The sequence below is a fragment of the Epinephelus fuscoguttatus genome, linkage group LG18 (assembly GCF_011397635.1).
Source record: "Epinephelus fuscoguttatus linkage group LG18, E.fuscoguttatus.final_Chr_v1".
Lineage (NCBI taxonomy): Eukaryota > Metazoa > Chordata > Actinopteri > Perciformes > Serranidae > Epinephelus > Epinephelus fuscoguttatus.
In genome coordinates, this window is record NC_064769.1 from 38,111,596 (window position 1) to 38,165,164 (window position 53,569).

General features: G+C 41.7%; 2 protein-coding genes across 3 annotated transcripts; one reads left to right on the forward strand and one right to left on the reverse strand.

Annotated features, from left to right (window-relative positions):
* The first annotated feature begins 381 nt into the window (after positions 1-381).
* On the forward strand, positions 382-37,746 carry LOC125878561 (uncharacterized). The gene is made up of 18 exons (XM_049559833.1): positions 382-478; positions 3,970-4,028; positions 8,810-9,778; positions 11,124-11,344; positions 11,792-11,827; positions 11,943-12,112; positions 14,102-14,273; positions 16,897-16,947; positions 18,489-18,603; positions 22,829-22,862; positions 23,607-23,693; positions 24,690-25,353; positions 25,432-25,599; positions 29,420-29,550; positions 32,709-32,894; positions 34,548-34,719; positions 36,683-36,724; positions 37,030-37,746. The coding sequence occupies exons 3-18, from the start codon at positions 8,827-8,829 to the stop codon at positions 37,126-37,128; spliced, it is 3,300 nt and encodes a 1,099-aa protein (XP_049415790.1). The 5' UTR covers positions 382-478; positions 3,970-4,028; positions 8,810-8,826; the 3' UTR covers positions 37,129-37,746.
* A 1,670-nt stretch (positions 37,747-39,416) lies between these two features.
* Positions 39,417-52,304, reverse strand: ankrd34ba (ankyrin repeat domain 34Ba). 2 transcript variants are annotated; one of them, XM_049604468.1, is made up of 2 exons: positions 52,250-52,304; positions 39,417-41,896 (listed from the first exon to the last, which is right to left on the reverse strand). In XM_049604468.1, exon 2 carries the CDS (start codon positions 41,846-41,848, stop codon positions 40,223-40,225), a length of 1,626 nt encoding a protein of 541 aa, XP_049460425.1. In that variant the 5' UTR covers positions 41,849-41,896; positions 52,250-52,304; the 3' UTR covers positions 39,417-40,222. The 2 variants fall into 2 exon arrangements, with proteins under 2 accessions (XP_049460425.1, XP_049460424.1); XM_049604467.1 differs by having other exon boundaries at positions 52,246-52,297.
* Between the last annotated feature and the right edge of the window lie 1,265 nt (positions 52,305-53,569).

Consider the following 53,569-nt stretch of genomic DNA (forward strand, 5'->3'; position numbering starts at 1 on the left):
CACACACACACACACAGTTTTCATCATTATATAGTAAGATAAGAATTTTTGTTTTTTAATCTGGAACTTTTTCAGTTTTAAATGATGTCTCTGGACTTTTGTTTTGTGTTTATTGTTTGACAGATTCCTCACATGTGCAAACCTGTTTGATTTCTCTCTGAAATACAGTCAAATAGTTCAAATATGAAGCTGCAGGAGATGGAAATAATCTGCTCATATAAAGAACAAGCACTTGAACACAGCACTGTGATATAAGTACCTGGTCCCTCAGTCTCAGTCCCAGTGTCCCAGTGTCTGAGTGTCCCAGGCTGCCTCAGGTGTTGTTTTCCAAACAGGTAAATTTCCCCCACAGTCTGGGTGACGTCACGGGGATGGGCAGGTCACGTGGTCCCGTCAGAGGGAAACCTGTTGGTTTAATGTTACTGAAATGAGAGAGAAGAAGAAGAGGAGGAAGAGGAGGAGAAGGGACGCGACCAAGGTAAGTCAGCAGACCCCAGACTGAACCAACATCCCATAATCACACGTATCGATCAGTGCTGAGAGGTAAATATCGATCAGGAGCCGATTGTGGTTTGAAACGTGAACTTTTAAAAGTCGAGAAGTCAGTGAACGCAACATAACGTTTGCTTAACGGGAACTTCGAGGGAAGTTTTACCGCTGCGGGAACGAAACCTGTTATTTAAAGTCATTTAAAGCGATTTTTCACACAGTTACAGTTATTTTAGTTTTATTAAAACACCTTAAACACGATAAGGAGTTAACATGGAGTCACTTTGACGCGTTACGGTGACTTCTCCTCTGACCGAGCCTTCTGGCTCTGAGCCAGCTCTGCTCTTATCAGGCCTCCTTCACTGACTCACTCTGCTCCATTCATTATTATCATTATAACCGAAATATTACACACACACACACACACACATATATACTGTTCATATGTTGTTACAGCAGAGCTGACACATTAATACAAACTCTTATATTATTATATAACTGTTTCCTGTGAGCCTGGTGATGCATCACTACACCAACACTCCGCTTCATGTGAGCCGTTATCCCACAGGAACAAGTATCCGGATACTTTACTGCACTGAAAGTACTCATACCAGGCTGTGAAAGTACTCCATTACAAGTACAAATATGCTGCTTTGGTAAAAGCATAATCAGGGATCATTTCAGTTTACCTGTCAGTATCACAGCAACACATCTGTGTAGGGTAATGTTATTTTCACAAAATCAAAACCATGTGCAAAACTACTTTATTTATTATTTCATGTACAATATAACTGAGTATCAGGTGCAGTCTGCAGTGTCCACCATATTAGTTCATTTCAGTAACTCATGCACGTATCTAACTTCTGGTGTTCCTCCATTAGGCACTGGTTTCTGCGTTTTGCTCCTTAAACACTTTATATCTTGTATATTAGTGATATTTTCACTGATATTTAGTGCTATGTTGTTTTAAAACTGGGCCCAAAGCAACCACTGGGAACCCACCCATTTCTTGCACAAGAATTTCCCTCTGGATAAATAAAGTTTTATTGAATTGAATTGAAACGTAGCGTTAAAAACTAAAAGTATTAATTCATTCAACTTAGGGAGTGTTCATTACTTTTGATGGGGGAGGAGGTGCACAAAGGGGGAGGCATGTAAAATATTTTTTTAAGCACTGGGGAAGGAATTGTGTTTTTTTTTCTACTTTGGCTTAAGGGAGGGGGCATACAAATTTAAGTGGATGTAATTTGTATTTATTTTACCGCTGATTAATTAAAGAAAAACAAAACATGGGGAGGGCATGTTTTCTTTAAAAAATCACCAAAACAGAAAATATCTTTAGATTTTCATATTCACGATGGTCCTTGGACACATCATGTGTGAGAATGCTTCTGTTAGAAAAATATATATTGATTTGTCAATACATATTTATTCCGAATATCTGAAACGGTTTCAGCACTCACTGTCTGCAGTATCAATACAGCGTCACCAGCTGTGATTTCTCGCTGTCTCTTGTTGTTAATGTTTACTGCAGTCATTCTGCTGTGCTCTGCTACGAACCAAGACAAGTAAAGTTGTTGTTGTCATGTCATAGTCTTGTTATATTTATCTTTTAATAGCAATTTTCAATGTGTGCCCAACATGTCAGTTTTTCCCCGTGGTGTCAAAATGATATGTTGGTATTTTTCAGCGTATTGTATAAAAGTTATAAATCCCAGTATCGTGACGACACTACCTGCACCTGTTTTTGCTTTTGTGCTTCTGTTTTCTCTGTCAGTGATTATAAAATGAGGAATATACACTTAGTGTCCAGTTTATTAGGTACGCCACACCCAGCCAAAATGAATACAACAGTCCTGCAATAAATCCTCTGTCATGAAGGTGATAAAGTTCAGTTTGTGTTGAAGCTCAGAGCTCTTGATTCAACTGTGTGAGGAGGGGAATCCATTTATTGAGCCAAGTATGTGCGACTCCTCTACAATAGGTGGAGATATGCCCCCTTTCAGCTTGTTAGTATTGGACCTTTTTCCTGTTGACCTATTACGTCACAGACCAAACAATGGACAAACAAGTTAGCTACGGTTAGCTAGCAGCTAACTGCTACCATGGTGGACAACTTTACAGCTCTGTACATTTGGTCCGTCCAAAAAGTCACGGCTCTGGATGTAGATTTCTCCATGTTGTTACCGGCTTCTTCTTCTTCTCTTACACATTTAATGCTGTTGGACTTCGGGTCAAAGCCCGGGGCGGAAATTGTGGAGCATGCTCAGAGCGCCTCGGCCAGTTTGAGAATTTTGATTTATGATTTCAGTCCAACTTACATGTATTTTAAAAGTCCGATTTTGGTTCGGACTAACACAATAAATCCATTTTCACTAATGTTATGTTAACGTAGTGAGTGACATAATCAGGGCGGATAAAATAATTATAACGTCATGAAGGAGGATTTATTGTAGGATTGTTGTATTGGACTCCATCAGTCCAGTGTTTTGTTTGTCTGTTCTGGGCTACTGTAGAAACATGGCGGTGTCACATGGTGATTTCTATAGACAAGGACTTGCTCCCTGTGTAGATATAAACAGCTCATTCTGAGGTAACAAAAATACAAATATGCTTATTTTCAGGTGATTATTCATTAAAGAAAACATACTGATTATATTTCTGACAATATATTCCTCGAAATCCTACACACTGGACCTTTAAATAAAGGTAGCTGTACCTAATAAACTGGTGGCTGAATGTAAGATGTCAGATTGGGCTCTATCTTGTAATGGGTGTTCTTTTTAATATTTTTTGTTGTTGTACAGACGGAAAGATTAACTGATTAATTTAAAATAAAATTAATAGATCACTTTTTTTTTAGCTTTATTTACCTTCTTTTATACAGAGTAGGTTTACTGAACATGCACGCTCTTTTACAGCAGCACTAGAGCGTCAGCGATTAATTGTTTAGTTGTCATTTAATTCACGCCAACTAATTTGATAATCAAGTAATTGCTTTGAGTAATTTTTTAAGGACAAAAAAAGTTAAAATTCTCTGATTCCAGCCTCTTAAATGTGAATATTTCTGGTATCGTTGCTCCTCTGTGAGCGTAAACTGAATATCTTTAGGTTGTGGACAAAACAAGATATTTGATAACGTCATTTTGAACTTCAGGGAAACACTGATTTACATTTTTCATCATTTTCTGATATTTTATCGGCCAAACAACGAATTGATTAATTGAGAAAATAGTGAACAGATTATTCGACAATGAAATAATTGTAAGTTGCAGCGCCCACAAACGTCAGCAGCTATTTTGATATCTGATTATGTGAAATATTATTTGTTTCCAGCTTCTCACAGGTGAGGATTTGCTGCTTTTCTCAGTTTTACATCGCTGTAAATTCACTGTATTTTACTGTAGTTATTTATCTGACACACACACACACTCCTCATGTTCACGTCTCACACCTTCATATCTTTGTGTGTCTCTACAGGAGATTTCTCGGCACTCTGCATGTTCATACCAGGTTTGCATTGTGACCTGCAGGCCAATGTAAGTCGTGTTGAGTGACTGCGTGTGAAAGAGGTATTCAAGCTCAGTTCATATTATTTTCTAACCTCTCCAGATCATTAAAGAAATGAAGGGGCTTTAAAGGGCTGACTGGTGGTCAACAATGTATTTTTGTGCTGTCTGCAACAAGTACGGGTAAGTTGAACGCCACCGGATACAAAAGCAGTTATTACATCAGCAGCAGAGTTAGTTTCACTCGGGGTTTGGTTACAGCACAAAAATGCATTCTTGACTCAGCTTGCATGGAGGATGGTGGGATAACATCTTTTTCTCTGGTGACCTCAGGTACTGGGGGTTAGCGGTATCAGCTGGGTATGTGGAGGAAACAGACTTTGCATGAAGGATAATCTTGAATGTTGAATTTGAATAAAGTGCTCCAGGGATGATGTTTTTCTGTAGGCCAACACGGAAGTTAGCGTCGCCATGGTTCCCTCGTCAGAGAGCCTGTGGGGAAAGCAGTTTGGATAATTGCAGAAAAATAAGCTCTGTGGCAAACAAACTGTTATGATACTTGTGCTCAGCAAAATAATCTTTACAAATGGACCACTTTTATGATTTTTGAAGCTTAAATAAAATCGCTTGAAGTAAAAAAACTAACGTTATACACTATAAACAAACGACACCACAGTTGCATGACTTAACATCCAGAGTTGTACCAATACCAGTATCGGAAATGCCTCCAATACTGCCTAAAATGCGGTATCGGGTATTGGCGAGTACAGCCTATGACCAATCCGATACCACATAATGCCTCATGTCATTACGCATACGAACGCTACAGGCACTAGAGTTTTAGGAGTTGAGACATACAACAATTCATATCCCATCCATTTTTCTTTATGCGCTGGTATTGGATCAGTACTCGTTATCGGCAGATACCTAAGGTTCAGGGATTGGAATCGTATCGGGAAGGAAAAAGTGGTATCGGTACATTTCTATTAACCACTGCCACAACGAGGCTTTAAGTGTCGGCGTGATGACGTTCTGTCGTCTCATTCAGGCACTTGTTAGCAATTGCCTTTTTCAAGACACATAAAAGCTTCAAAATGTACAGTGGGGTAAAGAGTTGCAGCGATATACTAGTCTCAAAATATATTGTGACGTAAAAGTCGTAGATTCTTTAATACCGTGAAACCGAGTTCTCACAGACGGTTATCGTACAGTGACAGTCCGTGGCATCCCTACTGGGGTATTTAGGGGGCATTCACACAGAAATGAGACGCTAGAGACGCGGACGCTTCAAAGACGCTTGAAACGCTGGAAGCGCTTATTCAATGCGCGCTAGCTACTGGTGTCTGACGCTCACAAAGTTGAAAATATTTTAACTTTTCAGGGTCTACGCGCGTCTAAAAAGACGCCATAAAAACGCCATTTAAAAAGACGCTTGAACGCCGGTCAGATGTGCTGTATCATAGGAAAACAATGGTTCTACTGGCGTCGCGTTTCTGCCGTTTCATCTCGGTGTGATCACTCCCTTACTCATGTATTTTATGTCGTAGAGCAAAACATGAAAGTCTCCTCAGCTTGTGTGAACCACAGACCTTATGACAGGAATCTAACCAAAAGCCCTCTGACTCTGAGACGAGGGAACCATGAGTGGAAAAATGTTAACTCATTCACAGGTTGTGGGACTCATTCCTGGAGCACTGGACTGTTTTTTTGTCAATCTTTTGGCTTCTTCCTTTTCACACTTCCTCTGTCTTTGCTGACTTGGTTCTGTTAATGATTTAACTTGATGATATAATTAGAGCTTAAATGATTAAATGATTTAAAGAAATGTAATTGGCAGCAATTTTGAGAATAGAATAATCACGTTTAAAGGGAAATTTCAGTGTTTTCTTGACCTGGACCCTATTTTCACATGTTTTTGTGTCTGAGTGACTCACGGGAGCAAGTCTTGTATAGAGCTGTGCAGCCACAGCGGTGAAACAGGCTGCAATGTCATCCCTACAGGCAATTGTGCGCTGTCAGTTTACGTCCACTAAAAGTGTTTGTTTTTGCACTGACAGGCTTGGATTGTTATTTTAAGTGTCTGTCTGTCTGTCAAGCAATTTAAAAAAATCATCTAATTAAGTACATGCCCTGTGATTACTTAGTCTAAGTTAATTGTCAACTTCTGCTGTGAAACTATTTAAAAATTTCAGTTTAAATGAATGTTGTCAGATGTGTCGTAGTGAAGCTGCTGGATGTTGGACACAGCTGTTCTCGACCACTGAAACTCGTCTGCAGTCCATTTTATAAGGGACTTAATTAGTCAGTCACAGGTAGACTGACTCAGTCTGAACACCTGGTCCAGTGTGGTGTGACGAGGCTGCCTGCCCTCTGGGTTTACTGCTAAATGCTTTGTGTTGAGGTGATATTTCAGGCTGAAGTTCTCCGATGGTACAGAAAGTAGGGATAGACCGATATGGATTTTTTAGGGCCGATGCCGATACCAGTTTTTTTCCATCACCCTTAGCCGATGACCGATTATGGACTGCCGATTTTCTTGAGCTGATATTTGGGGCCGATACTGCTTTTGCTCCCTCAATTTACATCAAAAAAATGACACAATGATAACAAATATTACAGGTCTCAAGTTTAAAATAAGAAACATTTATTGAACAGTAAAAAAATACTAAAACAAGATGGAAAGTTGAGGTAGAACAGGTAGAATATTATTATTATTATTATACATTCAAATAAAAAAAAGAGTTCAGTGCTCTTAAATCGTCCAGTAATGTCTTTATAAAATAAACAAATATTTAAGCTGAAGCATAAATAAAACTTCTTTGCTGAGGCTGCTGCCCCCGCGACCCGGACCCGGATAAGCGGAGGACGACAAGTACGAGTACGAGTACATAAATAAAACAACAACTACTGTACACAGTAGGATTCGCTGCATGTGCGCTGCAGGGTCTTCCGGCAACACAGAGCTGCCCATGGATGCCTGTTTGTAAATCACGCCAGGGAAAAATAAATCCGCGAACCCACGCGCGTATCGGCCGATGCCGATACAAGTAAAAAACTCAAATATCGGCCCGATATATCGGCCGGCCAATGTATCGGTCTATCCTTAACAAAAAGTCCTCACTGCAGAACCTGCAGAGAACGGTGCTCCTAATAACAGTTCCATCTGGGTGTTTTTAAATGTAAATGTTCCATTCACAGGGCCGAGCAGTGTTGTCTCATCTGCCTCCATCATGTGACACATTAGCCCTTTTTAGACAGGAGTTGTGCAAATTTGCAGGAAAGCCCAATCAGTCTTTTTTCAGCATTGGCAGTATAAAAACAAAATCAGGGAGTGCAGCAAAATGCCGCCTACCTACTTTTGTTTATACAGAACACGCCTTTTTTGGGGCAACGGGGGGCGTGAGCAAGTAACAAAACGTGTAGCTCAGCCTGTGACGTAAACAGTGACGTGGGAGGGAAGCCGCGGCTGGTCAGTCCTTCGGTGATTCTCTTGTAAGTCGGCCCGTCCTTCACCGTCCCCGTCATCTGATGGTTAATGGCCTCTTCGTTTGCGAGGACAAGGAGGACGCGCAATTCCTTGTCTCCCCAGTTGCTCATCTTTACAGTGTCTGTCAGGTTTGTGTTTCCCTCTTGCTACTAGCTGCTCGCTAATTCCTGCTATCAGCTGTTTCCTGTTTATCCACCGCCAGTGGCTCGCACGTGCAGCGTCATCAACAGCTCCTCCCACAAGTCACCAACAGCCCCTCCCTTTGCAGAAGGCCGCCTCGGTCTGTTTAAACTAAAAAGGTTCCACCAATATGTCTACCCTACGAGGCGGAAAATTGGGCACCTCGGATCAACTCGCCAATCCGCCTCTGTGTGTCTGAACGCTCGCAGCTTTCTGGCAAAAATTTGCCGAAAATCTGGCAGTGTAAAAGGGGCTCAAGTCTCACTCTCGTTCTGCAGTCTCACAGATTTTTCCACATTGTCAACATCAGCTCAATATTCAGCCATAACATTGATCACCAAACTGCGCTTTCTGTTCTCCAACACAACACAGGCGCTCCGCTCTCTGACTCTCACTTATAACACCATTGTTTTTCCTGCAAGTAACCTCATGCAAGATTGAGGAAGACTGGGAGAGGAAAAATGTTTCATTTCTCTGAAGGGATCCTTTCCATGATGTTTTCAGAAATGTATAATAACAATTGGAGCCTGTCAGGGGCAAAAACGAGCACTTTTAGTTGATGCAAGTTGACGGTGCACAATTGCCCGTACGGTTTACAGTTCAGAAATTGTTGTTCCCATGACTTAGACACAAAAGCGTGGGCAAGTAGAGCCCATATTGGGGGGAAAAACAAAGCTTACCTTTTAAATGAATCATTTTCAGACAAGTTGCTGCATCATTTGTGAGGATTTGCTGCTTTTCTTACATGGTAGTAAATTTAGGATCTTTGGGTTTTGGCCTGTTGGTTGGACGAAACAAGATATTTAAAGTTTACTCTCATCAGTTTTTCCTTTGGTCCATTAAACATGAGAAAACAGTCCTGACAAAAAGTCCTGTTTGGTCCAGAACCCAAAGACATTGAATTTACAAAGTTAACAAACAAAGAAAAGCAACAAATCCTCATATTTGAGGAGCTAAAACCTGCAGATGTTTTGGATTTCTGCTGAATAAATGACTTAATAAATTATCAAAACAGTTGATAAATAATCTCGAGCATCAAATTGTTTAATCTTTAAGCAAACAAAGCTTTACTGCTCTGCTGTGAACCTTTTATTGTAAGTAACAAAACATCACTGACTGAAAACGTGTGTTTGTGCTCTGTCAGGGACCATCACCATCCTCATGTCCAATGGAGGAGGCTTTTACGGACGCACTGAGCGTGTCCGCCAGTCGCCCTACTATGACCAGGTACCACAAGACACCTTACCCCGATCAGACTCCTACGATCTGCAGCCGCTGAGGGAGCAGAGAGCGCCTCGCCTCGCCCAGAGTGCCGACCCCCTCCCTCCGCCACCGCTACCAGACCTGCCTCCCGTGGGCCCCGAGTTTGATCCCAGCGGCAGCGAGGACAACGAAGACCTGGACCACGACCCGGCCCTCGACATCAAACCGGTCCACCGCTTCATCCCAGACTCCGTGAAGAACTTCTTCAGAGGAAGTAACCGCAGCAGTAAGCCGCCGTGGTCGATGCTGGCCTCCTCATGTAACAACAACAACAGCACCACTGAGGGGGTGCGCTGCTCTCCTCCACATTCCCCCTCTGTCCCGGGATCATACCGAGATCCGTATGGCGGCTCAGGCAGCAGCTACAACTCGCGCAAGGAGCTTCTGGAGCTACACGACGCCCATGAGTCCGTGTCAGGGCGCACCCACCACACAGGTCTGACCTACAGCGAGCGAGTGGAGGAGTACCATCAGCGCTACGCCTACATGAAGTCCTGGGCGGGGCTGCTGAGGATTCTGGGATGTGTGGAGCTCCTGCTGGGAGCAGCCGTGTTCGCCTGCGTCTGTGCTTACATCCACAAAGACAACGAGTGGTTCAACATGTTTGGATACTCGTCTCCTGGAGGAGCGTATGGAGGATTATACGGTGGCGGTACAGGCGGGTACTACTACTCTGGCCCCAAGACGCCGTTTGTGTTGGTGGTGGCGGGGCTGGCCTGGATAGTGACTGTGATCGTGTTGGTGCTGGGGATGACCATGTACTACCGCACTATCCTGCTGGACTCCAACTGGTGGCCTCTGACTGAGTTTACTATCAACCTGGCGCTGGCAGTGCTGTACATGGCAGCAGGTAGGTAACCTGGCTTCTCTCACATTCACTCTTCTACTCCGGATGGATCCACGCAGATAGTTTGAGTTTTATTACGTCTCTGCGCCGGCGATAGCCGTGGCCGGAGGCATTGTGTTCTCAGGTTGTCCATCTGTCCCATCCTTGTGAGCATGATATTATTAAGTAAACCATGGGGGATTTTTTCCAAATTTGGCACAAATGTCCACGTGGACTCAACGATGAACTGATTGGATTTCGATAATCAAAGGTCAAGGTCACTTTGACCTTGCAAAATATGTTCTTGACTCAAGAAAATCATATGTTTATCATGACATGACTTAAATGCCTCCGCTCCGGCGATAGCCGTGGCGGGAGGCAGTATGTTTTCAGGTTATCCGTCCGTATGCACAAGAGAATTTCTTCAAATTTAGCACAAATGTCCACTTGGACTTAACAATGAACTGATTAGTGTTTGGTGGTCAAGAGTCAAAGGTCAAGGTTGCCGTCACCCAGCATCCATCTTGTTCTCTTGAATGCAATATCTCAAGAATAGCATGAAGGAATTTCTTCTAATATGGCACAAATGTCCACTTGGACATATACTAATAGTATAATATACTAATTAGCTTTTGGTTGTCAAAGGTCAAAGTCACTGTGACCTTGTCTTTCTTGTACTCATGAATTTATCTCAAGAATACCCTGAGGGATTTTCTTAAAATTTGGCATAAATGTTTACGTGGACTCATCAATGAGCTGATTAGGTTTTGGTGGTCAAAGGTCAAGGTCGTGTGACTTTGAATCTGTCTTTTTCTCATGAACAGTTTGTCTCGAGAGCACCTTAATGGAATCTCTTTATTAGAGTTTTGTGGTCAAAGGTCAGTGTGACCTCACAAGAATTCATTCACTAATTCTGACCAAACTTGACTCAAATGTCTAACAGGATAAAATAATGAAGGTCAAAAGGTCAAAGGTCAGCTTGACTGTGACATCATCATGTTTTAACGTCATATCTCAGGAACAGAAGGGGAGACATTTGGTCAGATACTGAATTGGTGACTCTAATCTTGAAACTGTGCTGATTGTATAGATCTTCTGTGTGTGAAGCATCCATGTTTTCACTGACATGGATGGAGACTGTCAGAGACACTGGACTGGTGGGCGGAGTCATACAACCACAGGGTGGACTGGTGGGCGGAGTCATACAACCACAGGGTGGACTGGTGGGCGGAGTCATACAACCGCAGGACGATACAGTTATCTGAAAATCTTGAAAAATGTGTGGCAAGATAACACCAGAGGAAAGTGAGAAACTGTTTTTCCCACTGGAGCTGCCTCTGTTTCGACACGTTTGCTTTTTGTTCACCAGGCATTGTCTATGTGCGAGACACGACCCGCGGAGGGCTCTGCTCCTACCCGATGTTCAACAATGGCATCAACGGGGCGTTCTGCAGAACAGAGGCGGGTCAGACGGCTGCCATTATCTTCCTGTTTGTCACTATGGTGGTGTATCTGATCGGAGCCATCGTGTGTCTGAAGCTGTGGAGACATGAAGCTGCACGCAGATACCGAGAGAAGTACGGCCAGGAGGTGAGAGCTCACACTGCTTGATCTGTTAGTTCTGAAACTTAGAGGATTACTCCAACTCTGTCCATCAGGTTGATGGCTGAAAAACAGGCTGCAGACATGTCCACACACACACACACACACACACACACACTGCAATGCAACAGCAAACCACATAATTTGCACACAGGCTCACAGCTGTGGAGGAGTGAGTGGGCGGAGTCTGAGTCCTACCTGTGCAGGCCAAGTGTCTCCCACTGTTCAGCCTTTATGCTAAGCTAAGCTAACTGTCTCCTGGCTGTAGCTTCATATTTCACCTACAGACATGGCAGTGGTATCAGTGTTCTCGTCTAACTCTCTGCAAGAAAGCAAATAAGCTTCTCTCCCAAAATGTCAAAACTTTTCCTTCCATAGTAGATCCTCATTTTAAGTTTCATGTTAACTGGATTCTATTTTTCTATCTTTGCACAGATGCATCCACCCGACCAGCGTGCTGCACAGTCTTTGGTGAGCATCCTCTAACGCTGTTCTGTGTAAAACTCATAGTACAGATAGAAACACGCCCACATTTAAGTTGATGAAAGCTTTAATGTTGCCGCTCTTCTCTCATGTGTCTCTGCAGATGGCTCCAGTTTCAGCTCCTGCAACCAAAGCTCCAGAACAGGTCCAGGGCTCCTCAGTGGTTCCCATCCAGGCTGCACCACCTAAAGCAGCTCCACCACCGCACATACTGCAGGGAACCATACCGTCAGGACACATTCCCAAACCTGTTATTGTGCCTGACTACATCGCGTAAGTGCTAGCAGAAGTAGTCAAGTCAAGTCAAGTCAACTTTATTTATAAAGCACATTTAAAAAACAACTCACGTTGACCAAAGTGCTGAACATATAAACAATAAAAATAAAAAAAATACAGAAGAAACACAATAACACAAAAACCAGAGCCATAGCAGCAACATACATAAATACAAAAGTCAAGGTACAAGTAAGCACAGAGTGGGAGATTAAAATATCATGTCAGGGGATACAAATGCTTTTAAGAAGAGATATGTTTTGAGCCTAGATTTAAATGAGTCAATGGAAGGTGCAAATCTGATAGAAGGGAGGATGCTGTTCCAGAGTCTGGGGGCTGCGACCGCAAAGGCACGGTCACCCCTGTGTTTAAAATTGGAGCGTCATACCGCTAGGAGCCCCAGGTCAGCCGACCTGAGGGATCTGGAGGTGGGGGCCAGACCATTCAGGGATTTATATACAAACAGAAGCAGTTTAAAATCAATTCTGAATTGAACAGGTAGCCAGTGGAGAGAGGCCAGGATGGGGGTGATGTGGTCTCTCTTGCGGGTTCCTGTTAGAAGTCTGGCTGCAGCGTTTTGTACCATTTGTAAGCGGGAGAGAGATGATTGATTGATTCCGGTGTACAGTGAATTGCGGTAATCCAGGCAGGTGGAACTGAAGGCGTGGATGACTTTTTCTAGGTCCTTGAATGTGAGGAATGGCTTGAGTTTTGAAATGGTGTGGAGTTGGAAAAAAACAGCTTTAACTACTGAATTGACCTGTTTATCAAACTTGAGTGGTGAATCAAAAATGAAACCAAGGTTTTTGACGTGAGGTTTGATGAAAGTGGATAGGTTGCCAAGACTGTTGGATATCAGGTTGATGTTGTCAGAGGGGCCGAAGAGAATGATTTCTGATTTACTGTCATTGAGCTGAAGGAAGTTTGCTGCCATCCAGGACTTTATTTCATTAATGCAGTTGTGGATGTTGGTGAGTTTGGACTGGTCGTTAGGTTTGAGGGGAAGATAAAGCTGGGTGTCGTCAGCATAACAGTGGAAGGAGATGTTGTGTTTTTGAATGATTTGACCGAGGGGGAGCATGTATATGGAGAAGAGAATGGGACCTAGGATTGAACCTTGTGGGACACCGCAGGAGAGAGTAGCTGAGGGGGAGGAGAGTGAGCCAATGTTTATGGAGAAGCTTCTATTGTTGAGGTAGGGTGTGAACCAGTTCAGAGCAGTGCCATTAATACCAGAGCCATGGTGGAGACGGTCTATTAGTATGTTGTGGTCTATTGTGTCAAATGCTGCGCTGAGGTCGAGGAGAATGAGGATGGCACAGTTACTGGAGTCGATGGAGAGGAGCAGGTCATTGTGGACTTTTAACAGGGCGGATTCTGTGCTGTGGTGAGGCTTGAAACCAGATTGAAATTTTTCCAGGATGTTGTTATGGTGTAGGCAGGGGAGCAACTGATTGAGGTAGACACAGTAGACACAGTCCACAGCAGGGCTCATTATAACGCCACAAGGTTTTCCTCTTTGCTGGAATCACACACATTTCTTTCAGCGTGCTCTGCCTCCCTGGCGAGCTGCTGTTGGTCTGTTTGTTTGGGTTTAACACCGATCAGTGGTGGTAACAGCAGTGAGATGATCATCCCAAATTTCTGACAGTGTCAGAATTTTATTCCAGGCTGTCTTTGATAGGAAGACCATCCTTGAGCGTCTCTGACTGTGCGATGCAGGACCACCGTTTTAGAGCCACGACCAAAGATATCGCCATGTTTCTTTCACGTTGGTCATCTTTCAGCAGGGACAGCCCAAAGTCTCACAGTGTGTACTGAGCTTTATTGTGAAAACTCTCCAAGCTCTGTGTTTCTGACTGTTGCTTGGACGAAACAAGACAGCCAAAGACGTTCACTGTGTGTCTAGCTTGCTCTAACAAGTGTGCACATGTAGTAGTTTCCTCCTGTGATGTTCATGAAGTGTTATCCTCTCCCTCCGTCCTGCAGGAAGTACCCAACAATCCGGTCTGACGAGGAGCGGGACCAGTACCGAGCTGTGTTTAATGACCAGTACGCAGAGTACAAAGAGCTCCACTCGGAGGTGCAGGCCACCCTCAAGAAGTTTGATGAGATGGACGCCATGATGCGCACTCTGCCGCAGCACCCCACCAGCCAGATGGTGATTGGTTACACACAGCATCTTTACACTGTCTTTCTAAATAACCAGTACTCATCCCATATATTTGTTTTTGAATATTTAACATGTTGCAGACAGTTTCCAACAAACAGCACAGCCAAACATTGAGTGCTCGCAGTTGAGTCTATTTCTAACGCTGTTTTTCCAGTACATAAAAGGGAAAATTAAAAAGTAAGAAGCTTATTGAGAAACTGATGCTGCATCCAGAGCTGCATACCCAACATGTGTACCATCGTTCAATATTCTTTTGTGTAAATAAACAGTAATGTTTATTAGGCTTGGGCAGGATCACAGTGTCACTGTTTACTGGGATATTTAGAAATCCTGAAGGTACGATTTTAAATCATGTCAAAAATCTAGACACTCATCTTTCTATTAAACTGATACGGAGATGCTGTATTGAGGCGATGTATTGTAATGCACAGCATGCGCCAAAGATGGAAGTGGTGGGATAAAGTTACAGGACTAGTAAACAGATGTAAAGCTTCTGTCCCTGTTTGAGACTATAACCACATAGTGGTATGAGTGACATGATTTTATTCAACACATCATCTCCGTTCAGGCCACTGAGGTGTCGGTATCCACAGCGGTAGTCTCGCCACCAGACAATCAGAGATCTCCGCCTTCTGATAGTCTGGGGACACTCCTTTCTAAAGTGTGTTTAACACACCAGAGAAAACGGCCGGCAACAAAGCAACGCCTCTTGCATTTTTTAAAAGGACACACCCTCTCGGAAATGTGCGCTCCCCCTTTTCTCGTCCGCAAGGACACAAACACACAGAGAGCTTGAAAATGGATGCCGAGAGATTTAACTCCGTTTTATCAAACGTGTGCTCAGTCCACAAGATTGTGGAAATGAAGGACTTACAGCGAATTTGTTTAAAACTTTTAACGCAGTGGGACTATGTTTACGAGCACAAGAGTTCAGCGAGCACTGAAGGACCGCCCTGCAGATTTACTATTGGTTCTGCAACGTAGGGAGTTTTTTTAAACTCTGAAATTGTATCCGCCCATCTAAACACAAAATCAGGGAGACAGTCATCAGTCTTTAGTTAAGCAAAGCATCTAAAGACTGACTTGTGAGTCTACCACAGCGGCAACAAGTGTCAGAGCACTTGTTTCCTGTCTGTTAATTATTAATTAAGGTATTTAAGCCCAGTGAGCCTTGTCTAAGCAGCTAACTGCATGTTAGAGACACAGCATTGTAGGCCAGAGAATTTGACACACAGCTACAATAATTCTATCACCAGTAGCTCAGCTTTTTTTTTTAACTTATTTTTGTACACAAATACTGTCATATATTCCGTATACTGCAGTGAAATATCAGGGAGGTGTGAAGGTATGGAAGGAGATACCGTCCACAGACTTGTGTGTGTTTTCTTGGACGCACTGAGCTTTAATTACCACGTCACTTCCTGATAGCCTTCTTGCAGGTTGGGGACGTGTCACCACGGCAGTTGGTGCCAACCTCAGCTCCACAGACACCTGTGATACCTGATAGCGAGGGGTGTAAATCACCAGTTTCATCACAATACGATATTTGCTGATATTACAAAATCTGCCACGATATGATTTTGATTCGATACGATTCATGGGGTCTGCGATCGATATGAGATGAGTCTGTTACAGAAGAAGCTGCCGCCACTTTATTTGTTACTTTTGGCCATAAAAGATAAAAACAACACATAAATAATAAGTGCAGTAAATTTTACTTTAAACTGACTCTATAACACATAAACAGCACAAAAATCCAGGATGGTGACGACCAAAATGCCGAACTCAAGGCTTCAAAACAGGAGTCAACAAACCAGTGAGTGACGTCACGGTGGCTACACCCATCCTGTCATACAGTCCAGACATAGGGTCCAGATTTCTGCTCATATTCAGCATCATACTTATGTTCGGCCATGTCATCGAGCTAGACTGCTCTCTGCTAAATAGCTGTCTGTTATTTACTCACTCTACAGCAGGAAACGCCACTTCAAAATAAAAGATCTGTGCTGGAAAGTCACTGTACTTCAAAATAAAGGGTGTTTTTTTACAAACTTGACACGTTCACGAGTCACTTGCGGTCCATTCAGCTGCATTTGCGCGCCACCAGTTGGGAACCACTGGTCTATGGGTTTCAGATATATTAGAAAATCTCACATCCTGTTTCCTGGGCATGTTACTATGGAATTTTGGAAGCAGGTTTTCAGGACCGAGCTACACCCTCACCAACCACACGGATACTTGCAGTGCAGCACCATCACACTGTCGCAGCGCACTGGCCTGTTATCGTCTCTTCAGTCTGACTGTGCTTCACTTTATTTACATGTTATGAGAGCGCTGTGGAAACATGTTGGTCAGTGACTGATTGTGTGTCTGGAATATTGTACCCAGTGTTTCTGTTGCAAAAATGTGTCTCATTTCCCCGTCTCATAACTTCCTCTGTTTGCACTTCCTGTTCCTGCTGTACTTCCCCTCCACCCTGAAATTCCTTCCCTGTTCCATCCAGATTTTACAGGATCATTGCACCTGATTTTAATACTTGTCAAAGGTTTGTCCTGCATTTCACTCTGTAACACATCAGCAGAAATTTAACACAGACTCTCTCTTCTTACAGGAGGTTGATCGCATCAACAGGATCCTTCAGGAGTACCAGAGGAAGAAAAATGTGAGCCTATTGTCCTGTTGATGTTTTGTTTACACTCTATAGCAGAGGCTCTTTCTGACGACGTTTAGTTTTTAATTTCCCTTCTTTGTCTGTGGCTCTCAGCTCTAAGCCCATTGGCTCCTACTATAGTTTCGTTCTCAAAAGAAAGCCCAGGAGTTTCCTACAACAGCTGGTCGCTGTAGTTTTTAGGAAGAGGAGGAACTAGTGACTTTGTTGGGGACTATTTTCAGCGGCGGATTAATCCACATTTGGTGCTCTCGTGAATGTTTGTGTCAGCAGGATGGTGTGTGTGGGATTGACTCAAAATGGCCTCCAGTGACACAGTGTGGCTCACTAATGCGTTCTCATGCTCCTGCGCCGGCGACAGCTGTGGCCAGAGGCATTTTGTTTTCAGGTTATCCGTCCTTCCCGTTCCCAAAATATCTCAACAATGCTTTGAGAGAATTTTTTCAAATTTGGCACAAATGTCCACTTGGACTGGACAATGAACTGATTGGATTGTGGTGGTCAAAGGTCAAGGTTGAAGTGACCTCAGCTGTCAAATTCTTGTGAACTTAGTTCTTCAATAATACTTTGAGGGAATTTCTTTAAATTTGGCACAGACATCCACCTGGACTGAAGAATTAACTGACATGAATTTTGTATTCGAAGGTCGAAGGTCAAGGTCAGTGTGACCTCAGAAAATATGTTTTTGACTCAGGAATTCACACGCTAATTATGACAAAGCTTTGGCCTCCGGGCCGGCGCTGTCCATCTGTACGTCCATCCATCCGTATGTCCGTTCACTAAAGGGAAGTTCTTCAAATTCGGCACAAATGTCCACTTGGACTCAACGATGAACTGATTAGTTTTTCGTTGTAATGGGTCAACAGTCAAGGCCTGTGTGACCTGTGCGATCTGTCTCATTCTTGTGAATGTGATACCTCAAGAATACTTTGAGGTGATTTCTTCAAATTTGGCACAAACGTTCACTTGCACTTAATGATGAACTGATTAGATTTCGGTAGTCAAAGATCAAGGTCAAAATGACCTTGTATCTCATCTCATTCTTGTGGACACAATCTCTCAAGAACACCTTGAGGGGATTTCATTAAATTTGACACAAACGTCCACTTGAACTGCAAAATAAAGTGATTAGAGTTTTGTGGTCAAAGGTCAGTGTGACCTCACAAAACATGTTTTTGGCCATAACTCAGATTTCATACACTAATTCTGACAAAACTTGACACAAGTGTCTAACAGGATAAAATAATGAAGGTCAAAAGGTCAAAGGTCAGCTTGACTGTGACATCATCATGTTTTAACGTCATATCTCAGGAACAGAAGGGGAGACATTTGGTCAGATACTGAATTGGTGACTCTAATCTTGAAACTGTGCTGATTGTATAGATCTTCTGTGCTGGATACCTTTAGTAAAATAGTTGTCGTATAAGTAACTGCTCCTGAACAGCTCAAATAAAACAGTAAATAATAATAATTTACTGGTTTTGTCCGGAAAGAAAACATTAATGAAATTCCACTCTGTGTTTCTGCTTCACCAGGACCCGACTTTCCTGGAGAAGAAGGAGCGCTGTGAGTACCTGAAAAACAAACTGTCGCACATCAAACAGAAGATCCAAGAATACAATAAAGTGATGGAGTGGAACGACGGCTTCGGCTAAACCTCTGAGACGTCTTTGACCCTGGAACTAAACACTAACACAGGACTAAAGCTGCCGGCTGAGCAGTGCTGCTGGTGAACGTGACATTTAACTGGAGTCTTTTAAATCTGTTCAGCAGCTGTTGTTGTTGTGTATCAGCTGTGTTGTGTATCTGTGTTGTTTTAACGACAAGAACCAAAGTGGTAAAATGTTTTTCACTGCAGGAATAATTCCACAGTTTGGGAAATAACACTAATTTGCTTTGTGGTGGAGAGTGAGATGATAAAACTGATACTGCTCTCATGTTTGGGAGATGACTATAAAGCTACATCCAGGAGCTGGTTAGCTTAACTTAGCACAAGCACTAGAAGCGGGAGGGAAACAGCTAGCCTGACTCTGTCCGACGAAGACAAAGTCAGGCTACGAACACCACTACAGTTCAGTTATTTGCACATTATGTCTCATTCTTTCTTTGAAACAGAAATACTATGGCACATAACCTTTCATATAAAAGGGAATTTATGTTTTTATACTTTACACTTCCTGATGTTTCCAGTCCATATGCTAAGCTAACAGGCTTCTGCATTTAGCTTCATTTTATATTATAAAGAAGTGGTATCAATATTTATGGAAGCCCGTTTCTGCCACTGTGATTAAAAAATAAATCCTGTGAGTAATTACGATGAGAAACTTCCTCGAAACAATGACTCAGTATCTCTAATTAACAAGGAACGATACAAAGTCAGAATTTAATTTTAAAAAAGAAGCTGTGTCATTATTTTCATACTAAGTCATTTTGCGATAAATATGTCATTGTCAAAGTTTCTCTTTATTTTAAGATATTAACGTCATTATTTTGAGGAACTTTCTCGTTATTTTGAGACACCAAGTCATTATTTGTGATAGATTTTCTCATTATTCTCAGAAAGTTTCCCATTATTTCAAATTGTAAGTCATTATTTTGGGAAACTTTCTCATTATTATGACATACTAAGTCTATATTTTGAGAAACTTTCTCACTGTTTTAAATTGTAAGTCATTATTTTGGGAAACTTTCTCGTTATTTTGAGACACTAAGTCATTATTTGTGATAGATTTTCTCATCATTCTTAGAAAGTTTCCCATTATTTCAAATTGTAAGTCATTATTTTGGGAAATGTTCCCGTTATGATACCAGTATCAGAAACGCTTCTTATACTCCCTAAAATGCTGGATCAGTTATCAGCGAGTGGGCCAGTCTGAGCACCGCTCTGATACCATTTAATTTATCACTGAACTTAAAGTAGTGCACACACACATAAAATGGCAGTTGCCATTAAATTCTTTGCTGCTTTAAAACAGAAGCCTACACAGCAAGTTGCACTGTGCAGCCACCGGCAACTCATGTTTTTTTTTTTCGCAGTAGAATTTAATTGCTACTCGGTATTGGTTGTTAGACACGTACAGGTATCGGAACATTACTTTGAGAAAGTTTCTCATTATAATGACTTGCGGGATCTTTTTGTCATCACACTGGCACTTACAGGCCTCCGTACAACTTCCCATCTCACCCTCTGCCAGAAAGCAAATAAACGAACGACCCAAAAACATCAAACTATTCCTTTATAAATGGTCTTAATATGCAAAGAGCTATATATATATATTCTGTATACACTGTGTGACACTGTGATCGTAGCTGACGCTCGCCACTTCATCTCATGACACGACACTGGTTTACGTTATGAATGTTTGCATGATGTAATCAGTGGGAGATGGACGAAGCTTAGAAACGTAAAAATGAAAGATGCTGCATTATTTCTGTCAAAGTTTACCTCCGCTGTTTGTGCATCTGATCAGCCTTCTGCCAGACTTCCTGTTTGTCGGCCATCTGCGTAAATTTCACAAATGCAATCGACTGCTCGTGCGGACGAATCTTCATCTCGCTGGTTTAACGAACTGCTGTGACGATTGTTTGGATTGTTTTTAATTGCACACTGTGTCTTTTTAATATGTAACTGTCTCCATCTGGAATCATGCATGTCTTAATGTAGAGTTTAAATGTTGTAACACTGTTCTACCATTTCACACATTAAACTTTTTGTACTTTATCGTCACGTAAGTGCCGAAATATCTCCATTTTATCTTCTTTATACCACTATGCACATCAAGGGTGTAGCTTTCTGTCAACACTGGGGGACACGTATGAAATTTAAGCACCAAACACTTCATTTCCTGCAGTTGGAAATGTCTCATATTACATCAGAATAAAAGTACCTTTCATGGTTTTATTGATGGACAAATGCATGTTCTTAATACTGACAGTGACGTGTCCCCCCGAAATCTACACCCATGGCTAACGCTGGACCTCGTGATTGAAAGTAGATGACATCATAAGGTCTGTCTCTCATGTTATCATGAATATGTAAATATGTTGCTGTAAATGTCCGTATTTTTTCATAATCAGGGTAAACTGGTGCTTTCTGTTCCCTGAATAAAGATATACTTCTGTCTATATTCTTTTATAATCAGGACAAATTAGTGCTTTCTGTTCCCTGAGCACAGTTTCACTTTTGCACTGAAGGTCTGCGGTCTTCTTTTCTTTTATTCAGTTTATTCAGCAGACAGATAGTTTCTTTTACTGGAAAATGGAATAAAAATCACCAGGTTCTTTTTGTAAAATTCAGCAAAATAAGGTTAAAAAAACTGGGCACAAAGTTACTCATGGCTGGAACATTATTTAGTCTGATTAGTGTTCTGGCCTCACTTTAGTCCTGAGTGCTTGTAATCAGCATTTTTATGTTTTTTGCCAACATTTTTAGACCAAACCATGAATAGTTTCATCAAGAAAATAACTGTCTAATTAATTAGTAATGCTCTCCTAAAGTCAAAAATTGCGTAATTAATTACTAATAACATTTAACTTCTGTGACATTTGTAGCTGTGTTTGACATTAAGGTAACTGTGAAAGCCTTTTTACTTTTCACTTTATTTTTATCTCTTGAAGTATGGAGCGCAAAACTGACAAAATGTAGTACATTTAAAAATATGGGTTTTTTTTTACATGAAATATATTGTTGAATTATTGGATTTTTTTTTATTTAATATATTTGTTTCACACACAAATACAAACCAAAAGGGAATAAAAAAATGTAAATATAAATATATATATATATATTTATTTATTTATTTTATGAAAACCCAGAAGACAGAAATTGTAAAATACAAACAGAACTGTCTATAAATTTTACTAGAAATACTATAATTATGAGGCAAGGCAGCTTTATTTGTATAGAATATTTCATACGCAAGGGCAATTCAGAGAGCTTTATAGAGCAATAAAATATAAAACATAATAAAGGACACAGAAAAGAATAAACAGAATAAAAAGATATAAAGGGTAAAATTAATTGCTGAATGGTTTACAATAAAAGAAATCATTAAAAATGGCAAAAGTGCAGACAGGAGGTGCAAAGATAAAAAGATTATTTAAAAAATAATGATGAATAAATAATAACAATACTAACAATAAAATAAATTAAAGCTCAACACTTTCCCTGTAATCTACAATCAAGGAAAAAAAAAGAAAAAAAGGCTATTTTAAAATTAAATCAAATTAAGTTAAATTAAATGAAATTAAATTAGATTAAATTAAGTTAAATTAAATAAGAACAGAAATAGCTAGTATAAAGATGATTTAGATGATTAAAATAGGAAAGTAAAATCAGTGACGTTTTTATTTATTGTTTGTTTGTTTTGTCACTGCCAATAAAATCAGTCTTTATTTTGAAGTTGGCAGTTTTGTCAACTGATGAACTCATAAATATTTTTCTCCATCACATCTCCTTGGTTCCATATAATAACTTAATGACCAGTAATATAATTATTGTATAGTTACCTATTTGTGACGCGTCATCTTGGGACTCCATACTAATGTAATGATAAGTATATCTGAGATTTAAAAACATTATAATAATGTATAGATTATCAGTGGGATATTAAATGATTTAGTATTTAATGTTTATTTCTCTGCCTTGTGTTTCCACACTGATTCAGTGAAGCTGCTTTAACCTGTATAAATGACGTCATTACACACTGTTGTGTTACTGAAGCGTTAGGCGTTTCCATACAGACTCGACAGAGGACTTCCGGTGTTGTTCGGGAACGTGACACCTGTGCGGGGGGCGGGGCTAAGGTGACGGGGAGCGGCCCTCAGCTGGGTGTGGCCTCCTTTGTTTTTATCAGCTGCTGCAGTTTCAGTTGAGACACACACAGAGACACACACAGAGGGACAGACAGGTGAGTGTCTTCACTTCAGGTTGTTAACTCAGCTCCACAGCCTGCTTTGTATTTGTGCCTTTAAATCCTTGTTTACTTGTTTGTTACCTGTCGCGACAACAAACAGGTGTGTTGTTGGCTTTGAATCACTTACCTGCTCATCAGCATCTGTGTGTGTCGCCACAATACTGAGCTACATTGTGTTAAAGTGCGGAGTTATAGTGAGTTAAACCGCCACAGGTGTTTAATGTGCTGAATGTTGATTTATTTACATCAAACAGAAAGTTTTGTTGTTTAAAAAACAAAATATGAGGCGAGGAGACGTTTCAGTTTGAGCTGATTCAGCCGCGCCAAACCTCAGAGTGAAAATGGACGTTTAAAGACACACAGCGTGTTTAATGGTGGCAGTGTGAGTTTATAACAAAGCTGAAATGATACATTTATTTATTTATCGACAGAAGACTAATCGGCAACTGTTTTGATCATAGATTTATTGATTTAAGGGAGATTTTAATAAGAAATGCTCTCAGTTCCTGCTTCTTAAATGTGAGAAATTGCTGCTTTTTTGTTCTTGTGTCATTGTAGACTTTATTTTATTTATCTTTTACTTATTTAAGTTTTGGAGTGCTGATTTTGCAAAGCCCTGTGGTCTCACTGGAACAAATGGCCATGTTCACATTTATTTTCTTATTATAGCCCACAGAAAATCAGCATATTAATCTATAATGAAAATGATAATCATCATAATCAATGATGTGTTTGCAGATTGTTTTTGCAGCACCCAGTGGACCCAGCTGTCATGTCCTCCAGGCCCAACGGGAGTCCACCTCCCTACGAGTCAGATACTGGATAGTGAGTGTCTTTCAGTGATAATTCATGTTGTTAATTTGTTTTATTAATTTTAGATATTGCTGAGCTCAAAGTTATAACAGACTGTACATTAACCCCCTTCATTTTTATAGAGTTATTTATTTTATTTTGGTTTTGTTTTAAATGTTATAACACAAAAAATAGCACTGAATATATCTTACTTTGAAAACCATCATGAATTTTTGCTATTTCAAAAAACTTATTTTTGCAAGTTTTCATACTTTTTTTCCATAGAGGAAAATTTAGGTGTTTTAGATTTTCAGTAATTTATCTAGAAAAAAATTGTCTCGGAATATCTGAGTTTGAGCAACTTGAATTTTCTGCCTGTAACCAAGTAACAAGCAGGTTTGTGAAAATCACAATGTGTAAATAACTCAAACCTTTACACATTCAGACAAATGGTTTTCAAAATAAAATATTTCAGGGGTGATGTAATGCCTCAGGTATTCAGGTATTCTGTTGTTTACAAGATTGTTCATTTCCATGCTGCACTCCTGCTGATTTAAAGGCAATTTAAATCAAGGACAGTACATGTTTTATACTTCTCTAATCTCTCTGTGGTCCCAGGGAAAGTTTTCTATTGAATGGTCTTTAGGAGAGCGCCTGAACGAAAGATGAGGGGAAATGTTTGTTTGTTTGTTTAGACATCCATGAGCCAAGAATGGACATGAGACACTTGGATAATGCTGCACAGGAGTTTTCAGAAAGTCAGAATTTTTATAACTTTTAGTACCAGATCTGTGTGCTAGGTACCCCAACCTACGGTAAAGAACGTACCATCCACAACTTTCACTGTGGGAACCAGAAAAAACTTTGAACTGAACTGCTCGATGGAAACGGGCGTGTTTTTCGTGAGCTCATCTCTCTTAAACACCATTAAATAGAAAACTTCTTCTGGTTCCAAAGGGAGGTGAGGACTGTTTCTTTGATGCTTTTATGATATTTACACAGGTATGTTTTCTGTTCCTCTCTTCACAGTAACATTCCTCCCCAGCCGGCCTATTCCTACTACCCAGATGATGAGTTCCAGCATTTCTACCGCTGGACGTCCCCGCCAGGCATCCTCAAAATCATGGCCATCATCATCATCGTGATGTGCGTGGCCATATTCGCTTGTGTTGCCTCCACACTGGCTTGGGACAGTCAGGGCGCCCTTAGTGGCTTCGGGGGCATCGGGGGAGGTTATGGAGGAACCTATGGCGGTGGCTACGCTGGCGGCGGCTATGGTGGTCAGTACGGCAGCTTTGGCGGCGGTGCATATGGACCTGGAAACAGCTACGGCTACGGTGGAATCGGAGGGAACTACAATGACCCCCGAAAGGGCAAAGGGTTTATGATTGCTATGGCAGCCATCACCTTCATTGTCTGCTTGGTCATCTTCATCATCATCGTGTCTCATCAGAGCCTATCGGAGAGCAGGAGGTTCTACCTGGCAGTGATAATCATGTGCGCCATCCTCGCGCTGCTAATGCTGATAGCCGCCATAGTGTACTTGATGGCAGTGAACCCCATGGCTCAGTCGGCCGGGTCGGCGTACAGCGGTCAGATCGCAGGTCTGTGCGCTCAGTTCCAACAACCACAGCCTTCAGGAGTGTTCGTCAATCAGTACCTTTATCACTACTGCGTCGTGGAGCCTCAAGAGGTGAATACACATTTTCACTTCCTCATGTCGGTATCTGTTCTGGAGGATTTGTTATAACTTATAACTGTCTCCTCTCAGGCCATCGCGGTGGTGTTTGGCTTCCTGGTCGCCGCTGCTCTCATCATCATGCTCGTCTTTGCTCTGAAGACGCGCCAGAAAATTGGATACTTCGGGAAGAGCAACATCCTGTGGAAGAGGGTGAAGCTTGTCGAGGATGTGCAGCCACCTCAAGATGTAGAGGCGTGGGTGAGTAAATTATTCAGCCTGACTTGAGCTGAAACAAGAAGTCGTTCAATGGATGAGTCGAGCGACAGAAAAATAACCTGCAACTATTGTAATAACCGTTTTAGCCATATTTAAAGCAAACATCGTAAAACGTGATGAACATTCTCTGGTTCCAGATTCTGAAATGTGAGGATTTGCTGTTTTTATGCCTCCACACTCATGACAGTCGTGGTCAGAGGCATTATGTGTTTAGGATGTCCGTCTGGTCTTTTCTCGTGAACGATGTCTCAATAACGCCTTGAGGCAATTTCTTCAAATTTGGCACAAACGTGCACTCAGACTATAGAATGGACTGATTAGAATTCGGTGGTCAAAGGTCACTGAGACCTCATCCTCTTCAGTCTCTTCATTTCTTCAAATTTGGCACAAACGTCCACTTTGAGTCAAGGATAAACCGAGAAGATTTTGGAGTAAAAGGTCAAGGTCACTGTGACCTTGTTGGTCTCATTCTCATGAGTGCAATATCGCAAGAAAACCTTGAGGCAGTTTCTTCAAATTTGGCACAAACGTCCAGATTGAGTCAAGGATAAACTGAGAAGATTTTTGTAGTCAATGGTCAATGTCACTGTGACCTTGTCGGTCTCATTCTCATGAATGCAATATTGCAAGAAAACCTTGAGGCAGTTTCTTCAAATTTGGCACAAACGTCCACTCGGACTATAGAATGAACTGATTAGATTTTAGTGGTCAAAGGTCAGTGTGACCTCACAGATCATGTTTTTGGCTGACACTCAAATTCATATGCAAATTACGACAAAAGTTCACACAAATAACGAACAGGATAAAATGATGAAGTGATGTCATCTCGTATCCAAAATGTCAAAGGTCAGAACAGAATAAATGTTGTTTGGTAACATGTTTAGTAAGTTGTTGATGATGTCTAATGTTAATAACGCACGGTGCAAAGAGACACATTTATTTTCTGGGTGTTGTCTTACTTTGACCAGTCGACCAGCGCCCTGACTTCCATCTTGTCGGTCTTCTGGTTTCCCTTTTTGAAAGACGAATACAGACGAGCACCGTCTGCTGCTGTGGAGAGTCATTCCTTTCACAAAGGCGCAGAATGGACGTGCTAGCTGGCCGCTGGTTGTGGTGTTTGCGATGTGTTCAAGTGCAACTTTTTGGCCAAGACACAAGCGATGTAAGGCGACGCAATAGTCGGCCTTCTTCGCCGCTAGTTCCATGATGTGACCTTGGTCTGTGGGAAATTATAACGTCATATTTTCACTATTTTCTGGCATTTTATTGACAAATTGTTTCAAATGAATAATCAGCATATAATCAAGAGTCACAGCCCTAAACAGTTAATCAATAATAAAAATAGTTGCTAGTTAATTGATTCACCCATTGATAAACCGACTAATCCTTTAGGGTGTAAAGTGATTCTGGAGGTTGAATGGAAAGACGAGGTCACAGCTGATGTTTCAGATCTTCAGGTCTCAGGTGAAGCGTCTCTGATGAAGCAGCAGTTAAATGTGCACCAGCAGAAGTGGAACAACCAGTTTGGTGGCAGTCACCTGTTTATCAGCGGGGGAGGGGAAGTGTGGAGCACTTGGTTTCAAGGTGTGGCGGGCACACAGGTGACAGTTTCAGTCTTACAGCGATATGCTGAACTGGGACGCTCCACTGTAAAACACTCAGTATTTACATTTCACCGTGAATCATCTGTGAAGCTATTTTCAGTTGTGCAACAGCTCAACATCTCGACATGCTGTAGTGTAGCGATGAGTAGGTGACTCACTTTGTTAGTAATAGTTTGGAAGTCATGATGACATTTCAGCGCGGCAGAGTTCACTGCAGAGCGACGAGGAGGAAGAACAGGTTGGACCGGTGCTCCACAAATCACCAGTTAGCAGACACACAACACCAGTAACATGATACTGGGAAGCAGAGGCATTTATTTGACTGGAGCTTGTGGGAACGCGTCTGCAAAGTGCTGAGGCAGTGAGACTGTAGCGACCTGCAGCACATACATGTTGTTTTGGAGGTGCAGGAGGGTGTAGCTCTCACTGTGTCCCGTACATTCAGAGAACAAGTCCATGCAGGCGTCTCATACCAGAGCTGGTGCAGATCCAAAGTGTGTGTTGGAGACGCCGCCTGTCAGATATTCATGGGTTTGTTTGGGTGCAGCTTTGTCTTGTTTAAAGAAATCATACATTTCAGCTTTGCAAATAACAATTATTTTTATTCATGATTTACTGTTTCAGCTGTTAAATGTCAGACAGTAGCCTTTTGTAAGTTCCCAAGATGAAGAAAAGGAATTCCTGCACGCTGTCCTGTTACTTGCAGTAAACTTTATGAGATGAACAAGTTTTCAGTCGTGAGTGTTCAACCTGATGAAGGTCTGACGTTTATTGCAGGAAACAGGACAGAGTGCAGGAGTTCCCTTTTCTTCATCTATGGACAGTTTTCTCCTGCGCCGAGTTTTTAAAGTTGTGCGTGAGCCTCAGCGTTCTGGAAACTGATCCCCAAAGATATTCAGTTTATTATAATGTGTGACAAAGAAAAGCATCAAATCCTCACACTTCAGTCGCTGCATTTTATTGATCAAAGAGTATTTGATCATCAAAATAGTCTCACAGACGCTCTCGCAGAGGGAACAGAGTCCTCACTGCAGTCTGGGATGGGGGTGGGGTTGATAAGGGGAGAGGGTGATTATGGGTTAGAGCACTGGTTCCCAGCCTGGGGGCTCCGACCCCCACTATGTGTAGCCAAAGCTTTACAGGGAGGTCGTGAAGCCATCTTGATTTTAAGGGGTGTAAGAAAACTTGAAGCACTTCATTCATTTCTGTGAAGAAAACTAAATGAAATTGTTATTTTTAAATTTTAGATTATTTTTCAGACTTGACGCCTGAACATGAGCCACACTGACGTCAATAACAGCTTAATTATAACACGATCCATGATGATGAAGATACAGAAAAATAGAAGTGCATGGCAAACATTATTGTCAATAATTGAGACCCTCAAAATTGCAGAAATTGCTCATAGGTTATTAAGATGAGCTAAGCTCCCCCGAATTAGTGTTATTTAAAATATTATTATATTATATATATTATTATAATATAATGTTAGTAACACCATATTTTCTTATCTAATCTAATTTCGTTTCACATAAAAAAAACATCTGAAATTATTATTATTATGTATATTTTATGTATAACAATGATTGTTTTCCATTATTTATTCATTGCCTTTTTTTTGTTATTTATTTAATTTGTTATTTATTTATTATTTTATTAAAATTTTGTTTAAAAAAAAAGTTTGTTTATATGGAACAGAGGCATGGCAATACCATATTTTCGTATTTTGAAAATAATGTTTCACAACAGCAACAAAAAACCAACAACTTCTGAACGATTATTTTTTATATTATCATTATGTTTTTTGTTACAGAAATTATCGTTTTTCTTATTTATGTATGACTTTTTTATTTTATTTTATTTATTTATTTATTATTTATTAAGACCTTGCATCTTTTTACATTATGTTTGTTTTTGTGAAAAAGAAACATTCAATGTCATATTCTTTTTATCTTTGAAAATTATGTTTCATAACAAAAAATACTTCTAATAAAACGTATTTATTTTTTTTAAATTTTTATGATTAGAAAAAAAATTGTTTTCTCCTATTTATTATTTGTTATTTATTTATTTGCAGTATGCTCTCTCTGTGTCCTCTGACATGTTGTATATGAAAAAGAAGCATGGCAGTCCAGAGTTCCCATTTGTATTCTATGAGTGTATTTTGCTAATATTTGGAGGGTTTTTCTCTCCCACAGGTGAACAACGTGTCGGCCACCCCTGAACCGCTGCCGGTATCGGACTACCCCGAGAAGCTGAGAGGCTCCAGGAGTCACCTGGACGACGAAAGCACCAACTATGACAAACCTCCCTACGGCTACTCCCCGCAGTCAGTACACACTGTCGTCAACAACTACTGTCACATTTGTGTGTGTGTTGTATGTAGTGTACCCCAGTGCCCTGCAGATGGCAGCACAGAGAGAGACACACTCTGTGTCCTAATTCAACACCACACACACAGGTTTTTAGCCTTTATTTGACAGTAGAGAGAGACAAACACACGCAGCTGTGATCAAACTGGAGACGTGGTTACACAGAAAGTGTCTCACCACACAGACACAGACACGCCCAGGGTTTGTGTTTGTTTGCAGCATGTTTACTCTCACTGCAGACTTTAAACATCACTGAATATCCACAATTCTGAGTGTGCTGATGATGGGAACTGTCCCTGAATGCAACACAGAAAATTACATTTTCATATTTGCATGAACCTTTAATTTTCCCCTCATAAAATCTGAAATAACTGATGTTTTATGGCCACATGTTTTCCAGCAGAAACAAGTAGTGAGCAAACCTTAGACATGTTTCCCTCAATGTTTTTTTATGTGCATTTGAAGTATAGCGGTCGGAAAGCTGTATAGAAACGGCAGCATTTGTTAAAACTTCCTCAACTGCACCATAAAGTTTTTGCGCTTTAAAGTTGCTGAAAGAGTCCTGGGCTGCGTTGAGACCTGACAAAACACGGCTCGTCCCGATCCGAGTTCGGCAGTACTGAGCTATAGAGCCAGATCTGACCTTTGTTTGATGTCAGCTGTCACAAAGGTGTTTTTACTCGTGAAGCTTTTCTGCACAACAACTCAGAGGGCAGCAGCTCTGCTTCTGTCCTCCACTGCGCACCCCACCTGCAGCGAAACACCACACGCCATAAACAACAGCAAAACACAGTATGAGACAGTTCGTTTAAGTCAGTGGTTCCCAACTGGTGGGTCACGGTCCTGGGTCCAGTCTGAATGGACCCCAAGTGACTCACAAACATGTCAAGTTTGTAATTTCTAGCACAGAGCTTTTATTTTGAAGTGCTGCTTCCTGCTGTAGAGTGAACAACTAACAGACAGCTACTTGACAGAGACAGCAAACTAGCTCGATAGCAAAACAAACTGGAGGAAACTGTTCATGTGTGGTCCTCCTTTGTAAGACTGGCTTCCTGTGACATCATCCATCCACTGAGTGAGAGCATACGGGAGGGCCCGTCTGGTCCCGTTGGTCAGTGTTTACTTATTCAAGTAACACTGGCGGTCCCGGAGAGTGAGTGAGCTGACATGGTGCGTTGGTAAATTCAGTCTGACGCTCTACACTAAAATGAGAGCCCTGTTGGTGGAAGAAACGCAGCGTTATATTTCTACATGAATGAACCAACGGTTAAGTTGATCACACATTCACTCCGCTCGGCGTCTCCACAGACAGAGTGTCCAGAGTGCGCTCCCACACTCAGATCGTCTTCCTCCATCGTCTAAATCAAGCCAACAGAACTTATTGTTTTGCCTCCAGCTAAGCCCCGCCCACTAAAAACATCACACTGTTTACTCACAGTAAAAGGGTCTGTACTGCTAACTTGTAGCTGTGTTTTATTTGCTTCAAACCAGCTGAAGAAAGCACACCTAACTCTTATTCCTTTTGTGTGCTATTTCAAAAGTTTGCTTAAAAGTTGCTCAACACTTAAATCAAAACACGCTGATGTGGTTAACGTGTTAGCAAACAGTTGCATATTCCCACATCATGTAGTTAAAGAACAACATGATGATTCAGCAGGAGTCTTTGTGTTTGTGTCGCCTGATGAACCTTAGTCCTATAGTCTCTCTTATTGCTCTGTTTTTGGTCTCCACCACCTCTTGAGAGAAATCTAAATGCTCCACTGTGTTCACCTGCTGCTCTCTAACTGTGTCTGCCTGCTGTTTGCTGCTGAGCAGGTAGTGTGCAGTGACTTTTTATAGCTTCCTCCCTGTAAGTGACGCTATGAGAGCGTAGAGCTAAGAGTGATTCTCTGTACGTTCATCACACCTTTTAACATTTTTATTTGATGCATTTCAATTATAAAGATATAGAGATTTACTTTAAGTCTAATTAGACAAAGCTTTTTCAGATGTATCATTTCCTGTTACTACTACAGAATGTCACCAACTACAAACATGTAGTATTTTGACAGTTGTGCTGTGATGTACATGTTGTGTACACGTAATGTGACGTGTGGAGTTAAACTGGTTTTCTTCAGATTGCTGCTGTCAAAAAAAAACATGCTGGAACTTGTTCTTATCCAAAAATACTCAGCTTCCCAACAGTCAGCAGTGTTTCTGTCCTCGGCCTCCAAACCTTTAGTGTTGTTTGTGTTAAACCTGAAGATTTGCTTTCTGTTGTGGCTGTTTGTGCCTCCTCTGGGCTGTCTTAGTCAGTTTTCAAATGTGTGTTTGTAGAAACACACTGTGAGGATTTAACGGCACATTTGTTTCAACAATTTAACAATTATTTCTAACATAAGTTTGAAGCTGTGGGAGTGGGCGGCCATTTTATTCGCATAGGTGTAGCTGGTATGTTCGGGGCTTAGATGGTTGTTTTGTTTGTTGTTTGGGCCTTGGTTCACTCTGAGTTATTTTCGCTTCACGTTGAACATTTTGAACTGCAGTTCCTGCTGAGAGCCGCCTGGTTTGGGGACCAGGGAGAGAACAGCCTGTCACACTTTCATGTTGCCCTCCGTCTCCCTTAGACGGGAGCGTAACAGTGGACCAGTGTGTGTCGTATGTCTGCTGACTCTCCTCCATACAGAAAAAAAAAAAAAAAAAAATATATATATATATATATATATATATATATGTAACAGACACTAGAAGTGTTTCAGCTGAACCTTCTGTGTGTAGATGGTGACAGTAAGGTTCCAGTTTCAGAAAAGAATTTCATGAATCACTTTCTTGCAACACTGAAACTGAGTGAGATAGTTTTGTGTTGAAGTATGGAAAGTATGTGTGAGGGAAACAGGAAGTCATTGTTGGGTTTGTTTACTCGTTATAGATGAACTGATGGGTCATAAATCAAGTCATCTTACTTCCTCCAGCGTCACAGCAAAGATACTGAAGGGTTGAAGGATTTTAAATCAGAGACAGACAAACGTACAGCAGTTTAATGGATGAAGGGTCGTCAGCTGTAAAACAGATCACCGTTCCATTGTTCATTTGTTCTGTATAATTAATTCCAAACTCTCTGTCCTTTGTCTCACAGTCCTGCAGTGGAAGAGAATCAGCCTCTGCAGAACGGCGCCCCCTACAGCACCAACTCAGACATGCCTAGCTCAGCTGGAAGGCCCAAAAAGAGACGTGCAGGCCGACCGCGCCGCGCCGATGGACAGGACTACGACACCGACTACAACTCCTCAGGAGACGAGCTGGACGACGATGACTTTGACAGGTAGCAAGAAATTAAAGATCACAGAAGTGTTCACATCTTATAGAAGTAAAAGTACTCACAACACACTCTGAAAATACTCTATTACAAGTAAAAGTCCTGCTTTAAAGGTCCAGTGTGCAGGACTCAGGACTGATAGATGTTGGCAGAACTGGAATGTGATATAATCATGATCTTTTCTTTAGTGTATACTCACCTGAAAATAAGAATCATTGGGCCTCATTCACTAATATCTGCGCAGAAATGTTCTTACTCTCTGCAAAAAATAAGTACTTGCTCAAAATCACCGTCGGATTCATGACACGTGCGTACTGGCCAATTTTGTTCTCACCACCGTATGTTAGTAAATCAGAACCATTCTAAATTGACAGGCGATCTGCAATCAGCATTCTACCACGCCCCCATTTCTCCATATAAGGAAACCGCTTGCCTAGAGTTGATTCATGAATGAAGGAAGCGGTTATGCGAGGAGAGAAGTAGTAAATTTCACAGTTTGTTAGAAGCGATGGCGCCGGGTCTTACAGGAATGCCATGGGTCATTGTAAGATTGTGGAGGACACAGCATGCCAGGATGATCTTGCACACCTTCTCAGGGGTATGAAGTAGTTTGCCACCGGCTGTATCTGATCCAAACACATCCAACGGCCCTTAAGCACACCAAAAGTGCGCTCTACGGCATGTGTGGGCATGTATGTTATTATAGCGCACCTCTTGAGGGGCTTCAGGGTTTGCGTATGGTGTCATCAGCCATGTTTTAAGGCCATATGCCCGGTCACCCAAACAATATAACATTTTAACATTAACGGAATAGAGACTTACTGAAAACACTAACTTAAAACAACTGAAATAAAAGACTAGAACAAAAGATGCTCACCAACAAGCCATCCACTTCTCACAGCCCCTGCCTCCAAACGCATTCCCACTGTACTGTTCTGCAAAATAAATGAGTCGTGGTGCCTCCTGGCCAGCGGGCCACAGCCTTAAGGATATGGCAGTCGGCATTACAGATCATCTGCACGCTGCTGGAGTGATAGTTTTTCTGTTCATGTTATTGTTAATGTTTTAATCGTCACAATGATGAGGGTGAACGTGTGTCAATTTCATGGTAATTTAATACATGTGGCCAATATATTAGTAAATTAATGATTTTAAAAAACGTTAATTAAATCTCTTTTTCATGAATGTGGTTTTATAGACTCCGCATGTACTTAAAAGGTATGTTTGCATTTTCTAAGTCAGTTCGGCCTTCCTCATTTGTGCGTACGCATGGTCTGAGGCAGTTCTAAATTTGTTCGCAGAGTAGGAACAAATTCGGGTAAGAAAATATTGATGAATCCTGGATTTGTGCGTCAAATGATCGTACGCACAGTTTAAGCACAGATTTGTGCGTACGCACTGTTTGTGAATGAGGCCCATTGTGTTTTACCTTAGAATGAGACGTTTTTACACTGCAGCCTGTTTTGCTGCAGCGCTCTCGCTCATTACCGGACCAGTTTAAAAACTGTCAGTCAGTTGGACACAAAAACATGGGACAATAGAGTCCAGGTTTAAAGATACGGCAGTTACTCTAACTGAAGCTGTGTTGCTCTAAGATCACTTTGACATGTGTTTTTTCTGTAATTTAAATCTTCTCTTTGCCCTTGTTTTCCACCTCAGAGAGTATCCACCGATAGTGGACGAGATGCAGCGCAACGAGTACAAGCACGAGTTTGACCGCGACCACCAGGAGTACAAGGACCTGCAGGCGGAGCTGGACGCCCTGAATAAGAACCTGTCAGACGTGGACAGAGAGCTGGACGACCTGCAGGAGGGCAGCCCAGCGTACCTGGTGAGAGCTCTCAGCGACACAGTGTTGTCATTCACTGTTCGATATTATTTTGCTCTCTCGTTTATATTCGTTCATGTGACTAGGACCAATAGTTTGGTTTTATTTGAAGCATTAATCTCTTATTTATTATTTTTTTAAACTTTTGTGATGTGGATTGAGTTGCTTGTACAAAGACTCACCAACTTTACTGCTTTAGCCTCTTTTAACTTTAATTTATTTTTATGCCTCTGCACCCGCGACATGCTTTCAGGTTGTCCCTCCGTCCGTCCCATTCTTGTGAACGCGAAATCTCAAGAACGCCTTAAGGGAACTTAATCAAATGTGGCACAAACGTCCACTTGGACTCAGTGATGAACTGATTAGAGTTTGGTGGTCAAAGGTCAAAGTCAGTGTCCTTGCGTCTGTCTAGTTCTTGTGAAAGTGATAGCTCAAGAACACCTTAGGGGGAAATTTGGCACGAATGTTCACTTGGACTTGATGATGAACTGATTAGATTTCAGCTCAGAAGGTCAATGTCAGTGTGACCTTGCATCTGTCTAGTTCTTGTGAAACGAATATGTCAAAAACACCTTGGGGGAGAATTTGGCACAAAGGTCCACATGGACTCAGTGATGAACCGATTAGATTTTGTTGGACAAAGGTCAAAGTCAGTGTGACCTTGCATCTGTCTAGTGCTTGTGAAAGAAATATTTCAAGAACTGCTTGGGGGAAAATTTGGCACGAATGTTCACTTGGACTCAGTGATGAACTGATTAGATTTCAGCTCAGAAGGTCAATGTCAGTGTGACCTTGCATCTGCCTTTTTCTCATTAATGTGATATCTCAAGAATAACTAAAGGGAATTTTGTCAAATTTGACACAAATGTCCAATTGGACTCATGAATGATATCTGAACTGCTTGTAGTTCACTTGGACTCAGTGATGAACTGATTAGATTTCAGTGGTCAGGAGGTCAATGTCAGTGTGACCTTGCATCTGCCTTTTTCTCATTAATGGGATATCTCAAGAATAACTAAAGGGAATTTTGTCAAATTTGACACAAATGTCCAATTGGACTCATGAACTCATTAGAACTTGGTGGTCAAAGGTCAAGGTCAGTGTGAGTATGTTTTTGGCCATAACTCAAGAATTCATACACTAATCATGACAAAACTTGACACAAATGTCTAAGAGGATAAAATAATGAATGAAAGAATGAATTTTTCATATGAATCTAGAGTGAAGTAATCTATGAGCTGACTTTGTCATTGGGTGGTGGACGATGTGATACCTACGAGAAACGCCTGCCAAGTTGCAGCGGCTTTTTAGGTGCCAAACATAAGTGATTTGTAGCAACCCATTGCTGCTTTTCCAGTGGCTTTTTAGGCATGAAAAGAGGTTGTTCTTCACTGAGACATCGCTGCCTTCCTCCCAGGATATTGCCACCTAAAGCAGATGTTTTTTACCAAACAGTGCTGTTTTCCCTGCCGGGGTTTTGCCCCTCTAAACGGATACCTTTAGCAAAAACACGATCTTTTCCTGACCATTACCAAGTGTTTTTTGTGCCTAACCCTAACCACGTTAACTACCAAAATGTAAACTTTAAAGGTATTAGCTACAGAGTAACGTACAAATATAATGTATCTGTGGTTTGCGGAAACTAGCAATACTAACATTTTTCTGGTGACGGGCTGATGTACGATAACCCAACACTAACATTTCAGTCTTGACAATGAAAACAAAACATACATTTCGTCATATTTTGTATTATCAAAGATCTATTTTAAACTCATTGACAAACTTTTTTTTTGTCATAGTTTACATTAACAAAATTAGCATTGCTTTACAGCTCGTTCTTCTGCCCTCAAGTGGCCAAAATGTTTTACTTTATGTCAGACGAAGTGACATAGGCAAAATAAAACATGTTTTACCGACTGTAATTTCATTTTGAAATGTGATAAATTGTCGATGCGCTCTTTAACAGGATGCTCTGGATGAGTACAACAGGATAAAGAACATTAAACGGGTATGTAGGACTCTCAATGATCTGCATCTTCTTGCTACTTTTAAATATTTATAAGCTGTTTATAATGTAACTCATACATGTTATGTCTTATGTTTTGTTCATGAACCCTGATAGACTTATTTAAGACTTGATATTGTACATTTACAGCTGTTTGCTGTTTCTGAGGTCCTATATTTTGGACATTGCTTATATTTTGGATTTGGACCTTACTGTTAGCAGTCATTGCATATTTTATATTCTTTGTGCTGCAACTTTTGCACAATCCCTCAGAATAACTAAAGTTTTACATTCTCTCGTCTCTGCAGTCTCCAGACTATCAGATGAAGAAGCGCAGGTGCAAATACCTGAAGTCCAAACTGAACCACATCAAGAAGATGGTCAGCGATTTTGACCGCAGGGCCTGAACAACTCAGAGGATGTTACGCCTGTCCATGACGGGACAGAAGGGACTAAATCTGGTTTTGGGGGGGGGGACGTTTGGAGGCTGTGAGAGGACGGAAACCCAGAGGTTTCCACAGTCTGTCTGAGCTGGTGAAACGCTGTAAAGGTTGTTTTATAATTTAGAAGCAGAGAAAACAAAGATTCTGTCTTGTGTTATGCCATTGTTTGTTTTAAGAGTATCACCTGCCATAGATACTGTTACAGGTATTTATTATACCTCATTTAATCTGAAACAGTCTCTTAGAGGAGTTTCTAGAGAGCGAACACAAATGAAACATAATCCCCAAATTTGTTTTTAATAGCTCTTGTTTCAGTGACTCAACCTGAGATACTCATTTTGTAAGATCTTTTTAATTCTCATTTTTAATCCTTTCAGCATGTAAATATGTGGGCAACACGGATGTTTTTTAAGTTTTTAGCAGTTTATTGAATTAAGTTCATGTGTGTGTTGTGGTGTGTTTTTCTTTTATGGATGGTAGAAATGACAGACACTTTTAAATGCATGTTTGATGCATTGTGTGATGTACTTTTACAATGATTTGTCAGACCTTTTTATTATAATAAAGTCATTTATTGAGCAATTTTCTTGCTGTTCTTACACAGTAAGCATGTGACAAACATATATCTGAGATTTCTTGAACAAATAGTAGGTGTGAAAACAATCAACACTCAGCTCCTCTTGATTCATAGACACTGTAGATGTTTTAAGAGCGTATCTCACTTATCAAATCATTCTGATGACACTGTAGAAAATTAAGCGGTGTGTGGATATTCTTCACATACTGACTTTAAAGCTGCACTAATCAATATTTTTTTATATATTAATGTATAAAATGACCACAGATAATGTGAAAGGTGTCGTTTGAAGTAACAAATCCACAGATAATTATCACCTATGTTGTTGCTTTTAAGTCTACGCTGCTTTTTAGCCTTTTTTAGCTCGTTGTTTTGGTTCTGAACCTGCAAATGTCAATCAAATCAACCCTGTTTTACATTTTAAAAAAGCTCAAATAAATGTAGTCTACAGTACTCGCCCAGCACAACATTAAAAAGAAAAACACAGAAACTAATGTGTCACAAAAAAGACAAATCTTTTCTAAAAAACCAAAACAGAGCTGAAAGACGACTTAATATTGGACTTGTGTTTGTTAGCCTGCTCTACTGCCCCCAAGTGGCCAAAAACAAAACAAAACAAGAAAACAAAACAAACCCAAAAACAGTTAATTCCAGTTAAGAGCTACACTTACTTACATTTTCTCAACATTAACAATGGATCAAATGACTGTGTGCAATATGAAATGTATGGCTTGTAGTGTCAAACCCACAGAGAATTATCACCTGATGCTTTTTTTGGCCTTTTTTAGCTAATGAGATAGCATTTTTGCACTCCAGTCCCCTCATCATTTGGTTTGAAGTCTAAAATAAGGTCTGTAGTTTACACAAGTTCTTCAAGTTCAAGTTCCACCTATGGCACAGTGGTGCAGCGGTTTGGATTGTCATCTCACAGCAAGAGGGTTCTTGGTTCGAAGTCCTTCTGTGCAGAGTTTGCATGTACTCCCTGTGTCAGTGTGGGTTTCCTCCAGGTGCTCCGGCTTCCTCCCACAGTCCAAAGACATGCAGGTTAACTGGTGACTCTAAATTGTCCGTAGGTGTGAATGTGAGTGTGAATGGTTGTCTGTCTCTATGTGTCAGCCCTGTGATAGTCTGGTGACCTGTCCAGGGTGAACCCTGCCTCTCACCCAGTGTTAGCGTTAGCTTTTTACTTCTGGTGATTGCATTTACGCTTCAAAAATCATAAAAGTGGTGTTAATTTGTGAAGATAAACATTCTGAACAAAAACTAAGTATCATAAACTTTTGTTTGCCACAGAGATTTTCTGCAGTAATCCAATTTAAAAGTCCCACTGGCCTTTTGTCAAGTGAACAAGGGCAATACTAACATCCAGAATGGCCTAAACAAAAGTCATCCCTGCAATGTTCTGTTGTTTTGATTTTGAACCCACAATTTCATGTTTGTATCATCCATCCATCCATCCATCCATCCATCCACTTATCCGGGGCCTGGTTTCGGGGGCAGCAGGCCAGGCAAAGCACCCCAGACATCCCTCTCCCCAGCAACACTTTAAAGCTCCTTCTCCGGGACCCCAAGGCGTTCCCGGCTCTACTCCAAGCTCCCTCCAAATGTCTGACTCCTCCCCCTATCTCTAAGGCTGAGTGCAGACACCCCACGGAGAAAACTCATTTCAGCTGCTTGTATCTGCGATCTCATTCTTTTAGTCACTACCCAGAGCTCATGACCATAGGTGAGGGTTGGGACGGAGATGGACCAGGAAATCAAATGCTTTGCCTACCAGCTCAGCTCCCTCTTCACCATGATGGTCTGGCACAGTGCTCGCATCACTGCAGACAATATTGATCCATTTTGTGCTCCATTCTACCCTCACTCGAGAACAAGACCCCAAGATACTTGAACTATCTCAACTTGGAGAGGACAATCCACTGGTTTCTAGCAGGGAACCATGGTCTCAGATTTGTAGGTACTGACTCTCGACCGCTTCACACTCTGCTGCATCAACCCTACTTTTCAGGAAAAACTGAACACCACCTGCCCAGCAGCAAACTGCAGACAGACACAGTTAGCGACTAGCTGGTGAGTTGGAACTGGATTTGTCACAAAAACACAACCTCAAATGAATGCTAATGTTGCTCTGAGTCTACTGGGTGTTTAAACTGTTAGCTAACGCATCAGCTAAAAGACCTTTGATATCTGATGTTGCCCTTTCTGCTTGCTCTGCTGCCCCCAAGTGGCCTTTTTTTTAAATGCAGCCTTAAGGAAGTGTTCATGTTAAAACTGCACACTGAAGCCACATGCACAGAGACAACACACAGCACACTGAAGCAGAGGAAGGTACCTACAGTTTATATGTTACGTCGATTAGGATGCTTTGTTTTTCTTTAACTTTTTGGGTTCCCTCACTGGATTTCACCACACAGACACGTCACATGACAAAACATTTCACATTAAAACACATCGATGACCTTCCCTCCTGAGTAAACCTCAGGCTGTTGTTTTAAGCTGTTCGGTCTGCATTGAGTGTCTCCGCAGCAGCATCCTCCTGGTCATCTCTTTGGGGTGTCCAGGAGGAGCGCAGGGATGGAAACTTTTTAGGCCAGACTCTTTGTCACAGAAACCACCTCCAGCACTGGAGCTAAGGTTATAAGCATTATGGATGGGGGTGTTGGTGGAGTTGAGGGCCAGAGGCGGCAGAGATCTAGGCCTGGCCTGGGAGTTGTGGTCCAACAAGAAGGCTCCAGACCCTCTGCGCTCGTACCCAGACAGCACTCTCCTGTTGGGGCCGGTTGACAGTGACTCCCTGGAGCCCAGCGTGCTGGAGCAGCGTAAGGGGGCCAGTTTCTTGACCTCTGTTATGTCTCTTGCTCTTTGCTGGGACTCCTCGGGCAGATTGTGGATGTCTCTAGCTAGCTGGGGGTCAGAGCTGTAGATGTCGGCCCCGAACTTGCGCCTCTGGATTATGCTGTGAAGGCTTGATGAGGCCATGCTGTGAAGTGGAGTGCTAAGGTTTTGGCCCCCAGAAAAGGAGGAAGAGGAGGCGAGTGAATCTGTTCCAAGGTTTGCAGAGTGGAGGTTGGGGTGGGAGTGGGATGATAGGAGACCTGGTAAGGATATCTTTTGTCCCGTGTGGTTGGCACATTCATTTTCTCCTTCCACTCCTTTGTCCTTTGCCAAACTTCCTTCATACCATTTGAAGTTGTCAGTTGTCGAATTCATGCCATCTAGTTTGGGAATTCTCAGAGAGAGGTCCTCACTTTGGTTGAGGTCTTCGCCGTTTTCTGAAGGCAAGGTTGCAAGAGGCTGCCGGCTGAGCAGAGACGCCGGGATCTTCAGCCAGGGCTCAGAGTTCAACCTCAGGAGAGGCTGCTGCAGGCCATTTGGCACCGCTTGGCCGAGCCTTTGAAATCGTGATGGAGAACATGGATGGGAGCTTACGCCGCAGGACTGGGCATCTTTAAAGGAGAAAACAGTCTTTGGGGGACACAAGGAAGAGGAGGTGCATTGGGGGGAGGTGATGAGCTGGATTTCAGAGGGAGAAGCAGGAGCTGCAGATGCCGTTTTGTCCGTCTGATCAAGAGAACCGAGGGGAGGAATGCCGAGGTACTGTGTGGCTTGCAGTTGGCCACATGGGAATTTGTCAGTGGCTATGATGATCACCTCTTTCCCCTTGGCCTTGCATGTGTCGAGCATCAGCTTTAGAACCTTCCAGTCTCCAGCCATGACTGCGTAGACCAGCGCTGATGTGCCAGACTGATCCTCCAGGCTGATGTCTGCTCCACTGGCCAGTAGCAGAGACACCACCTCAGGGCCGGCGTGCTCCTGGCAGGCGTGCATCAGCGCAGAGCGGCCCTCCTTGTCCTGGATGTTGGGGTCTGCTCCTTTCTCCAGAAGAAACTGGACCAGCTTGACTCGGCTGGCACTCTGGGCGTCGATGTGCTGGGTCCTGCAGGCCACCATCAGGGGCGTCTGACCTTGGCTGTCGCTCTCGTTGATGTAAGCACCTCCCTCCAGGAGAAGCCGCGTCAGCCGCAGGCGGCGGAGGAAGACTGCTCTTAGCAAGGGGTTACCTGAATCCATAGCTACCCCAGGGTTACTGCCTTCTCCCTCCATCCCTCTTGGTCCCTGCTGACGGTTTTGGAGATGTAGTCGGATAGGTGTCTGTGGACAAATAACAAAACTCATTAAGAGGATAAAGCAGAGGTAAATGAGTATACCTCACTTCCACAGTGTAGTTCGGCTCGATTCAATTCAACTCGACTCACTTTTGGTACTTTTCTCTACTTTGTTTTCCAAGAATGATAGTACCCTCTCAATGTAAGCGGGATTCTTAGCTTTGTTTCTACAGACAAACCAGACACTCATGTTTTTGCTTCAGCCACCATAACTAGAAGCCTATCTGTGACAAGTATGTCAGAAAAACTGTTGTTGTTTTTTTAAAAAACATGAAACCGCTTTATTCAGTGTTTTTACCACTTTAAATGACCTTGGGTCTCATTTATAAACATTGTGTAAGCACAGAATGAGACCTGACAGAGGTGTTCGTCACTTCATCAGCAAAAGTTGTGATCTATAAAAACAGACTTGATGTGAGAAACTTTGTCCCATGCTCATGAACATTTTGGAGATGGGAAATTGGTGATGCAGATGCAGACGTGGAAGCCTGCTTTTTGGTTTTTGTCCGTACGTACATTTTTTATTATGGATCTTATGGACCCCTGGTCTGTGTTTTTACTGGTTTAAGTCACCTGGTCTCTTTGTTTCGGAGAGGAAGAGACCTCTGTGGATAATTCAGCTCCTGGTAAAAACCTCCTGAACAATAAACACTGAAGGAATTCTAACCAGGAGAAGTTTCAGCTCATTGCAATCTGCAGTCCTCACCACCAGATGTCACTAAATCCACCTGTATCTTAGACACTGAATCATCATATGCAGCAAAGTTGCATATTATATCTTTAACTCCACCTTCTAGAATCGGCTCAGTTCGCTTAGACCCTCGCCCGAGGTGATACCAAAGAAGAACAAGGTACTATCCACAACTTTCATGAAAGGAAAACCAAAAAAGAGCAAGCCGAGTTGAGTCGAGCCGTACCGTGCAATGGAAATGTGGCACTAGACAGGGCCTAAATTAATGGAGCTATATGTAAGAAATCTAAAGCAAATAGTCGTAAAATCCTCCTAATATGTCACAGAGACTAAGGAATAATGTTCATATAACATACTGATCTCACCGACAACAATAGTACAGCCAGAATATTCGCATTTAAAAAAATTTTTTTACAGTCTGCAAATCATGTTTATGTTTTGAATTTGTGTTTTGGCCTGTTGCGCCACCCACCGCCGTCTACCAGTCACACAGTCAGTAGAGTCTCAGCATCAGTTACAGTTACGACTGAGCTACAGCATCACGGCAAGCAGCATTAGCAGTCTCCTCAGCTGTATCCCGGCAGCAGCGTTAGCAGCAGAGAAGCCGGACTTGCTCGAACGGTCTGCTGGAAAACCGAAGATCACGGACGCAGCGACACGGCCCTGCTACGGCAGCCGCCCGTGGGCAAACAAATCAGTCTCCAGCATGCCGCTGTCCAGCAACCTCGAATCTGTAGGGGAGGGGGGGGCGGACACGACTCACTGCAGTATTTTGAATTCGAGTGCAGTAACTGTTTTGGCCACATTCTTACATACAGCGCCTTTAACTTTTGATTCAAAAGCTTTAAAATTTCCGAAACAAACACACACTCATTCTCAGGTCAAACACATTGCACACCAGCACCACCCCACTCTTATTTTATTTATCATTTTGTTCCTGCTGTTTTCTCTCAGCGTCTGTCTTTTCATTTGTACATGACACCAGCAGTTTTGCCTTTGGAGACATACGCAGTTTTTGTCTTTTCTTTGTGCATATAGAACCCATTCAACGGTTCCTTTTCATGCGCTCGTCCTCCGCAGCACCAGCAGAGGCAGCCACTTTCTATCAGCCTTTGTACTGTTTGTCCTTGCTTCCCTCTATTAGACCAAATAAGGTGGCAGTTACCAGTGTCCCAGACTGTAACATTTTCCCGAATGAGTCACAGACCATGAAAATGAAGCACAGCGCGGATTTACATCTATAAAGGAACGACAGTCACTCTGTGTGTGTTTGTGTCGACTGTACCAGCCATAGTGGAGCTGTAATGACGATGCATGACACGCTGAAAAGCAACAAGTATCATGAGGAGATTTAAAATCATCTCTGTCTCAATTTGAGATTTTAAGAGGGTTTTTAAAATAAGTCTCATAGTGAGGGGAACATGGTGTAAAAATACAATATAACAATACAATAATAATAATAATAATAATAATATTCAGTGTTGAGTTGATGCTAAACATTGACACAAAGACACCAGATGAGCCGCACCTCATTAAAATATCCGTAATATGTTTGATGTTTCATGTTTAAAGCATCACATACTGTATGTCTATATGTTAGTCACATGTACGACCCTCATTATGCCCCGTGTAACTGATATCACATGATGATCAGCGTCCTGCATCATTCGGCATGTATTTATAGCATGTGTTGCTATTAGCAATGCTCCGCTTTCCACACGATAATAAATCAATACGCTGCGTTCCTGCCACAGAGCTCCATTGTGCCACACTGTGTCACATGTTCCTTCATTACCATGAACACACACACTGCTGACACAAACACTCACAAGAGGACAAATGTGGATTAATCCACTGCTGAAAATAGTCCCCAACAAATGCACTATTTCCTCCTGTTTGATAAACACTAGTGAGCAGATTTACGTCTTCAGTGGGAACCAATGAGCAAGAACTGTACATAAATTATGTCTTTTAAAGGTCCAGTGTGAAGGGTTTAGGGGGACACATTGGCAGAACTGCAGTACAATATAATAAGTGTGTTTTCTTTAGTGTGTAATCAGCTGAAAATAAGAACAGTTGTGTTTTCGCTACCTCAGAATGAGACGTTTATATCTACACAGGAAGCAGGACGTCATCTACAGAGGCCGCCATGTTGCACTGCCATGTTTCTACAGTAGCCCAGAATGGACACACTAAACACCGGCTCTAGATTGTGCCATTTTTGTGTCGGCCACCATAGTTGGCAGCTCCTCCGCAAGGAATGCATCAGAACAACACTGATTTTTTTAACCTTTTAAGCGGTTTATATTGGAGTTGGTTGAAAGCCTGGTGCGTCTCAAAGGCACTTTAGTGTTGTCATGACAAAGCCTTAGTCAGTGTGTTTACGTGACATGAGAGAAAATTGGTTTATTTTGTCAGTCAGACTAAAAAAAATACTAAATTGAATTTCTCAAAGTCGGACTAACTCACCCAGATAATGTGATTGGGAGTTGAATTCCTCCTGCATGTACACAGTCAATCAGACCCGAACTGGCCGAAGCGCTCTGAGCATGCTCCACAGTTTAGGGCTGGCTGTGGCTTAGAGGTAGAACAGGTTGCCGTTGATCCCCAGCTCCTTAAGTCTGCATGTCGAAGTATCCTTGAGCAAGATGCTAAACCCCAAATTGCTCCCACTGGCTGTTCCATCTGTGTGTGAGAGCTTGTGAATGGTTACTGAGTAGCAGGTGGCACCATGTGTGGTAGCCTTGGCCACCAGTGTGTGAATGTATGTGTGAATCAGAGCATGTGAGTGGAGCTGAGCGGAGAGCGGAAGGATTTTGTGTTGAGCAATTTTTTTTAAAAGGTGGAGCGGAGCCTTCTCTCTCTCTCCAATTTCGCTCCGGTCGCTCATGCCCCACCCAGAATGCATCTTTGCACCTGCGCACACCCACACTATTTTCTTTCAAAACTATGGAGTTTACTGTGTACTTCAGAAAAGAAACTGAGAAGAGAAGCAGCGGTACCTTGGAGAACGGTCCCTAACTGCGGGGAGAGGCGAGAGGGCTTCCCCGGAGAATCTACCAAGCTCATGTTTTATTTGTGAATAGAAGATTACAGGTTAGGGTAGTACGATGCAGTTGTTTTGAGCAGAGTGGTGAGAGAGTGGAGCGGGATAAAATTTATGATGGAGCGGAGCGAAGAATGCGCAGAACCAAGCGGAGTGGACGAGCGGCGCAAAGTGACAGGTCAGCGAGCGAGGAGCGGAAATTTTCACCCGCTCCACTCCGCTCACATGCTCTGGTGTGAATGGGTGAATGTGACGTAATTTGGGAAGCACTTTGCGAGCTCAGAAGACTAGAAAGGCGCTGTACAAGTGCAGTCCATTTACCATTTCCGCCCTGGGCTTTGACCCTAAAGTCCAATAGCATTAAATGTGTAAGAGAAGAAGAAGCCGGTAACAACATGGAGAAATCTACATCCAGAGCCGTGACTTTTTGGACGGACCAAATGTACAGAGCTGTAAAGTTGTCCACCATGGTAGCAGTTAGCTGCTAGCTAACCGTAGCTAACTTGTTTGTCCATTGTTTGGTCTGTGACGTAATAGGTCAACAGGAAAAAGGTCCAGTACTAACAAGCTGAAAGGGGGCATATCTCCACCTATCGTAGAGGAGTCGCACATACTTGGCTCAATAAATGGATTCCCCTCCCGTGCTTGTATACTGGGACAAGGACAGTAGGCCAGTTAAATGTCCTCGTCCAGCTGGGACTGTAGCTCCACTGTTTGACCACCCAGGAGTAAGAAAAGGCTGGGATACTACAGCTCCCATCATGCAACACATGTAACATCTTCAGTTAGACCCTCCCTGCCCATGTCATTCAAATTCCACAGGAACAGTTTGAACAAGCGTGTCTGTCGCTGCAGTACTCACTGCACCTCAGCGTCTCTAATAAATGCTGATATGTTTTTATGGATTAATCTACTTCCAGCACTTCTTCTTCCACCACTGGTCATCTTCACTTCTCGACTGCATCCCAGCCCGTGTGCACTGGCTTCAGTACAAGCAGGCGACGTGTTTTCTGTCTTCTTCCTCTGCTTCATCTGCTGCCGTCAGCGATGACATCATCACTAAAACAACCCGAGCTCTTTCAGCTGGCAGCCACACACCTCAAAGACAAAACACCACCTGCGTGCACCACGTCTGACAGATGAGGCGGAGGTGGTGTGCTTTTAATCACACTGTTCCTTTTTTTGGTCGACGCTTTCGTCCTCTCCATCACTGCTGCACGGATCAACCACTCCGTCATTAAAGCACTTTGTTACTGAACTCTACAGGTACAGGTCACCTCCCCTCACACTGTACTCATGTACAGCATTTAAATACTTGTAAGCCAACTTCTTCTGCTGTGCTCATACTGTGAGTGCATTTTGCTGATGATACATGTACTTTTACTGAAGTGGGGATTTGAATGCAGGACTTTTACTTGTAGTGGAGTATTTCAGTTTGGTATCTTTACTGAAGTTAGGGATCTGAGTGCTTCTTCCACCGCTGATCTCACTTGTGTATTCTTGTCAAAGTCTATGTCAACATTTACGAGATCAGCACAAGACTTGGTGGAGACATTCATGTTCTCAGAGCCCAGCTCTTCAGAAGTAATCTGATCAGATTTCAGATATCGGATTAGATGAAATCTTAAAAATGGGTTGTTCAAAAGAGACAAAGGACTCTGACATCTGATTAGATCAAGTAATCTGATTCTGATCTGGATCAAACCTTCAGTTTGTGTTGTTGAAAACTTTTTAGTAGGACTGGGATACATTTGATCCAAAAACAATCTGGATTATCCTGATCCCAGCAGATGGCTGGGTTCAGGGTGGATTTCAAGAACAAAATGTATTTTTATTTTTAAATTAGACAATGCAGTTATTTAGTTTACATACATTTATTTAGATTTTGCACTTGATTGTTGTGTTGAGCATCACAGAAGTACAGTACATAAAGTCAACATTAGACTACCTACTAGTCTATACCCATTGAGGACAGCATACCATACCATGACTTAGTCATACCAAACATTAGAAAACAACACCAACATTGGTCCACAGGGGGAGCCACAGCGATCGGTCGCATTTTAGCCATTTTGAAGCATTTTTCTGTTGTTATAGCGCCACCCAGTTGCCAATTAGAGTTAAATTTCTCCAGTCACCTTGAGGCGTCCTGTTCTACATATCTACCAAGTTTAGTAAAAATCCATATGGCGGTTAGGCCTAGATAAGAAATGAGCTCTCTAGCGCCCCCATTTTGTTTGATGGGGTCAATAATGGAGGGGTCCCCTCAGATTATGTGTGGTCATATGCCTACAAAGTTGCGTGGTGATGGGTGAAACCCTTGAGATGTTCTACACCTTTATGTGATGAGCCACGCCCTCCGCAATATTCATTGCCTTATAGAAGCTCAGTTTTAGGAAGTTTTCCAACTTTTGCCAAGAGGGAACTTTAGATATTGCTCCCTAGATTATGTTCACCCAGTTTCATGCAGATCGCTCAAACTTCCTAGGAAGAGATCCATTTGAAGTGTTTTTCAAACAATTCAAAATGGCAGAAAATCTATATAAGCGGAAGTTATGGGTTCTTGAGGCAAATGTGTTCCTCATGAGGAGAGGCATCTCTGTGCAAAGTTTCATGTCTCTACCACATACGGGGCATGAGATATGCCCATTCAAAGCTTGACATTTCAATGGGTTGCTATAGCGCCCCCCTTTGGCCAATTGATGTAATATTGCTTCATTGGCATCCTCCCATGACCCTCTACCACTGTGCCAAATTTCACATGGATTGACCAAGTCAGTGAGGAGAAAAACATGGAACACACACACACACACAGAGTTTTCATCATTATACAGTAAGAATGAAGCCTTTCAGTAAGGTACATTTTCCCATAAAACAATCCCCTAAATAGTTCTCAATAAGATCCAGCCACTCGTATTCATCCTCCGTGGGGACATGACACTGAGGCCTTTATAGTAAACCATGCATGCAGTCTAAGTGACTCCTGATCGACTGTGCAAAGGACACCCTGGGCTTTCTAGAGATGTCACACACATGGAGCAAACATGTTTTATGGCAGAAAGGGAGATCAGTGAGTTTCTGTTCCTCATATGGATGTTGTTGTTTGAGTTTTAACTATATTGCATTAAGATTTTAAAAGTCTGTGTTCATCTTAAGCATTTCAGAATACAGATTTGAAGCCATGTCCTCTGTGGGGACAGTGGGACTTGCTTCGTCTGAGGTAGGAACTGACACCCAGCACTAATCTTAAATCAGAAGTGACATGTTCAGTAAACGGGGGCTCTGACATGTTAGCTATGTAACACAGATCAGGGGAGGGTAAACAGAAATTATTTTTCTTGTACACACACGCATAAGCGCACATACTATACTGCTAAGCTGACTGGAGGGTATTCAGGTCACCTGTTGTGCAGGGTGTGGGTACGAACCCCTAATGAAGAATGGAGAGCAGCTTGGTGCATTCCCCCTCTGGGCCAATCAGGGTGTGACGACGCCCTTCTTTAAGGTTTAAGAGAGCTGAGGAGCTGTACACCCAGGACCTTCTGACCCTTCTGACTATTCCAATTTAATTTACATTAATTATGAATTTTGATTTTAAAGATATCTTTAACTGTTAATAATCAGTACTGAGCAGAAACAAAATACTTTGCAACTTCTGTCATTCAAATTTAGAGAATTTTGAGGTACTTGTTTTTGAGTATTTCCATTTTCTTTATACTCCTCTACATCTCAGAGGGAAGCATTGTACTTTTCACTCCGCTACATTTATTTCATCACATCCTCACTGTGACCTCGTCACATGTCCACGTTTGGTCATGGACTTTCCACGTCCACATATGGCGTCCAAGGTACCCTGGGTGTGTTGGTTGTTGACGTTCTGGGACGCCGTGTCAACTTCAGCCTGTTACATGCATTGTCTGTTTTCAAAATACACTTCTGTTTTCACAGGAAATGTACAGTTTGATACAGTCTCTTTCAAAATAAAAGCACTACATTGGTACAACAACGCAAATTGACGTTATTTTCCTTCAACAACAAGCACACAGTTTAGGAAAAAAGAACAGGGTTTGTCTTTAGAATCTTACAGGACACAAACACCGCTCTGTCGGGTGAAAGTCAGTGTTTGTTTGACACGTCCCAGTGAGACTTTTGCTGCCCTAACTTTTGCTCTTGTCACACTGCCATTAAACGATGATGGCGATCGGCAGCGTATCGTGCCGACATTAAGGGACAGCTTTTTTCGACAGTGTCCAATTCTGGAAGTCACTGCACATGTGCCGGATTTCGACGACTTCATAGTGAGACCAGGGTTGTTTATTTTTTCTGCTTTAGTAGCTTGTAAACCTAAAAATACAAACAACCCACGATCAACTATACTGTATAATTTTCGGGGTCTTTAATGCATAAATGAAAAGACAGGTTATCAGATCAGAGGCTTTTTGTTTTTATCATGAGGCCTTTTTATATATATATATATATTTATATTCAAAATATACATGTAGCTGTTATATTTATATCTGTGGATGTCCATAAAACATTTGGGGGTGGAGCCTCAAACGTCCAGGCCGATAAACACCATGGAGTCTGACCTCACTGAGTGAGATGATTAATACATTGTCAGAGCTGAATTCTACATTTTGGCAGAACACTGAAAATCTCCCAACAGATCGTTATACACGACACTTTCCTGCCTCTTTATTGTGTTTATTTATTTTGTATTTTCCCCTCTGTTCACACTAACTTATTCCATGCATCATTCTTATTGTTAGTTGCTTATTTTTCTTATTGTCATTATGATTTGTGATGATTCTTAAAATACCAATAAAATGTTTATTTAAAAAAGTAAAAACAAAACACAAATACAACAGATATTCAAATACAGCTATCAGTAATTTAAAAATATATTGTAGTGAAAATAAGTAAAGTTTATCAGTAAAGTATAAAAGCAAACGTCCCTATTATTCAGACAAAATGGTCTCTGTGAGAAATATATTATTATCAGAATCAGAAATACTTGATTGATCCCTGAGAGGAGCTGATTTGTTACTGTTGCTCTGATGTTAAAGGAATATTATAGTATGTATAGAGAATTAAAGAAATAAGTCTAGAAGTATGTCAATGTAAAGAACTAAAATAACAATGAAATAAAAGAAATAAAATAAAATGGAAAGAAATAAAATAACATAAAATAAAATGAAAAGAAATAAAATTAGATAAAATAAAATGAAATGCAAAGAAATAAAATAAAATGAAATGAAAAGAAATAAAATACAGTAAAATTAGATAAAATAAAATAAAATGAAATGAAATTAAAAGAAAGAAAATAAAATTAGATAAAATTAAATAAAATGGAAAGAAATAAAATAAAGTTAGATAAAAATGAAATGAAATGAAAAGAAATAAAATAAAATGAAATTAAGTGAAAAGAGATAAAATAAAACAAAATTATATAAAATAAAATTAAATGAAATAAAAATTAAATAGAAATAAAAATGTACATTAAGAAAAGAATAAAAAGTAAAATGCACATTGTACACATGATTTATATAATTATTAGAACAAAGTAAACATAGGAAATATGTACAGTTATGTCCATGATAAAGTCCTATAATGAAAAATATTGCTCAGTTGAATAATTGCACCTAATCACTCTGAGATATTAAACTAATGATTCATCATCAGTGCTAACATTTAATGTTGCAGCTGGACGAGGCAGAGTTGATTAAACTGTTTTACATTAGTGTCGGATGGTTTAATTCACTGTATGACAATGCATCATATTTAATATGCTGACGCAGGTTTTAAAATCATCTTAAGAGCAGATACAGCTGTGAGATAAACACACAGCAGTGCAGCATAACGTACAGTACGTCTCCTACATGGAGCCTGTCGGTCGCACAGAATGGAAATACTCAAGTTAAGTTTCCAGCTTTGACATTTAGGCTCTGATTGATTTATTCAGATTGTTACTGGTGTTTCTGTGGTGGACAACAGACTCTGATGCAGATGTGACACGTTGAATCAGCTCCAGACCTTTTGTGTCACGGCTGCTCAGTGCCTGAAGGAACAGTCAGGCTCCCCTCAAATCAGGCTCTGCCCTACACTGATCATCTGATGGGAGTGTGAACACTCTCAAATTGAAGCTGAAAGTCGGCACTTTATCCTCATACTGTGGTCTCTCATGGCTTCATACTCACACACTGCACACACACACACACACACACACACAACACGCTCACACTGTACTGTATATTCACAGCGTTTTGTTTCCACCCTGCCTGCACACTGAGGACAGAAAACTCCACTTCAGCTGAACACTCATTCTCTACAAGAGCCCCCAACATCGCTCTGTGTGTGTGTGTGTGTGTGTGTGTGTGTGTGTGTGTGTGTGTGTGTGTGTGTGTGTGTGTGTGTGTGTGTGTGTGTGTGTTTGAGCTGTAACACACTCTCAAACAGACCAAATGTGCATCACACAACATGTTAAACGCACATACACGCAGTTTCCCTCTGAGTTAGCGACCACATTCAGTCCAGAGGTCACAGAAAGACAAAATGAAGTGTGTGTGTGTGTGTGTGTGTGTGTGTGTGCACTACTCACCAACCTTCAGTCAGGATCAGTCCTCTCTTGCAGACATTTACTCCCCTGTTGCAGAGCTGCGACTGACTGTGACCAGGCAGAGTTGATGTGTGGTGTGTGTGTGTGTGTGTGTGTGTGTGTGTGTGTGTGTGTGTGTGTGTGTGTGTGTGTGTGTGTGTGTGTGACAGTTAGTCAGAGGAGACGGGAGCTGCAGCAGTCAAGGTTTTTCAGCTTGTGTTTGCTCCTCAGACAAAGTGCTTGTCGTCAGGCAGGTCTAAGAAATGGTTAATCCATCACCGCAGCAGCAGCAGCAGCAGCAGCAGCAGCAGCTCTGGAGAGTCACAGAGAGGCAGAGCAGGAAAGGTTGACAGAGATGAGCGCATTGAAGGTGAAGCACTATAGCAACCAGCGGCGCCACAGTGCGTCTGATTTGTCTTTTCATTAAACGAAGGTCTGATTCAGCACAGGCCTGTTAATTGTGACGCTGCCTCACAGGACTTTATTTTTCTTTAGTTACACACAGAAAAGGAAAAAAAAATGTTTTGTGCACCTTATCAATGACATCTCCATGACAACCATCACGGAGGCCGGATGAATGATGGCACGTGTTGTAATTGTGCTAAAGGAACTGCTCTTTGTGTCTGTGTGTGTGGGAGTGTGTACGCACCTGTGTGTGAACAAGATCCTGTGCATATACTTTGCATGCATTTCATTTCATTGTTTTATTGTGACATCAACAATTATGTGAGGACGATTCTTTAATTGATTGATTGATTGATTGATTGATTGATTGATTGATTGTGAACGTAACTTGACATACTGAAACACAAGTAAGAATAAGAGGAGAGGAAACAGCAAACATTACATCACATTAACGTACAGAACATTAAGATGATTTCTAAAGACTCTGCAGGAGCAGAAACAAAACTGTGTTGGCACTGTGAAACACCAAAATCTGTGCTGCAGAATCTGATTTCAAAAGAACAAAACACTGTTCTTTGTATCCTTCTGCCCAGACTATTACTAACCCAGCTGTTAATTGTCCAGACCTGTAGCCATAGAAACACTGTGACTTCACGGTGCAGTTCATAAATCCACCACAAGATGTCACCATGTGACAATGTGTTTTTATTTAAACACATGTACTCTTTTAAACAAGTGTGTTCATTGGATCTTTAATATACACTCACCAGCCACTTTATTAGGTACACCTTGCTAGTACCAGGTTGGACTTCAGAACTCCCAGGTAAAACAAGGTGCTGGAACATTCCTCTGTGGAGGCCATTGGAGTACAGTGAAGTCATTGTCATGTTTGAGATGATGTGAGCTTTGTGACATGGTGCGT

Excerpts from the sequence above, each read along its gene's own strand:
- LOC125878561 (XM_049559833.1), top strand. The coding sequence starts at position 8,827 with ATGTCCAATGGAGGAGGCTTTTACGGACGCACTGAGCGTGTCCGCCAG. Across the intron at positions 12,113-14,101 it reads ATTGTGCCTGACTACATCGC|GAAGTACCCAACAATCCGGT; the intron begins GTAAGTGCTAGC and ends TCCGTCCTGCAG. Across the intron at positions 32,895-34,547 it reads GACGACGATGACTTTGACAG|AGAGTATCCACCGATAGTGG; the intron begins GTAGCAAGAAAT and ends TTTCCACCTCAG.
- ankrd34ba (XM_049604468.1), bottom strand. The coding sequence starts at position 41,848 with ATGGAGGGAGAAGGCAGTAACCCTGGGGTAGCTATGGATTCAGGTAAC.